Source organism: Lycium barbarum, chromosome 2 (assembly GCF_019175385.1).
Source record: "Lycium barbarum isolate Lr01 chromosome 2, ASM1917538v2, whole genome shotgun sequence".
NCBI classification, from domain to species: domain Eukaryota; kingdom Viridiplantae; phylum Streptophyta; class Magnoliopsida; order Solanales; family Solanaceae; genus Lycium; species Lycium barbarum.
In genome coordinates, this window is record NC_083338.1 from 144,297,698 (window position 1) to 144,369,786 (window position 72,089).

At 35.8% G+C, this 72,089-nt stretch overlaps 4 protein-coding genes and 1 pseudogene across 5 annotated transcripts; 2 read left to right on the forward strand and 3 right to left on the reverse strand.

Annotated features, from left to right (window-relative positions):
• The first annotated feature begins 18,764 nt into the window (after positions 1–18,764).
• On the forward strand, positions 18,765–25,080 carry LOC132627791 (acyl-CoA-binding domain-containing protein 5-like). Of its 2 annotated transcripts, XM_060343367.1 has the most exons (5): positions 18,769–20,356; positions 21,308–21,410; positions 21,497–21,588; positions 21,702–21,756; positions 24,834–25,080. In XM_060343367.1, the coding sequence occupies exons 1-5, from the start codon at positions 19,011–19,013 to the stop codon at positions 24,843–24,845; spliced, it is 1,608 nt and encodes a 535-aa protein (XP_060199350.1). In that variant the 5' UTR covers positions 18,769–19,010; the 3' UTR covers positions 24,846–25,080. The 2 variants fall into 2 exon arrangements, with proteins under 2 accessions (XP_060199351.1, XP_060199350.1); XM_060343368.1 differs by lacking the exons at positions 21,497–21,588; positions 21,702–21,756; positions 24,834–25,080 and having other exon boundaries at positions 18,765–20,356; positions 21,255–21,394.
• A 138-nt stretch (positions 25,081–25,218) lies between these two features.
• Positions 25,219–26,645, reverse strand: LOC132629086 (glycine-rich protein 5-like). The gene is made up of 2 exons (XM_060344823.1): positions 26,615–26,645; positions 25,219–26,123 (listed from the first exon to the last, which is right to left on the reverse strand). The coding sequence occupies exons 1-2, from the start codon at positions 26,643–26,645 to the stop codon at positions 25,219–25,221; spliced, it is 936 nt and encodes a 311-aa protein (XP_060200806.1).
• Positions 26,646–34,731: 8,086 nt separating this feature from the next.
• On the reverse strand, positions 34,732–35,594 carry LOC132629087 (uncharacterized). Its single transcript, XM_060344824.1, has 2 exons — positions 35,231–35,594; positions 34,732–34,811 (listed from the first exon to the last, which is right to left on the reverse strand). The coding sequence occupies exons 1-2, from the start codon at positions 35,592–35,594 to the stop codon at positions 34,732–34,734; spliced, it is 444 nt and encodes a 147-aa protein (XP_060200807.1).
• A 9,788-nt stretch (positions 35,595–45,382) lies between these two features.
• Positions 45,383–47,891, forward strand: LOC132627792 (subtilisin-like protease SBT1.7). Its single transcript, XM_060343369.1, has one exon. It carries the CDS (start codon positions 45,513–45,515, stop codon positions 47,808–47,810), a length of 2,298 nt encoding a protein of 765 aa, XP_060199352.1. The 5' UTR covers positions 45,383–45,512; the 3' UTR covers positions 47,811–47,891.
• Positions 47,892–50,706: 2,815 nt separating this feature from the next.
• LOC132623287 (protein arginine N-methyltransferase 2-like) lies at positions 50,707–54,134 on the reverse strand (annotated as a pseudogene).
• Between the last annotated feature and the right edge of the window lie 17,955 nt (positions 54,135–72,089).

Sequence of the window (72,089 nt, forward strand, 5' to 3'; positions counted from 1 at the left end):
CCGAATTATATTATATGGTATTTTTAGCTTGAGCATATCTTTTAACAAATCACTCCTCCCTTAAATGTAAGAAGCCTTCTCACTAAATTATTCTTAATTAAATATGATTTCTTGGTTATGTAAAAATTTATCATAAATTTAAACAAAAAAAATACATGCTTGATTATATAATTTTTTATTTTTATTTTAAACTAAATGTAAAAATTAAAACCATATAATGCATTGTGTGGGTTACAGTTACACAACACACGGGCCAACTTATAAGAGCCCATGTGAAAGTGAATGAGGGCGGATAAAGACCATAGGGTAATTATGTGAGGACTACAAAATCCTAAAGATTATCCCTTATATTAAGTAGTAAAATTCATAATTAAGTAATTTAATAAGATAATAATTTGTATTATTTAATTATAGCTAAGTGAAAAAGTGTATATGCAAACACATTTCATGCATTTATTAGTTTGGTATAAACACCCGTTACAAGTACTCTCTCTGTCTCAATTTAAGTAGTTTTAGTTTGACTAGACACGGAATTTAAGAAATAAAGAGAGATTTTTGAATCATGTGATTTTAAATTAAAAATGTGTATAATGTACTAAAAATTCCTTTGAATCTTGTGATTATAAACTTACCATGTAGGATATTTGAATCAGTATTTTATAAGGCCGTACATTTTACTTAGCACGGGACTAGACGGAAGCCCCGAGGCATGGGGCTTATGAATCTTTAATTTTTTTAATTTATAATGTAATAAAATAGTATAATAACACAAAAAAAATTTTAAAAATACATTAATGATTTTAAAAAATTAAAAATGTGATTAAAGAAACTTCTATCATGATTTTACAAGTATAAATAATATAATGATGTAAAAGCTATTATGAGAAGCAAATTAACTCTAACGTTTTAACTTTCAAACAATAAAAGAATCACAATTTCTTAAACAACATTACTATCATACTATGCAATTTACCTCCACAAAAAAAAATTATCAATAAACATGTATTATAATTAAAATAATATTTTTCTTCTTCATAAATAAAAATAAAATTACTTTCATATTGAGACATAAACATGAAGATCAATGACAAGTGAAGATGTAAAACTCGGCTATCTAATTTTAAAAGAAATTGTTAATTGATATTCACCCTCACACTGTTTTCAAATAGTAAATATGCAATACTAAGGCTTGTAATTTGTGTTACTCTCAATCTTCATATTTTGTGTAAGAACTATAAGGCAAGCTCCGAGCGCTGGACGTTAGGTGTATTTAGAGTGTAAGCCTCGCAGAACTAATAAACCCCACACGTGAACCCCGGGGCGTTTTGCTAGTGCTCCGCCCATAATGAGCCCCGAGGTGAGTCATAAAATTGCTTTTGAAACACTTATTTGAATTGTCAACTTACTATATATACAAAAAGATACTCTTTGTGGGACAGATCAAAAAGAGAAATAAGACTCTTAAATTGGAAAGAATAGATTAATATTTACTAAAGCATTTGATTCCCCATGCAAATGTTACTAGTCTAATAGCTAGTATTTGATAGTTCTCAAAATTTGAGTCAGCGAATGATGAAAATCTGAATAAGAAGAGTTCTTTTTATGATTTTGTATGACACGAATCTAAATTAAATATGTCAAGATATCAAAAAGAGTTTTCTTTTTAAACTTTATATCATTTATTATTTTTACCAGTAAGTTCCATTTATCTTTCTTGCAAGAAGAATTTACTCCTCCAGTCAAACTGCGCGCCTCTGATATTAAATACTATGAATTTATTTGATAAATCGAACTTGGTAAATGTTTGACGTTTTAAAAAGATAAGTTATTTACTATTGAGAATTATTATTACTACTGTAATGAAGGAAGTACGATTAATTTGTGTGAGACGCTTAGATAGAGATAAAGGGGAATTGTAGATACATTTTTGATTATGCGCATATAATTTGATGTTGATTAGACATGATATTTTCTTCATTAATAGTACTTTGTTTAATACATTAGGGAAACAACTTCAATTAGTATAGTGGTATATCTTAAGACTGCAATATTCTCAAGAGACATATTCTACCATTCACTTTGAAATAATTTTATGTAAAATATGGCCGTACCATTTCTTTCGATGGGTAACAAGATAGCGGTGAATGTTCAGCTGAATAATAGTGGTGCGAAAGTAGTTAATTAACTGAGTAATATAGAACCTCGTCGTGAAAATATATAATATTGCATTGTATGATGCATCTAAAAAACATCCAAAATTGACAATGATGTGCAATCGTATCTGCTAGCTTAGGTCCGACAGTTCATTAATTTATCACAAAATTTGCATGCCTTTCGATAATGATTTAATTGTCATCAAGCATTGACGCCAGTGTCATGAATCATGCTACATTTTTGTTATTTTTATTTTGAAAATATTTTTTTTAAAATTATTTAGTTTGTCTTCAATAATATGATACTGTTATAGCCACAGAAGTGTCTACGACTTATTTTAGACCACAATATTTGAAGGTCCTATTTTAGGGGGGAAAATATGTATTTAATCAAGCACCTTCACATAAGAAGGGAGGAAAATAGTAATATTTATGCATTTTAAATAAAGACTTCATTTAATGCAATTTAGTTTGTTAAAAGATATACGAGGATTATAACATGGGGTTTATAATACGAGATTATTAATGGATATACATCTACCGGTAGCTGTTTGGTTTATTAGACAAAAAAACGAGATATGCAAAATATAAAATAAAACTTTGCGTTTGATTTTACAATAGGTATACTTACATACATTACTATTTCGAATTTTAATCTTAGTTTTTTTAAAAGGCTTTGGAAGAAGAGTTTTGGAGAATAAGAAAAAGGTGTTATTTTAGGTTTTTTTTCCCGAAATCATTAATCCTGCAATATAGAAGTAATATTAAAATTATGATATAACTAGTAATTATATCAAAATAAAAAAATAATTAAATATGGAATAAAATAATTCCAGGCCTTGGTAATGGGGTTACCAAAAAGTGGCAAAAGGAACTGGAGGATCAAGTCTATACAGCTGGGTGTCACTAGTAGTAGTGCAAATATGGGAGAAATAGGTGTGCATGCGTTGAAGATTTTGGCCAACATTAAAAGAGAGAGTAGGTAGATGGCAGGGGAGGAACCAAGTAGGTGAAAGAGGTACATCCGAAGAGTCCGGAACCAAGATGCCCCAAAAAAAATTATGTGAAACTAAAATACCTCAATAAAAAAAAAGTGATAAAAGTATCTTTATTACTGCGCTAAAGCAGTTCACGGAGACGGAACCGTTAACTGCTTTAATGCAATATTTTACTGCTTTATAGAAGCAATTAAAAAAAAAAATCATAACGCAGTGAAACAGTACCAAAAAAAAAAAATTGGCCAACTTTATTTTTTGCAACACTTAGTGTTTTTTTCCATACTTTGACCAATGATTAGTCGTGTGTCAAGACTTCGGAACGTCAATATTTTATATATAACCTGATTTTTTTCTGCGTACAATAATGTAGGCTCAATACATCAAGGATACGTATACGTTCGGATCGTTATTTTAGGGGTTGAAAAGGTGTCCGAAGTAAGTTTTGTTTGAAAAAACTTAGTGTTTGACTGTAAGGTTATTTTAGTCAACTTTATATGTCGAGAAAATTAGTCAGCTTTATTTTCAAAAATTAAAACCGCAGAAGTGAAATTGACAATCACAGCTACATTACCCTGAGATTTTTACGTTGAAATCTATTGCGTATCATCATCTTATAAGTAAATAAAACTAAAAATTTCAGGCCAATTTGGGGGAAAATTGAAATTGAATGGGATAAAAGGTATTTTTTTTAAAATCGGCTCGGCGGCGGTTTGTCCGCATAGATCTCGAAAAATACGCAAGTTCAAAAAAAAAACGCATAAAACGGACGTCCGAGCACAAAGTTATGACCATCTAAAGTTTGATCACTTTACAACTAGTTTTTCTCCCTATATTTTTTAGAATTATATTTATATTCAAAATAAAGTTATGTCGTGATTAAAAAATAGCACGCTTAAATCAAAACCTTAAAAAATAAATCATTTAAACCTTAAACAAAACTTACTTCGGGTACCTTTTCAACCCCTAAAACGACGATCCGAACGTTTTTCGTATCCTTGATGTATTGAGCCTACATTATAGTACGCAGAAAAAAAATATCAGGTTCTATATAAAATATTGACGTTTCGGAGTCTTGACACATGACTAATCGTTGGTCAAAGTATGCAAAAACACACTAAGTGCTGCAAAGAAAAGATTTATTAAAATAAGATGTTGCGATCTTTTTATGGAAAAAAACACTAAGTGTTCCTTAAGTGTGTTATTTTTTAATGCGTAACTTTATTTCGAATATGCTGCAAAAAAAAAAAAAATCGCGCAAATCAGAAGTCCGAGCGCAAAAAATTGCGTATATTCGAAATAAAGTTACGCTTTAAAAAATAACACACTTAAATCTAAACTCTAAAAATAAAAAACTTTAAGCTAATGACAACAAGTCTTTAAACAAAAATAGACGTCTATGTATATAGAACACTTAAACCTAAAGTTTACAAACAAAACTTACTTCGGGGCACCTTTTCAACCCCTAAAATGACGATCCGAACGTTTACGTATCCTTGATGTATTGAGCCTACATTATTGTACGCACAAAAAAATATCAAGTTCTATATAAAATATTGACGTTTCTGAGCCTTGGCACACGACTAATCATTGGTCAATGTATGAAAAGAAACACTAAGTGTTGCAAAAAATAAAGTTGGCCAATTTTTATTTTTTTTGGAACTGTTAGTTTTTTTTTTTTAACTGCTTCTATAACGCAGTAAAATACTGCTCTAAAGCAGTTAACGGCTCCGTCTCCGTGAACTGCTTTAGCGCAGTAAATTACTGCGCTAAAGGTACTTTTGTCACTTTTTTTTGTTGGGGTATTTTGGTTCCACATGATTTTTTTTGGGTATTTTGGTTCCGGACTCTACATCCGAACCTCCTTCAGCAAAAAATTACACCTATATATAAAGTTAAAATTATTTTTTATTTGCATATGGTACATATTGAACCCCTTGGCTTTCGTGTGTTTACCTTTTCATAGTTTAAACCTCCTTAATGAAAATTCTTATTCTGTCACTGATAGATGATATTAGTGGACGCTCACAGCCATTAATGTGTAGTGGAAGAAAACGGGGCACCAACCAGCCACGACCCCATCCATTATTAGTGGCTTTGCTTAGTAGCACTAGCAGTCTAGCACCATTCAAAAATTTCAGACCCTCTCGTTCGGAATCATGATTTTTTTATTAAATAAATTTAAAATATAAAGACGTAAAAAGATGAAAAAGTTAAAGAAATCTAACATATAATATATAATCATTAAAAAACTTATACATAGTGTTATTTTCTTATGAAAGAGTGTCAATTAACTTCCCTTTCAACAAGAATAATTTGGTTGCTGCCTTCCATGTGAACAAGTTGCATGTTTAGAAGCTCAAAGGCAATAAGAAAATGGCCACCTTTTGTTTTTTGATTTAGCCATTTGGCGGTGGCGGAACTAAGTAGAGAGAATTCGTTATAAGATAATCGTGTATATGTATGGTATAAACAAAATTTTTGGTCATATAAACTATTGAAATTCCTTAAAATTAGAGGGACTTATCCGTCGGTTCGGTCCGATTTGAATATTATCGATTTGGTTTATCTTCTATCTATTTGTAAATATGCTAGACTAATAACTGAATTAATAAAATATTCGTTATCAATTTTCAGCTAATCGGTTAGCAGTCCTTAACGATTTGGTTTTCGGTTTAACCAATAAGAGAATGCTCATCTAATTTCTTTTTCCTTCCTCGTATTTTCATTTGTTTATTTATACACTGTCTTGTTTAAACACTGTCTTCACTCTTGTTTAATTGAAACAAGATTCGATGAAAAACTATACAAGAATAGAGCTAAGACAAACTCAATCCAGTGACAAAGAAGCAAAGCAACTTGCGATCTCTGATCAGTGATCATTGTGTCAGATGGACCTTTCAAAACACTGCCAACCAGCATTTTTATTCCTATTTAACAGGACAAAGTTACCATCATCAAGTGAAACAGCTGATTCAACAGATGCAATAACATTTTTGCTTTGCCAAACAATTTTTCCCTTTGCTAGATCAAACAATATCATTTCCCTTGGAAAAGCTCAAATCTTTGCTAAAACTTTGACATTCCACCCTGTAGTTAAAATGGTTGTTTGCTCAATGCTAGGTATATAATTAAAGATAACAAGGTAATTTTAATAGTATGACGCTATTGGGTAATCGGTTTAATCATTAATTAAAATTGAAAAGCGAACCAATAGTCTAATAAAAAAATTATAAAACCTTTTAAAAATCGTTCACAACAGTATTATTTTATGTTCGGTTTATCGATTAAATCGGTATTTGCAAACCCCTACTTAAAAAAAAAAAAAAAAAGTCTTAGTAAAGTGACAAAGGAAGTTCAAATATTATTGTTGATCACATGTTCACATCCCATACATCATACTATACGATTTTTTTTTAACCACCTGTATAAATTCTAGTTTCGCTACTAAGTAGGCGTTTGGCCATAGAAACAAAAAAAAAAATCACTTTTTTTTGGAATTTTGGAGTTAGAATTGTGTTTGACCATAGTTTTTGTAAATAGTACTTTTTCGTTGAAATATACATTTTCAATAAGATTTTGGTTGTGAAAAACAAGTTTTTCTTGTTTTCAAATTTCAAATACAATTTTGAAGTTTTGAAAAAAGTGAAAAAAAAATCGGAAAAAAGTGAATAATTCTTATGGCCAAACGGGTCCTAACATTCGGCCACTAGTAATGCATTTTGGTGGAAGGTCAATTTCAAGGCAATAAATGACACTTGATTTTTCTCAACGTTTGCTTGGGCTCTTATCAAGCCAGCCCAGCTTTTGGTCCTGGATCAGTTCCTTTTATAAAGCCCATCTTCACAGACATCGCAAAAATCAGTTGCTTTCATGATGTATAAAAAGGAAAGCTTTATGTTCACTGTCTCACTGATAAAATTTTACTGAGCCCACCAAGATATTCCCTTTTTCGTGTTATGAGAACATTCATAGCTGTGACGAATTATTCGAGCCTGGATAAAAGATACTTCATCCGGATAAAAAAAAATGTTCACTTAGCCTTTTTTTTTGGTAAAAAAAATATTCACTTATCGAATCAAGAAAGAAATAACCTAGTTTTTTCAGATTTGTCCTTATTAAGTATTATATGATCAAATCTCAATGCCTATCTAATTAGGGGTAGTTTAGTTAAATTATCTATTTTTGTCTAGGAGTTAGTATTTTCTTAAGGGGTGTGCAAATGGCTAATTGGACTTTTTTTTGATCCGGAGGGAATAGATAATAAGAATTTAGTGGATATAGAGTGCCACATTTTTCTGATAATTGGTATAAATCTAATATAAACATGATTTTCTAAAAGTCTTTAATAATGTATATAGTCCAAGTCGAAAGAATAAATGTATCTACAATCCCAATCGACAAGGCGAATCATCTCTTGTCTTGGACTTAACTGAACCTCAAGAGTCAAGACACTTGCACAATTGACCATTATTTAGGCTACTATTTAGATTATGTTGACCCACCGTTTTGAATGCAAAAATTAATCTACAAAGTAAACAGGAATTGAATTCAAAGACTGGCCTCAAGAAGATCATACGGGGCAAATAATCCTATTTAGTGCCCTTTCTGACAATTTGTACCTTGCATATTTCCTTTTTCTTAACAGGCTGGATTATAAATATAACAGGAAAGGGAAATAGAAGTGCATAAGGCCTAAGGCCTGAGGAAAATTTCTATCCTAATTTTAATTCCGTAACAAAATTTCTATAACATTCCAACAATGCAATTTTGTGTCATACTGTCATTAATTATCGAATACTTGTAGAAACTATACAATCTTGACTTGTTCCATTCATTCACCAAGAGAGAATATATATAGGATACAATCTTGAACCCTAGTGAAACAAGGAAACTAAGATCGTAGTGAAACAAGAAAACTAACTAATATATGGTAATTAGTGAAACAAGGAAACTAACTAATATATGATAATTATCTCCCTACAAATATGCTACCAAATAATATCAAATAATATAAAGATATTATACCGCAATACCCCCCCCCCCCCCCTCAAGTTGGAGCATGGGAATAAAAAATGCCCAACTTGGAAAGCAAGAAGTCAAATTGAGTTTTGCCGAGAGCTTTGGTAAAAATGTCTGCCAATTGTGAAGATGTTGAAACGTGTGACGGAGAAATCAAACCTTCATTAATTGCATCACGAACAAAGTGACAATCTACCTCAATGTGCTTTGTTCGTTCATGGAAAACCGGATTTTTTGCAATGTGCAAAGCGGACTGACTATCACAAAACAATTTGATCGCCTTGGGATGTTGTATACCTAAACTCAACAACAGACCTCTCAGCCACTTCAACTCACAAGTGACCGCAGCCATGGACCTATATTCAGCCTCTGCAGAAGATCTAGAAACTGTGTGTTGCTTCTTTGTCTTCCAAGAGATGGGAGATTGACCTAGAAATACTAGCCAACCTGTCAACGAACGACGAGTAAGCGGACAAGCCGCCCAATCAGAATCACACCATCCCTGCAAAGTCAACTCACTATCGGCACGTAACAAAATACCCTGTCCTGGTGTGCCTTTCAAATAACGGACCACTCGTAAGGCCGCTTCCCAATGTTCAATCCGGGTTCTTGCATGAATTGAGACAAAATATGAACAGAATATGCCAAGTTCGGTCGAGTGACCCCCAAATAAATAGACGCCCGACTAATCTACGGTAGATCTCCGGATCCGACAACAAATCTCCATTTGCAAGGCCAAGTTTATGATTTTGCTCAATAGGGAACCCACTTGGCTTTGCACCTAACAATCCTGCTTCAGAGATAATATCAAGAGTATACTTGCGTTGACACAAAAACAACCCTGATGAACTACGAGCTACTTCAATACCCAAAAAATATTTCAGAGACCCAAGGTCTTTCATTTTGAAACAATCACTCAAATAGGCTTTGAAAGTTGCAAGTGCAGCGGAATCATTCCCAAAAATAATAAGATCATCAACATAAACCAAGATATTAATGTGAATATTCCCTCTAGTAAATGTAAAAAGAGAATAATTAGAATAAGATTGAAGGAAACCGTACCCTTTCAAAGCAATTACCAATTTTGCAAACCAACATCTAGGGGCCTGTTTCAACCCATACAGTGATTGGCGCAAACGACACACTAACGTAGGATCTGGACTTTCAAACCCGGGAGGGAGCTTCATATACACCTCCTCATCAAGGTCACCATGTAAAAAGGCATTATGACCATCCATTTGGTGAAGTTCCCAATTTTTGGATGCTGCAATGGCTAGGAAGGCTCGAACAATAGTCATCTTGGCGACCAGAGCAAAAGTTTCATTGTAGTCAATCCCCGCTTGTTGATGATTTCCCAACACAACCAAGCGCGATTTGAGCCATTCCACATCTCCATTTGACAAAAACTTGGTCTTGTACACCCACTGATTACCAAGTGCTTTCTTACCCGGAGGAAGATGTTCCAAAGTCCATGTACCATTGTCTTCCAATGCACGTATCTCTTCTCTCATTGAATGTCTCCAACCTTCGTGTTTCATGGCTTCTTTGAAGGTCTTAGGATCCTTACCCGAAATAATAGCTACAAGAAACTTACGATAATTTACAGAAAAATTGTCACAATTAATATAGTGTGCCAAAGGATAGGGAGTACCTGAGGATTGATTGTTAACAGGAGTTGTAGGGGACGGACTATTAGCAAAAACTGAGTGTGTCACATAATCACGAAGCACAACATATGAAAATTTCTCCCGAAAACCACGCCCCAAGCCACCTTCCACATTCGTGACTGGGGTATGGTGTTGCTGCCCTCCCCCCTCGCTGCCAGCGGGCGCTGGGTTCCCAGCGGGCTGTGCAGTGGCTGTTGGCAGCCCTTCAGCCTCGCTGCCAGCTGGCGCTGGGTTCCCAGCGGGCTGGACAGTGGCCGCTGGCTGCAGCTCGGCCTGGCTGCCAGCAGGCGCTGGTTGGGCAGTGGTTTGCGGCTGCTGCTCGGCAGCCTCCGAACTATCAACTTCGCCCCCTAATTCATCCCCGTACACCATAAAATCACGATCAATTTCAGCACCCTCATAAAAAAAACTAGACGAAATATTAACATCTTCCGGACAAGCAAAAGGAAACACATCCTCCACAAACTTTACATCACGAGAGATAAAAAATTCCTTCGTATCAAGATCAAACAACGGCCACCCCTTCTTACCAAATGGATATCCCACAAACAAACACTTTCTGCTCCGACTAGCAAATTTGTCACCCTGAGTTTTTTTATTATGAGCAAAGCACAAACACCCAAAAGTACGAATAGCATCAAAAGAAGGAGGTTTATTGAATAAAATTTTAAAAGGTGTTTTATTTTCCAATTTGGGTGTGGGGGTATGATTTATGAGATAAGATGCAGCAAGAACACATTCACCCCAGAAAAAAATAGGCAAATTGGCCTGAAATCTGAGAGCCCTCGCAACATTCAACACATGTTTATGCTTCTTCTCTACCCTCACATTCTGTTGCGGAGTACCCACACAAGAGGCTTGAAACAAAATACCAATGGCGGAAAAATAATCGATCAAACAATTAAATTCTGTACCATTATCACTTTGTACAACTTTAATTGTTTGATTAAATTGTCGATCAACCATAGCAACAAAAGCCATAAACATCGGAAACACTTCTGTTTTATCAACCAACGATTAAATCCAAACAGCTCGGGAAAAATCATCAACAATTGTTAAAAAATAACGAGCTCCACACGACGAAACATGGCGATATGGGCCCCACAAATCACAATGTATTTTCTCAAATATTCTAGATGCATTATTATTACTTAAAGGAAATTTGTCTCTAGGATGCTTAGCACGTAAACACACTTCACAATCCTTTGCTAAACTACTCTTATCACTACTGACATGAGGAAGCAACTGAACTACTCTCTCGGAAGGATGCCCCAATCGTCGATGCCACAATTCTAATGCGGACGTTGCCACGACAGTAGACACATGTTACACCACGTCCGGTTTGCTAAAATAGTATAGTCCGTCCCTCCTAACTCCCGTTCCAATCAGCTCCTTCAGTGGGTCATGAATAACACACATATAAGAATTAAAAGAGACAATAGTATGTAAATTATCAGTAAGTTGGGGGACGGAGAGTAAGTTGCAACGTAAATAAGGCACATAAAGGACATGATGTAAGGTGATTTTATCTGACAGTCGAACAGAACCTTCCAAAGAAGCAAGCACCTTTTCACCATTAGGCAAACCAATAGGACAATCAACAGTATGGACATCAAACAACCAAGATTTCTCACCGGTAACATGATGAGTAGCACCAGTGTCAATAATCCAAGAAAAAACATCAAACTTACCATTCAAGCGATTTTCGGGAATTATAGCATTACCAAAAAATCCCGTAATAGCCTTCCATTGTTCGGAAGTAAAGTGTTGACCGACGGCAGCGTTATTTGATGCGCCCTTGAAACGAGTAGGCGTGATATAGTCCCCAGGTCGGTCTTGAGGACAGAGAAAATAGGGAGAATTAGACTCAATTTTGGGTGGTGGTGGAGGAGGTACGGCGTCACCGGCCATGGAAATTTACGATGAAGAGAAAAAAAACGTGTGGCTCTGATACCATGTAGAAACTATACAATCTTGACTTGTTCCATTCATTCACCAAGAGAGAATATATATATATATATATATAGGATACAATCTTGAACCCTAGTGAAACAAGGAAACTAAGATCCTAGTGAAACAAGGAAACTAACTAATATATGGTAATTAGTGAAACAAGGAAACTAACTAATATATGGTAATTATCTCCCTACAAATATGCTACCAAAAAATATCAAATAATATAAAGATATTATACCGCAATAATACTAAACTTTGTGACATACACCTCAAATTCATTTTGTACTACAAAGCTGATTATTTGCATCAAATCTCCCAGACAAAAATTACAATAAAAGTATTTTTCTCTACTAAAACAATGTCAGTTGTTTCCTTTAGTTGTTTTAATTCTTTTTTTTTTCAACTGCGTTTCTGTTCTATTTATTCAGAAGAAATTTAATCACATAACTTGCATTGCATATAAAAGGAAGAAATCACATGCTTGAGTACTATTGTCATAATGTCATTTATGAAAAACACACGAGGATTCAATAGGATAAGCTCGTTGACTACAGATTGAGTGTTAGACTAGTGGATTATTTGCTTAAAAGTGTAATGCTCTTATTTTGTGTCTCCCCATCAGCAGTTTACGTCTTGTGACTGTGTACATCATGAGTTCTAGACTTCTTGTAGTAATATAATTTCATCGCTAACAATTTTACACATTAATATTTAAATGTATATAGATGAAATTTTGACTTAAATGAACATTTTCCCACTGTCCCTTGACCAATTAAAAGGGCTTATCATGTAACATAACTCATTGCTTTGACGATTTTACGGGGCGGCTCAACCATATCCGTGGCCTAAAGCTAAATCTTTATAAGAGGCCTTAAATTTATTTAATAAAATTTTATATAGTTTTATGGATCATCTTGTAACTATCTAGATTAATATTCACTCCGTTACATGCTACCTTCCACCATTAGAGATATTTAGTAACTCTATCCATTCAAATTTAAATAAATATTTGTATGAGAAACATTTATTGGCGGTTACCATAATATATTTATAAATTTTCATAATCTAATAATCTCAATTTTGTACCACTAAGTAGATGTCAAAACAATTTCATACATTTAGAATAATTCAATCTATTTTGAAGTAAAAAAAAAAAAGGTTTAATCCACTATTTATAAGAAATACTCAACTCTACAAGAGATTTTATTTTTTTTAAATTATCAAAGTCGTCATCAAATTGTTCATTTTTATATATTGCATAACATTTATTACTCTCTAATGCATGTGAAGATGTTTGACTGGGCGCGGAATTAAGAGAAAAGAAAAATTCTTAAAAATTGTAGTCTGAAACAAGTTACTAGATATTTTGTGACTATAAATTATCTCATTAAGGTTAAAACAAAAAGTTTAAAATTGAATTCTTATTAAATATGAAAAATGTCATTCTTTTTTAAACTGACTAATAAGAAAAGAATGTTACCTAAATGGGACCAAAAAAGTATAAAATTTGAACTATTTATTTCAATATCCTATCACATTTCAAGAAAAAAAAAATATAAAATCTAGTGTCTTTTATTCGTAGTTTTATAATATACTCCTATAAAATAAAATTTTGGGGCCTTCAATTTGGGGGGACCTAAAGCAATTGCTTTAATGGCTTCCCCCTAAAGTCGGCCTTGTGTCTCCAGAGGAGGACGTATAGGGTATAGCTGATCTATAATTTATTATCTTGTGAATATAATTTGATTCTGCAGATTCAGCAAAAATAAAAAGGTGTGACATGTTAACTCCTTGAAGCTGGCTTTGGTTGGTTCAGAAGCAATATGCTAGGTATTAGGCGACATGAGTGTTGAAGTGTGCGACCAGCTCAACTAAAAGCTTAAACTGTTAGACAGAGCACATACACTTTTATTTTCTTAATTATATTCTAAACAACCTAAGTATCTCACACTTAGGCGTGGTCGATATCATGATTGACATTTTTTTCTTTTCTTAGATTTTTGCTCACTAATAATTGGGTATACCGTCCTCGAGATAATCGATTTACATATGCTGGGGGATATATTTGGACTTGCAAGTAAAAAAAAGTATGTTAATATCAATGTAATGACTTAGTGAATTGTGAGAAAGTAATTGTCATTTTAAAATAAAATATGCAAAATCTTTGGAGTGAGAAGTTGTAAGTTACTTAGGCATAATTGTTTTTGCTATTATGTTAAAGGGAACATCATAATGTTTGCTTTTTTGATTTGACAATAACTAGGAATAAAGAAAAAGGGAAAGGAAAAAGAAAAGAAAATAGAAAAGAATTAAGGTCCTACTCCTAATTAACCTAAAAGGTTTATGCAGTTGCTTTGGAAGACCTCCTTTGCCAAATGGGCTAATGTGAGATTGTGAGGTGGATGAGCAAATCCAAATGAAATGATTGGAAGCTCCAGTTACTAAGCTAGGCCATCTTTTTATTTCTAAAGAAAAAGACACGTTAAAGTTAAATTAGTCATCAGTACATATCGGCATTAGAATGTGCTTTTCTTTTTCCTTTTAATTTTTAGACATATCAAATTATTTAGGAACTCTGAAGCATTAACTTTTGTTTTGGCATATATTTTTTCCATTGATCTAATTAAACTACTGGATGAATATAAACTTGCCCAAGATGCAATTAGATGAAGAGACCCATGATCTATTTCTTTCTTTGAAGTGGAGACAGATTCTGGCTTTGCTCGTTTAGGAGGAATAGAAAATTAAAGCTATTATAAATAGTGTAAGTGAGATCAATTGTTGGTTGCTTCAACAGGAATCACACCAGGGTAGATTAGAAATCTCTGATAAAATGTCCGCCCGTAACTCAGCAGATAAAGTACATTACATAGTCCAATCCTCGGATCATCACTTATTCCCTGATTAAATAATGTACTTCGTTCAAGATCTAAGAAAACAATACTTAGGAGAAAAAACAAGATCAAAGAAGACCGTACTTAGGAAGGGTTTAAGTTTTGCGCATTGACGATATGCACAATAAATTTTATTCAATAGCTTGAATGATACTCCGTTCAAAATAAATTCTAGGTAACACGCTATAATAGGTCAAACGTACTAATGGTATAAAACAACATTACAGTATATATAACTTAAATACTTTTAGTAATTGGACCCCATGTCCGGGTAAAGTTCCAGAATAAGGCGAATGAACATCTGGATTTTTGACCAAGTAACATATGCGGCCTTGATTAACTTATGTTGCTTGTTGTACAAAGTTGGTAGTGCTAGCAAAAGTCAATATGCCAAAGCAAAAAATTAAGGAAGCTATTATAATTTAATTGTGTCATTTTGCTTTGTGTTAAAGGTTTTAAACCCTGTTCAAACTCTTCATTAAGGAATATATTGTGCTCTTTGTCGAGGGCTATTAATAAAATTGAGATATCTAAACCGGTTGTTTTAAAACTCGAATAAGATATGGACTAAGTTAAAGTTACTGAGTTAAAAGAATCTATAATTAGGTGAAAACTAGAAAATATAAAGTATGAATGAGCAAATAGTGAGTGTTTGGCGAGTTGAGTAAACTCAGTTACATATCACGATCAACTTGAGCCCTTGCTTACTTATTCATATCATTTAAGAAATCAAGAACAGTAATTGTCTTACTATCGAAGATATTACCACAAATATTCCCCTTCAAAAAATTAACTATGAGTCTTCAAACTAATACTGTAACGACTCGTCAAATTTCTAATGGGATAATAGTATTTGGACCCTTTAGTTATGAGTAAATTTTGATTTTGATCCTCGTGATATATGACCCATCATATTTAACATTCAATTAATTAAAATGTACTCCCTTAATATAAGTGTGATACTGTTTTTAGGAGGAGTGTTGAAAATTGTTTCCAAATACTGCAGTAATTTTATTTTTAGAATAATAAGTTGGTTAGGATTAGGATGAATCTACTTTTAAATTTTAAATTTTTATTAGATAGATTAGTCTAGTTGAAATATTTTAGGATTTGAAATTATCCTGCAAATTTTATGTTATCAAAGTTTTTTGCTGCGCCATCTTTTAAAAAAACAAACATATAGTGCCTTCAAGTATGGAGTAATAAAACTTAATATAATAAATGGACAATTAATTAGTGAAACAAGTAATACTTCATAAAGTTTGTGATTATTTACAAGAAAATGGATAAAATAGTGATTGAACTTGTCATATACTTCAGTTTACTTCTTCTTGTAGTTTATAGATATCTTATCTAATCATTATTCATAACTTGAGATGTTAAAAGTGTACATACAATGTCTATTTTAGTGTCTTATTATAGTTGTGTCTAGGGTGTACAAAGGAAACCGACAAATCGCATCAAATCGATAATTCGAACCAAATCGAGAAAAAAACCTGACTGGTGGTTGGGTTTAACTTGGTTTGGTTTTAAAAAGAAAAACCCAAACACTATTGGTTTGGTTTGGTTTTAACTAAAAAAAGTCAAACCGAATCAAACTAACCCGATATTACATTTATAAAATTTCAAACATATTTTATACATAAAAATATTTATTTATAATGTAATTTATAAATTTTTCTTTAACTTTTTCATAGACTTTTGTCTTTTAACATATTATTTCAAGCTTGGAATTAGAATTTTGAATGGTCCAATAAATTTTATAGCCCAATGATATTAGTAACTCAAATAAAACTCAACAAAAATCAAATCAATACTAATGCTAACAAAAGTAATTCATATCTAACACTGGGAATGATAATAATCTTAATATCTAGTCTTTAGTTTTATATTAGTTTAGAAAGTGTAAATAAATAACTTTTTTTTTTTCTTTAATATCTAGCCATGTAATTAATACTTATTAGCCGTACTTATTTTAGCATGATTTACTACTTTTAGATTATGATCATTTTCTACATGTCTTATAATTAGCCGTATTTATTGTAGCATGACTTAATACTTTTAGATTATGATCATTTTATTTTATGCAATTTTATTAATTTTTTTCATTGAATATTTTAGTACAATGTCATCTCTCATCTCACGTTTTGTGTTATTTTCTTAATAAATATCTTAATTAGATAGTCGTATCTTAATAGGACTAAAGAAATATTTGAAGTACAAGTTATACGTTTTGTATGAAGACTTTACCGGAAAAAACTCAAAAAACCCGAGCACCCCGAAAAAAAGGATAAAATCCCAGGTTGAAAAACCCGATTTTTGTTGGTTTGGTTTAGTTTATAGATTCAAAAACCCGATGCAATTGATTTGGTTTAGTCTTTAAAAAATCCGAACCAACCCGATCACCCCTACTTGTTTCCAATTCTACAAGGCAACAAAAGCAAGAAAAGAATAAAATCAAGACATGACAAATTAGGTCAATGAAGTATAGTAACATTATGTATGAAACAATTGTTTGGCAGGAACATTGTACTTTGCTTTTCTTGTTAAAATTAACTTTATTAACAATACTTAGAATAAGATATGATGGAATAACTTGTTCGAGGACCTCTTTTATCCTCTTAATTCATTACTTGTTCTAATACCCAAAACTAATCGTACTTCAAGCATATATCCCCCTTAGCCCCTATTTGGCAGCAAGCATGGTTAAAAGGAAAGAAACACTTAAAAAAATATGTCAGAAAAAGGAAAGAAAAGTTAAATTGTCAAATATGATGTATTTAATTAGCAAATAATATCTCCTCTGGCGGAGACTGAATTTTAATTAAATGATTTCAAAATATTTAAAAGTAAATATATTAAAAGTACTGTAAATATATATCCTCTTGCGCGCCTGGCTGCGCCCCAATATTAAGTTCAATTATTAAAAGGAAAAACTAGTTGATAGAAACCAGAAAATTTAAACAAGCGTTTAAGTTATATAAACTGTCAGTGTAAATTCTAAATTTTTGCTCCGTATCACTTATTTCAGCTCACATACAAACATTATTGTTAACATATGCCTTTCTTCAACGTTCTCCTATTATTATAAGTTGCCATAACATTTAACAAAATAATTAAAATTGATTTTTTATAAAAAATCTCAGAGTAAATTATTTATCAGAAAGCATTTCTGATGAGCAACATTTTTTACCACAGCCCACACATAGAGCAGCTTAAACCCTTTTTCAAAAAAAGAAAAAAAAAAAGAAAAATGAACTTGGCCTTGACAAGCAAAACTGTCACGAAACAGAAAATTCGAACTTTGGTAAAGTATTATCCCATCGCGAAGAAAAATTTGTTTGACTTATAAAGGTAAAGTTAACAAATAATATATATATTTTTTTCATAATCGTAGTGTCCAATCCGGCTTAAGCACATTTCGATTAATTTCACGAGGTATCGGCTATCTTCCAACAACATAGGTGCTTGATAACTCTATCCACCAAGACTTGTAGAGATAAAAAAATCATTTAAAAGTAGTATTCTGCCTCTATTGAAAATTGAACCTGACATATAGAAAGATTTTCGAGAAAAGTCCAAAAATCATACATTATCTTTGTCTTAAGACTCAAAATAGTAAATATTCTTTCACACGGAATACTAATAGTTCTACTTCTTTGATGAAGTGACACTTTTAGTCATAACCCTAAACACCATTAGTTTTTTAACAGACCTCTTCCTCCATCCCCGACATAAAAAAAGTTGATTTTTTTTTTTTGTAATAAATATTTCTCAAAATATATTTTCCATTACCAACAAAATATGAGAAATACTTTCTTTAGCAAACTCACATAAATCTAAAATTTGGATTTGAATAGGACACGTCATAAATAGGAGAAGACGATAAGATAGACGAAAACACATGAAAAAACGTGTTATGATGGGCCATATTTACACTTTTTCCGTCTCAACATATCAATCACCCAAATAAAGATGCTCATGTTTTGGGACCCACTAAAAAACTATAGAGGAACAATTGATAAGAAACAAAAAAGTAATACTCCTAATGTAATTAATTTCAACTATAGGAACAAAAAAATAAAAAAATCCGAATATACTTTACTCTAAGGAACACATATCCCTTTCTGATTGTTAAACGTGCCCCATATTATAGCATGGAAATTGCTTAAAAATTCCACAACATTAATGCTTTCCCACATTTTTCTAACATTCTTATCCTTTGCAAATTCATTTGAAAGTTGAACTCTTCTTCATCTTATTATTATTATTATTAGTATTATCTCAGCAATCTTTGATCATTTGGGAAAGTTAAAGAAAAAAATGAATCTTTTTCAAGAATTCTTTGTTACTGCTATGGTAGCTCTTATATTTTCTTGCATAATTGTGAAATTTGTTTCTGCTGCAGTGTTAAAGGATGGAAAGATTGATCATAAAGAGAAATATGTTGTGGAGGAAACCAAGATTACAAAAGGGTTGGTTGTTAAGAGTAGAAAAAGTAAGAAGAGAGTCAAATTTGTTGAACAAGAAGTTGTTGGAAATGTTGATTGTATTGAAACACAGCAACCAAATAAAGTTGGAGGAGTAGTTGATCAGTCTAAAAATGCTTCAGGGGAAGAGGTGTTTGTTGAGAAGAAAATTGAGGGTATTTTACGGAAAGATGATGACTTTAAGGGAGAAAAGATTCTTGAAAATCTTGATTTGATTGAGCATTGTGGTGGTGAAAGGGAGGTGAGTGATGGTCATGATGATGGCGACATGTCTAGCAAAATTGGGTTGCTGGAGGAAAATGATGAAGTTAAGAAGATTGAGAAAAAAATTGAGGATATTTTAGAGATGGGTGATGACTTTAAGGGAGAAAAGATTCCTAAGAATCTTGGATTGATTGAGCATTGTGGTGGTGAAAGGGAGGTGAGTGATGGTCATGGTGATGCTTTTTTGTGTGGAAAGATTGGGTTGCTGGAGGAAAAGGATGAAGTTAAAAATGAGAAAAATATTGAGGGTATTTTAAAGAAAGGTGATGACTTTAAGGGGGAAAAGGTTCCTGAAAACCTTGGAGTCATTGAGCATTGTGGTGGTGAAAGGGAGGTGAGTGATGGTCACGATGATGCCTCTTTGTGTGGAAAAATTGGGTTGCTGGAGGAAAAGGATATTGAAGTTAAGATTGAGAAAAAAATTGAGGGTATTTTAGAGAAAGGTGATGACTTTAAGGGAGTAAAGACTCCTGAAAACATCAAAGAGATCGAGCAATGTGATGGTCATGAGGATACAGATATGTCTTGCAAAATTGGGTTGTTGGAGGAAATGGATGAAGTTAAGAAGATTGATGAGTTGCTTTTTGTTAAGGAGGAAGATATCACGAATGATTTGGTTGTTGATGAAGTTGAGTTAGGTGAAAATAAGGTGGTAGAGATAGGAGAAGGGTTGAGTAAAGAGACAGATACAAAGGTGATGTATGAAGATAGTGATGATGATTGGGAAGGAATTGAGAGAAGTGAATTGGAGGAGGAATTTGTTAAAGCTGTAAACTTTGTGGATGAGGGAAATGGGAAGGAGAATTTGGGGAGTGAATCGATGATGCAGTTGTATGGACTCCAGAAAATTGCTATGGAAGGGCCTTGTCATGAACCTCAACCAATGGCATTGAAAGTCTATGCTCGCGCCAAATGGTATTGATCTTTTGCTCCGAAAAATATGAGCTTTAGCAAATTGTTGGAACTCTAATTCAATTGCATAATTTTATCAAATGTGTGTTGATTTGCTTGAAATCAAAGATTAATAATTGTATAGAGAATGCTTGCATTGATCAAGTGAACTTGACTTTGATGATTATTGAATGAGCAGAACCTTTTGTAGGAGAAGAAAAGATCAATATGTTATCGGGTAGTTCACTCACTCCCATTGCCTACCATTTCTATATACTTTTGAAAACATAAGGAATGCTGCTGAAAATGGGGAAGATAAATCACCATCTCACTTATAGTTTTATTGACTTCGAGTCCAATCATTCACAATTGGATTCCTTGAAATCGTTGGATGCTCTGGCCTATAGTAGTTTTCCCCTTCAATTTGTTTGTCTTAGTTTGACTTGGCATGGAGTTTAAGAAAATAAAGAAGATTTTTGAATCTTGTGTATTTAAACTAAAGATAAATATAACGTACCAAAATGTCCTTTAATTTTGTGGTCTTAAACATGCCATGCGGATGTTGAAATTAAAGACTTGCCAAATTAGGAAAGAGGCATTCTTTTTGAAATAAACTAAAAAGGAAAGTAAGACAAACAAATTGAAACAACAGGAGTAGCATTTATTCTTTACTTTTTTTTTTCATTGAATCTCCTGTGTCCTGGTTACCAGAGGATAGTTTGACCAGAAACTAGAACAGATTTCTGTAGCCATAGTGAAATTCAGAGGACGGAGGCAGGAAACCTGAGCATGATAATAAGTACCTCTATGTCATAAGAAATTGTGTTAGAATAAGATACCTAGAGTAACAAATACAATAAGCAGTAAAGGAGAGACCTTCAAACTACTTTCGGGTGTAGTTTGATTGCTAGTTATACAACAGGAATGAAAGCTGCTATCTGTAAGTGATGGAGGACAATAATTCCATTGTGCAAGGAATGCGTGGCAAAAAATGGGAAGCATGAATCCGGAGGTGGCTATGGAGCAGTATATTAAGCTTCTTTCAGACAATGTTCCCCGATGGACGCATCATAGTGAGGTTGTAAATATTTCCCTAAACTTTTTTTTTGGATATATTACTCGTTGATTTTCTTGAAACGTCACTTCTAATGGTTTACCTTGCAGGATGATTGTGAAGTAGGGTCTTCAAAAACTAAAATGCCTGGAGATTCAGATTCCATCCCAGATTCTTTTAATGATATAAGCAAAGATGAAAGGTACTTCTATTTCACTTTACTCATTATGTCCTCCAAAAGTTCTGTTCATCGTTTGACTTTTGATTATATTTGCTCATCTTGCCTTTCTCACTAGCTTTTGCATGTATCTACAGGACACAGGAAGTGAACCGTGCTGCAGAGGGAGATGATTTTCCTGGAGGTGAAAAGGTGATTCAGAATCTTTTCTAACTCATTTCAATAGTGCTGCAGAATTTGTTAAAGTGATGAACTACTGAAGCTATTTAGTTGTGTTGTTACTTGTTTGGGAATCCAAAGGATCTTTGTTTCATGCTGTTGAAAATTGGCCCTCAAACGTTCTCTAGATTGAATATTTAAACTTCAAAACTAGTGAAATTATTAAATGTCATATGGGATCTTTTATTGTTATTTTCTCGTTGCCAAAAAATAAAAAAGAAAAAGAAAAAATCACTCTACATACCGAACTTTTCTTGGATAATTGCAAGTTCAATTATGCAATTGTTCACTTCTAGGATGACAACAAACTAATCTGGGTACTATAAATATTTTCTGCTAAGTGCCAGATTCTGTGAGTTATCTTCTTGTCCTTGCTACAATATTCTTTCAGTTCTTAAAAGTTGAATTGCCTTGTTAGGTTTTGTTTTTTTATTGCAAGACATCAACATTCAGTCTTCACTCGGACATCCTTTTAGGAGAATCCTAGTCCAATATTTTGAGATTTGTCCTTTTGTTTATGAGGAACTTTTAGGCTATGTTGCTCGGACCCTTCACTTTTGCTGCCACACCTGTGTCCGACACGATACGACACCGACACCGACACCGGATTCGTGTCGGATCTGGTCAAACGACATTGGATACTTTGACCAAATCCATGGACCAATCTGAGAAAAAATTTGAGGCCAAATTGAAAGAAACAGAGAGCTCTTGAAGAGTGGACACTTATTGTATCTAGAAGAGTTTCAAGTTAATTAAAAATTAATATTTAATTATAAATGAAACATAACTATAAAAAAATATTTTTGTTTTTTATTTCTAGGCATAGATTTAGTTATTTTTCTTATAATTTTGAATTATTTTAGCTGAATCCCCGCACCCGTATCTGCACCTGGATCCGTACCCCCGAATCTTAAAATTTTGATTATGCCGAATCCGACCTCTAGATCCGTACCCGTATCCGACACTCGACACCGAGTCCGAGCAACATAGCTTTTAGGCATAGTTTATTTAATGTCTGGGGCTTTAATTGCTATATCATTTCTTAACAATTCTATGTTGCTCGGACTCTCCAAAAATGATGCCGCACCCGTGTCGGATCCTTCAAAAATGCACTACTTTTGGAGGATCCAACACGCACCCGTGTCCATTTTTGAAGAGTCCGAGTAACATAGCTTAACATTCTCGCTACTTGAGGGCTGAGGCTTTCGTGTCTTAAACTCATCGCTATAAATCACATCAGTGTGGTTGGCTTTCGGAACACAACACTATGCCTGATCTCACAATTCATATCACTTCGTCCATTTATATCCAGTACTTAAGCCAATATACAGTAGACTGGCGCTACGCCTTATAGTAAATTGGGTCCTTTTAATCTATAATGGCTTCATCTGTTAAATTCTCGGTAAATGTAGGAACCAACAACATACCCAGTGAAATCCCACAAGTGGGGTCTGGGGAGGATAAAGTGTACGCAGACCTTACCCTTACCTCGCAGAGATAGAGAGGTTGTTTCCGAAAGATCCTCGCCTCGAGTAAAGCAGTCCAAAGCAGTTAGAAAAAAAGGGGATGCGGAAATGATAGCGGTAACCACAACCAATAAATGCGAAATGGAAAGCAGTACATAGCATTCAAAGAAGGGAAATATTGTAGGAACCAATAATGTTATAATTATTCTTGTTTGCTGTCACATCACAAATCCATCCATTTATATCTGTTGAATTGCTGATAATTGATAACCTAATCATACAAGTTCCTCAGAGTAAACATGAGATCCTGTTTTTGCTTTTGTATCTTGGTTTAGGAAGTAGGATATGCTTGAGTATCTGATCTCAAAATCTCTTTGGTTTCCTCTGGAAGAAAACTTTTGTTATATTCATTTTTTATACCACTTTTCAATTTTGTGCAGATTATTGACAATGATATTAGTTGTGTTAGTCATTCCAAATGTCAAACCTAACTTTAGGGCTAGTAAAGGTGCTGGGCCCTTAATATTTTTGGTGTTTCATGATTAAGTCTCCATCGAAATCAGAGTAAAGGAGGACTGGTTCTTGATTTGGAGAAGAAAAAAGAGAGACCAGGTTCTAGAAAACCAATTTACTATCCACCATGATCCTAAAGACAAGTTTATTGCAAAAACTATGTAGGTCTAAAGGATGATAACTTTGATCCAGCAAAAATTCAGTTTCCATCTGAAACGGATGTATATGCTTTGCAAGATAATGGCCATACAAGGGGTAGGGATAGAACTTGAGCCAAAAGTGGTGGGGATATAGGGCTTTCCCTGATTGGTCGAGTTATATATGAAGGTGATGAACCGGAGGATGTGGTTAATAGAAGTGATAACCGCCATGGCTAATGATTGGACATGGGTTAAGATGCTAACATTCTGAAAAATTTAAGGGTGGCTAAAAAATATGGCCGAGAAAAAGTTAGGAGTAAATGCCCTGGAGCCTCTGATGCACTTTTAACTTCTGATCTGTGACTAGAGAGTAGACTGAACTTTGTTGTTTGCATACTTTATCAAAAGAAAAAGAATTTTTTAAAAAGAATTTTTTTTCTTCTGCAGTATGTTATCTATCAATTTGCCTCCTTCTCTAGATTTGCAACAGTTCTTTTTACAACTTTAAATTAAATATACTTATAAGTGAGCGAATTCCTTTTTTGCTTTTATGGTTGTTTATTAGTGGTAGATATCCAATCATTTCAAATTTTCTTTTTAGAGGTCGGATATGGAATAGGTTTAGAGTTCTTTAGTACCTCATATATTGCCTCTCAATATAATTAGTTGCATTTTGCTTTTTCATTTTTGGTGTAAACAAGAGTACATAGAAGACACAGAGTCTCTATTATAAGTTTTAGAGTCTCTATAGACTAGTAGACAGTTTTTTCTAGCTTATTAGTTTCTATGCTTCATCCCAACTGTAATTATACTTAACAGCCCTTTTGTGAATCAGTACAAGCTTGTTACCATTTCAAAAAAAAAAATGTTCTGTTTGATGAAATTGGTAGCTGCAGCAGATAAAACTTGTATTTTCATGTGTTCCTTTCAGGATAAAGAATGAGACAAACTCACCAGCAGGTGTGCTGCAATTTCTGCTTCAAGAATTTGAGGTCTTTGCGGTTCATAACACTACTTGGTTCTCCCTAATGTTTCCTTATCAGATTATGCATCTACCTTGCACATGTAAATAGTTATTTCCACTGAATAAAAACGACAATATATATTTAGATAAACAATGATCTCTTTATTTCAGTGGCTATCCATTATATGAAGTCAATAATAATCTCTTTGGTTCTTACTTATTGTAATACCCTTTTGGGTTCTGGACCTACTTTGCTGCTTACAATAGTTTAAAAGGTAAACTAACTTTAGTAGTAAACATTGTCCTTATTTTACATGAGATATCTCTAAATAGAACACTAGTATATTCCTTATTAGTTCTTCCTCCCTTCAGCCACTTGTGGAAACTTTGACTGCCCACCACCACCTCCATAACCTGGATATCCGCCACCATTTCCTCCACCAAACCCACCGCCATTACCAAATCCTCCACCAAAGCCACCGCCATTACCATTTCCTCCACCAAAACCACCGCCATTACCACTTCCTCCACCATATGGACCACCCTGGCCACTGCCAGATCCCCCAACCATCCCACCACAGTTACCATTTCCACCACCAAAACCGCCACCACCACCACCACCACCACCGCCACCACCAGAGCCATAGCCTAAACCGCCGCCACCTCCTATCCCGCCACCTACACCACCACATCCTCCCCCGTTACTGCCACCATATCCTATACCTCCCCCACCACCTCCACCGCCTTTACCATAACCACCTGTTGTTAGTACTACATTGGCAGCGTTAGCCTGAGAAGTAAAAAACTTAGTTTCCCCGATTGCTTCAACTGTTACACATCCGTAAAGCCCAAAACACAGCAAAACCAAGAAACTGAGACTCAATACAAACACTTTGTGCTCTCCCATATTGCTTCCCTTACGTTGCTCAACAGTTTTGATTATGAATAAGATCTCCTGAGAAGAATTATCTGAAAGCAATATCAAAATAGCCTTTTGGAGAACTAGCAAAACATAGGGAAAAATGTGCAATAGGTGTTGGGGTAGAAAAGAAAGTAGCTGCTGTTGGCTTTTCTTGGTGGCTGTTCTCTTCACTAAGATATAAATATGCAGAGAATATGAGAAATCTGTGCCTGTTGAGTATGATGGAGGGTGTAGGTAGTCAGGCCAATTTGCATGATTTATGATAATTGATAATTGCATGATGCAGTTCAATACTGCAAATTTTGTGTGGAAGAAAGTTGGGGAATCATGAATCACTGTCAGTGGCAAATAGTTATAGTTCAAGCTTTTACATATAAGTTAAAAAAAGAGTTTCAAAAAGTAGATATTCATTGAAACAAAAAGTAGATATTCATTGAACATTATATCAAATATTACAAAGGAGTGGTGGGTAGTGGGCAGAGCTAGAGGGGCCGAAGGGGGTTCATTCGAATTTCCTTCGCAGAAAATTACATTGTATATACAAGATCAATTTACATACACATAGTAGATGTACTTAACTGAATACAGTAGTACGTCAGACTCGTCGAACCTGCCAGGCTAGCCCATAAGTCAACGTTTTCATATGTACTTGCAATTGGACAAACACATCACTTTTTTTTTTGGGGTGTCCCCACTCGTTATCAGTAACACCAGCTTAGTAGACATCAAAGTGTTACATTTAGAAGTCAAAAGCATTAAGTTCTTTTGAAACAAACTGGTGACTTTGGCTCGTCAACTGCTACTTTGCTACTAGTTCTTTTCAAACCTCTGTCGAGGTTTTGTTTGGCAGCTGTCATTGTTAAGGTTGAAATAGAGAGTGTTTACAACATGAAAATGATATGTGTAGGTAAACCCGTCAACCGGTTCGGGTTAACCGGTTCAAACCGGTAACCGGACCGGTAAAACCGGAACCGGAACCAGTTGAGGTTCCGGTTAACTGTTTATTATATACCGGTCCGGTTTCAATTTTTTTGGAACCGAAACCGGTTAAACCGGTGGAATTTTTTTATTTTTTTTTAAATAGAGCCGTTGGCCTGCTCTGTTGGACCGTTGGCCAACGGTCCATTTGCAAAAATGGTCGTTGCCAAACGGTCCCAAACCCATATTTTGGCCCCCCCAACCCCCCAAACTTTTTTTTAACACTTTAACCCATCCCCCACTCCTATATAAACCCCTCTCCATTTCCATTTTAATCCACACCAATTCACTCTTCTCTTTCTCTCAATCTCTCAATTATAGTTACTTTGCAACAATTAGCCACTTTAAATTTCTCTCAATTAAATATTATAAAGTCTTATTATAGTTTCAATTATTAATTTTGCAATTATAATATTGTTGGTGATTTTGCAACAATCCGAAGTAGCTTTGGTGGATTTGCAATTCTAGCCGCCTTCACTTTGTTGGAAATTAGTCCGGCAATTTGGTACCTTCGTTCCAACTCCATCTTTATTTTTCGCAATTTAATTCACGCAATTTAATTTGTTGCAATTTATTTTCTTGTGATTTATTTGAGTGTGATTTAAATTAATTCTATTTAATAATGGCGAAGAGATTTAGACGTGGTGCCGGTAGTAGTGGTATTGTTAGGGGTGGCTTAATGAGGAAACATTTGTGGAAGAAACACCTAATTTAGGTATTGATGTTGGTGGACATAATCCACTTTTAGGTCATGAGGCAATGCAACAACATTATACCGACACTTTTAATGAAATTGATGATGATGATGATGGAACACAAGCCCCCGAAAATTCCATAGGAGATGCATGTCCTGCACAATCACATAAACAAGACAAACAACTTAGAACTCGTTAGCCAACGGCTAAAATTTAAAAATTTATGACTAAGGATAGGGAAAGTCAAACAGGTAAATGTACCCTATGTGGACAAGTATTTGCTTTTAGGCAAGAAACTAGTAAGAATGGTGGAACGGGTACACTAAATGGTCATATGAGAAAGAAACATATGGATGTTTGGGGAGAGCAAACAGGTTCAAATGTGGGTGGTATTCAAATGACGATAGACCCACGAACCGGTAAAATTTTTAAGTATGACAAGAAAAAAGAGCGTGTAGAAATAGCTAAAATGGTAGCTTATGATTGTTTACCATTTTCCTTTCCTTCGGGTTTGGAGTTTGTTACCTACATTCAACGTTGTTATAATCCGTTATTTGAGGGTATTTCTAGAAGTACTTGTAGAGTGGATGTTATAGATTTGTATAAAAAATATAGATTTTATTTGCGCTATGTATTTAATTCTTTAAATTGTAATGTTTCTCTTATCGCTGATTTGGGTCTTAGTCTTAACAAGTTAGATTTTTTTGCTATTACATGTCATTGGGTTGATGACAATTGGGTTATGCAAAAAAGAATTATATCTTTTTTATATGATGAAGGAAAAGGTCGCCATGATGAAAAATTTTTAGCGGATTCAATGTCTACTATTATTAGATTTTTTAACATTTATAGAAAAACACTTTGTATTGCTTTAGATAATGCTTCTAATAATACAAAGGCGATTGGTCTTTTAAAAAGAGAATTAAACTCTCCGCTAAAAAATATTTTTCATGTGAGATGTAGTTGTCACATTTTAAACTTAATTGTTAAAGATGATCTTGTGTGTTTTGACGATTCTATTAAAAAGTTAGAGATGCGGTTGCGTTTCTTTTTTGTAATGCTAATAGGGGAAGACTTAGAGATTTTAAGAATTGTTGTGTGGAAAATAACCTTAGACCTAGAAAAATTCAAGTAGAAATTGAGATTAGGTGGAACTACACTTATATTATTATGCTACAACAAGCATATGGGTATAGGATTCTCATACAAGTTCACAACAAATATAATATTAATAATGATGATTGGTTAAATTTTACGCATTGGGAAGATGTTAAGGAATGTGTTAAACTCTTAGAAATTTTTTATAATGCAACTCTTGCTTTTTCTAAATAATTCTATCCCACGGTAACCGAAATTTTAGCCTACTTAGCGGAAATAGCTAGAGTTTTACAAGAGTATAAATATAAACCCGGTTATCAAGCGGCTATTTTTTATATGACAACAAAATTTAAGAAGTATTTTTTTCCCATCCCAACTTTATTTATATTGGGTTCTCTTTTAAATCCTTGTTTAAAAGTGTCTTATACTAGAGCATTGGTTGGTCAAATTTATACATTTTTAGAAATTGAAGAGGGAGTTCAACCATCTTTAGCTGAAGCCGAAACCGCTATTGATGACGAGTTTAGAAAAGTTGTTTCTCATTATTCTAATTTGGAAGAACATGCTACACCCGTTGCTCCACGCCCTACTACTTCTCAAAGTAGCAAAAAGGACTTGTCGGGTTTATCGCATTTAAAAGTTTTACATTCACAGCCAACTTCTTTTTGTAGTGCAAACTTTGATGAATATAACTTTTATTTGATGCAGTCAACTGTGGATATCAAGGAACTAGATGAGTTGGACGTCTGAGCATGGTGGAAGAAATACAAGGCAAGTCATCCGATACTCTCAAGAATGGCTCGAGATATCCTTACGGTTCAAGTATCAACCGTGACTTCGGAGAGTGCATTTAGCCAAAGAAGACAACAAATTGGAGATCATAGACACTCATTATTCGGCTTTAGCTTGCAAGTACTAGTGTGCATTCGCGATTGGATTAGATCGGAGCGACGCAACCAAAACTTAGAAGCGGAGGAAGCGAAGAGCAAAAGATTGAAGATTTGATAGCAAGTGGACCGGACCAAATGAAAGACTTTGAACACATCTCCATGGCCGAATATGATATGGGGGAAATTAACCAAATGATTGAGAATTGGTGATTTTATTATTCTACTATTTCTTTGCCACTCATGTATTATTTGCAAGTTAAAAAAAACTACAACTTGCAAATAAATGTTATCCAAGAATGAATAAAATATATGGCTCATTGAGCTTTCTTCTATTTACTTGTGTTCATATTTTTACTTATATTAAGTTAGGAATATACCTAAAATATACTAAGAATATACTTATAATATACATCTACTTAAATTAAAAACTAAAAAGTTATATACTTGAAAAATAACTAAAATATACTAAGAATATACTTATAATATATAGTATACATATAACTTAAACATATATATATATATATATATATATATATGTAAGTTATATAACCTAAGTATATTGATATATATAAGTATATTCTTACTATATTTTAGGTATATGTAGTATAACTTAAGTATATAACTTAATATATATATATACACGAATTTATAAATTTAGAAAAAAATTAAGCTATAAATAACTTAAGTTATAAGTATATATAGTATATTTAAACACACACACACACACATATATATATATATATATATATATATACGAATTTATAAATTTAGAAAAAAAATTAAGCTATAAATAATTTAAGTTATAATATATAAGTTACAAGTATATATAGTATACTTAAGTATATATCCTTTGTACTATAGTAAAGTAAAGATAATGTCCGCATTCTTCATTAAAGCGGCAACACTAATGACCAAGTTGATACAATTATTATAAGACGAACCTACAAGATGATGATTTTCACTCGAAACCACATGAAGAAATTGCCAAAAACTGAATCTACAATAATTATTTGACATTAGTTTTCTAATAAAAATTAGACAAAATGCCCGTTGGTTGTTTTGTCAATCACCATTCAATCATTTTAGTTAATTAATGGTCCATTAGTCATCTTGAAATCACTATAATAAAAAGAGGGGTGAAGTACGTATATATACATATTAAGGAGAAATATTTACGAAACGTGACGATAGTTTTCTATTTACAAAACATAACATTATAAGTCCTATAAAAATCATGCTTTTTTTATCAAAAATGTTTTTAAAAAAATAATTTTTCGCTCAAAAATTTATGTATGAAATGTATATATCTCGCTCAAAGCTTAAAAAGTTCACTCAAAATTTGGTGTATAAAAATTGTATGAAAAATGTATAAAATGTGTATATCTTGTTCAAGGCTTAAAAAATCCGCTCAAAATTGTGAGTGCGAAAATGGTATGAAATTTGTATCTCGATCAAGGCTTAAAATTCCGCTCACATTTTCGTGTATAAAGTTCATGTTAGATTTCTGTAAAATTAATACAACTACAACAACATTGTATACAACTTTGATACAACATTCAAGACTTAAAATAATCGCTCAAATTTTTGTGTATGAAATGTGTATATCTTGCTCAAGGCTTAAAAAGTTCGCTCAAATTTTATGTATGAAAAACGTATGAAATGTGTACATCTCGATCAAGGCTTAAACATTACGCTAAAAAATTTATGTATGAGAATGGTATGAAATGTGTATATCTCGTTCAAGACTTAGAATTTCATTCACATTGTTCTTATATAAAGTTCATATTAGGTTTCTGGAAAATTAATACAACTATAACAACATTGTAACAATTTTCATACAATATTCAAGGCTTAAAGTTTTCGTCATAATTTTGTGTATGAAAATTATATTAAAATTTTCGCTCACACATGCGCATTTCATACATCTTTCATTTGAGGTAACTTTTTAAGCCTTTGAGCAATTTTTTTTTAAAATAATTTTAAAAAAAAATATAAAAAAAATTCAAAGTTTAAAATATTTTTTTAAAAAAATTATTTTTTTTTAAAAAAATTATTTTCTAGAAAATAAATAAAAAACGAAAAATATAAGAAAATGCGTCATGTTTTGTAAATAAAAAAATTATCTATATATTTTATAATAAAGAATCTTAAATAGATACTCTATTTTATTTTATTTAAAAAGAAATATATCTCTTTTTTCGGTAACGCTACAATTATTAGTGGTAGACTTGTAGGCCCAAGTCCAGTCAATTTCCACAAGATACAGACTATAATAGTAAGTGGTTTTCTTGTCAAATCACTTTCAATAATATCACTATCACTAAGAATAGCATGGAATTTAGAGCCAATTTGCGCCGAATTAATACTAAGGTGATCGAGACATTCCATGAACCAATAATTGCAGAAATTAGCTAGAAAATCATGCTGCTTTACGGCACCTAAATTATTTCGATTATTAGTGGCCTTTCCATTATAGGCCAAGTAGGTTATTAGTAAATATACCCACTAATCAAGTAGACATAGGTCAAAGTAAGTATTTTGTTGTGTAATCAAGACTCTCTTGCCACACAAGAGGTGTAATCTGATACAGTGATACTGCTTCGACAGAAAAATTTACCAGTTAACAAGTATATGTGTAAACAATACAAATAATTGTTTTATCATGTGAAAAAAAAGGGGTATATATACAATAAGCAAATACTACTTGAAAATAATGGGTTTGGGGGGTAGGGGAAGAGGATATTCAATTTAATTAGAACAAGAAGTAATGCCTTAAAAACTCCCTAGAATTTCCGACCAAATTCATATGCTAGTGAGATTGTAATAATAAGATGTATTGCTTGTGTAAAGTACAATGTGCGTAATTGGAGTAACTTAGATCGTATGATGCGCTAGAGTTTAATACGTATTTGATCCCCATGCGATCGAGTCCTTACATAGTACATTAGTACTCTCATGATAAATTAAGTATTGAAAAGAAGTTTAAATCAGAGTGAAAGGGACTAAGTGCACAAATAGTTGTTTATAGGACCTTTATGTAAAGAATAGCTGAAATTTATTATGAAGTTTTAAAGTTTAGTCACTAACATATCTGAAGTTAACATCGCGTCTTAAGTTCTTAGATTCAGACCTACGGGTCTAATGTTGGGGTTCTGACAAAATTAATGAAGTTCAACTTCAGAGCTGAAGTCTGAATTTAGGCTTTGACAGAGGCCAACTTCACACGCATAGGTCTGACTTTTCAAGCTTTTGCCTTTCGAGTGTGAAGTAAGACTTTCGCAAAATCCAACTTTATAAACGACGACTTGAAGTAGAAGAAGCAAGGTTCAGTTTGAAGTTTGCCAAAACTAACTAAACTTTAAATACTTTTTAAAAATTAAATATGTTTTAAATGAGGATGCTACAAGCTAAAGATAAGATATGGTGTATGGAATGATACGAGTGAAAGGTAAAAAAATTTAAAGGTGTATGAAATGATATTGATTTGAGGGGGAAAAAGAAAAGATATCTTTGGGCATCAATCCTGCTAGATACTGATAATTATAATATGAAGGTAATTCATTAGTGGAATATGGGTAATTATGTTGTTCAGCATTAGAAGTCTAAAAGGCAATTGGTCATGGCCTTACACAGACGATTTAAGTTGTTTGTATATCCACTGTCCACTAGACAAAAAACTCAACTTGGACCATCCAATCTTCTTATCCAAGCTGATATTTTAATGTGAAAACAGAAACAAAAAAGGCCAATATTTGCCTCTATTTCCTTAATTAATTGGGGATTTGTTAATAAGCATCATCACATATCTTATCTATCTTCTCGTTCCTCTTTGAAGTGATATATGATCTTCTTGTAGAGAAATATAGCAGAAGAAAAAGTAAATCGAGGAGACCTTCTGTTAGCCCAAAATCGTTAACTGAGATTGGAAGATTCAACTAAAGAAGAGGAAGCTTTGGAAAGGAGAATTTTGTAATGGAAGAAGACTCTCTTGAATTGGCTTGAATTGAGTTACAATTGAGTTTTGTATGGGTTGATAAAAAATGCCTAATGTCACCCGTATTTATACTTGTCTAGGGATGCTTCTAGATATTATTCTAGATACATCCAAAAGAAAAATCCAGTTACTCTTATCTCCTATCACTATTCTAGACTATCGTGATATTATTCTAGATACAAAAAGATCTACATAATTCTATCCTCAACTATAAATATCTAAGTGTCTAGAATTTCTAGACATTTCCTAAGTATATATATCAAAGATATTACAATATAACTTTCTAGAAACTCTTCTAAATATCTATGATATTTTTCCTTCCAAAAAATTAACTTTAATTTTTCACACTCCCCCTTAAGTAATTTTTTGGAAGCTATCCTGATCTTGTCGTGGAAGAACTCAGACGAAGCTTTTGAGCGTACCATGGTGAAGATCTCAACAATATTTTCTCAACACTTCTTCCTTCTTCAAATGATGATGATTTACTGCTAATAATTGGGCCTCCAAAGAAACATGAATACGTCTTGATAAAATTTTCATCTCTGTTACGGCCAGACTTGACAATATTTCTTTTTGGCCTTTGCGAACCACGTGAATCATCTTCATGCTGAGTTTCACATTCTTGAGTTTCCAGACTCCCCCTTTCTCTTAGCTCTTTAAAAATTGTGTTATCTGGAGAAGCACCTGAGTCGGTGACGATCTGACCATTAATTTCCTGCGAAGACTCAACACTACTGTAGGATCCACCACCAGATTCCCTTTTCAGCTCCTCAATGAACTGTTTGTCAGCTTCAGAGAATTCGAGAACCATATTATCTGTCTCTCCATATGAAATTGAGCCTTCAAGGTCAACCTCTTCATTTATTTGACCGTCAGCTTCTCTATCTGCTTCCAGTATTTGATTTGAGCTAGTGATTGACTCTGATATGGCAGATGATTGGCCAGATACTTCAACTTCCACTACAACTCCCTCAATGCTTTCTCCGGAATGGTCACCATTGTCATATATAGTTTTAGAAACTTCATGCTCAGGATCTACTTCAACATCCTCCACGTCCAGACTTTTATTACCAATTTCAGGATCTGCTTTGTTGATTTTCTCGATAGCAGCTACCACGTCACTAGTCTGAACGTCTTTGGAATCTTCTTGCTTTTTGTTGATGACACTAATGCCTTCCTTTTCCACGTGATGGACCGTATTATCTCTTGAATCCATGACCCAGTCTCTTTCAAAAATGAAGGAAGCCAGGGCATCTACTACTCGAGCCTCAGCTACGAAGCACCTTCTCTAGTCCTCTTCTTCTTCAGCAGCTTTCTCAACTTGAGCCATGTTGCTCTCTTTTGTTCGGCAATATCTTATTATGTGTCCTATTTTACCACACCTGTAACACTTTAGAGTCTTTTTATAGTTATTAGTAGACTCTCCCTCATTTTTGGCGAGCTGGAAACACTTTGAAATCGGGAATGTGGCGTATCTGTGAATGTTTTTCCTTTGAAGTTCCTCTTGTCGGCTACAAAAGCATTTCCTTCCCATTCTTTAAAACATACACTAGCCATCTGTTTGGCTAGTAGCTTCTGTGATGACAATAAATTCTCAAACTCCTCCAAGGATGGTAGTTGAGCCCATCCTTGAATTGATGTAACAAAAGGAATATATTCTGGCTTCAAATCACGAATGATAATTCTTCTCATTCGTGCTTCAGAGATAGCCTCGTCGGGGTTTAATAAAGAGATCTCTGAACATAAATTCTTAATCTTCAAAAAGTACTCAGCAATAGATAGATTACCTTGAGTGGTGTTCGTCAATTCATTCTCCAATATCTGTAGTCGGGCTTCATCCTTCTTGTTGAACAGTCGATCAAGGGTCCTCCATATCTGATGAGCTGATTTGCACCTAATAATATGATCAAATAAGTTGTGAGAAATGGACCTTTTTAGGATGAACTCCGCTTTCGCATTAATCTGTTTCCACTTCTTGTATGCGCTGCTATTTTCCGGTCCGTCAATAGGAGGACTTGTGTAACTACCATTTACAACATCCCACAAATCCTCTCTCACAAGGTATGACTGCATACATGTCTTCCATACCTTGTAATTGGACTGATTCAACAACTCCATCCGCTGTCCATTAATACGACCGCTCAAATCCATTTAAAGAAACCAGTTGAATCTACCACAAACTCGATCTTGAAATAAAATCCAGAAGCCAACTTGTGGCTATGACTCTGATACCATGTAGAGAAATATAGCAGAAGAAAAAGTAAATCGGGGAGACCTTTTGCTAGCCCAAGATTGTTAACTAAGATCGGAAGATTCAACTAAAGAAGAGGAAACTTTAGAAAGGAGAACTTTGTAATGGAAGAAGACTCTCTTGAATTGATTTGAATTGAATTTTGTATGGGTTGATAACAAATGCCTAATGTCACTCGTATTTATACTTGTCTAGGATGCTTCTAGATATTATTCTAGATACATTCAAAAGAAAAATCCAGTTACTCTTATCTCCTATCACTATTCTAGACTACCATGATATTATTCTAGATACAAAAAGATCTAGATAATTCTATCCTCAACTATAAATATCTAAGTGTCTAGAATTTCTAGACATTTCCTAAGTATATATATTAAAGATATTACAATATAACTTTCTAGAAACTCTTCTAAATATCTATGATATTTTTCCTTCCAAAAAATTAACTTTAATTTTTCACATTCTACTTTGTGGGCTCCAACACCAAAATTTCTTCTCTTCTTTCTTTGACAATCACAATTGAAATGAGAATGAAAAAGGCAATTGGCTTGGCACCATAAATTTTGCCTCAAAATTTTGAAATAATGCTAGGATATATTTCAACTTCAAACTTAGAAACAAGTAACATTTAAAGTTTGAAAAACACGTTTTAGAAAATTTCAATTTTAAAAAAAAAAATCACTTATAAATCTTCAACTATTTTTTCATGTTCAGAAACAACTTCAACTTCCAAATATCATTTCCCAACTTCAAAGTACTTTTTACAAATCTCAACCATCTCATGTCCAAACGCTATATTTTTGTTTCTTCTTTTTCATTCTTCTTCAATCAGAAAAAGATTTTTTTCAAAGCTCTTTTACTAGTTTTTCAGTGGGACATAAAAGTTTTTGTTTCATCCACTCAGAGATTTAAATAATGCAAGTTTGGACCCAAAATAATACTAATAATAATACAAAGCTTCCATCGAAATCAACTCGAGTAAGAATTTCATACTTTCCGAATAAATTAATTTCTATCTCCTTCAAATTCCCACTCGCAAAGTAATTATATTCCGAGAACTAACAAAAACTACTTTCATCCATAGGCTCATATGCAAAGAACACCAACTTGAGCATTTACCAATAAAAGTATTAAGAGTTGAATTGGTTGTTCTCACCGGTGGGTGGGAGGGATATGATACTCTATCTTTAATTGGAGGTCTCGGGTTCGAGTTTTGAAAATAAAAAACAATTCTAGTGAAAAGCAGTTCTCCTTAACAGTGTGAAATCAAATTAATCAGAACTCCGATGTGGTAACGAGCATTGAATGAAAACAAAAAAAGATAATTGGTTGCCCAGTACTCCTTGTGTTCACTTAGTTAGTTGCTCATTCCTTAAGAAAACACTAATTCCTAGAAAAAAATCTGACTAAACTACTCTTGATTAAATACTATCTACTAATTAATATAGTTTCTTGATTACATAAAAACCAATTTATCTAAATAGAAATAAATTTGGAAGAAATAATTAATTCCTTCTTGATTATGTAAATGAACACTCATTTTGAATCAAAATAAAAAAGGCTAAACGAACACTTATTATCAACAGGAGGGAGTAGCAATGGAAGGCCGCAACTATTTTTCTTCTTTCTTTTTCAATTGGACCATTAATCATTTTATGCGCATTATCCTTTTATGTCTAATGTTTCTCTTCATCAAATTCTCGCTCAAGTGTTCTAAATTGTTACACTTTCATCAAATGTTCCTGAAAGCGCCATTCTTCTCTTAAATTTTGAGGAAAATATTTAAACAATAGTACGCACGACACGAATTTACCATAAATTACTATTATATATAAGGGACTACATGAGGGCTTTTATAGTCCTCATAAAACTTTCCCAAAAAATGTTAAAATTTTCAATTAATTACTTCTAAGTCCTGATCTTATTTTTTAAAGTCATTTTTTTTTTATTCTTACGGTTTACTTTTTAAAAGCTATCAATTCTGTCTTATTTACATGTTTTCTATTCGGTATCAGGTACCCGCATTGGAGCTCACCTAATCCAGATTCGTGTCGCATAGGGCCCAATCGGGGAAAGCGCTCCCTACCAAGGATTTTTTCATACTCAAGCTCGAACTCGAAACCTCTAATTAAGCGAGAAACAGCCCCATCCGCTGCACTTTATTTTCCATGTTGCTTTCTTCTATTGATCTTATCTATTAACCTAAAAATAGTCATTTATTCGCTAGATATTCTTGCTTCTTGTTGCTGTTTGTTTTCTTCGTTTTCATTTGTTGCTTATTATAGATTTTTACATGTAAGCATTTCTTTTACTTTATATTTGTATTATGAAATTTGAGAATTTCTGAAAAATCTTTTACTCATATGTAGGCATTTCTTTTACTTTATATTTATACTTTAACGAGCTCATATGTGTTTACCAAGATTAGTACAAAAATGATTTTCAGATAGTTTTAAAAATTATTTAATGATGTCGTATAATGTTGAAAATGAAGACAATATTATCAGTCAAGATCGGGTTATCTTTAAAACCTCTTGTTTGGTTAACTAAAATTAATCTTTTAAAAACAAAATGAGTTTGAAGTAGGGCGGAATTAGAGTGTCAGCTACCGATTTGATCGAATTCGGTAGCACTTTGATTCAAATTTTGTATTTGTCCTAAAAGTTCATAAAATATGTATAAATTATTAATTTAGAACTAAATAACTTAAAAGATTAGGATTCGAAAATTATGGCTCTGCATTTAATTTGAAGTAAATAATTTCATCAAAATAAAAGTTAAGATATAAATGGAATGAAATGAAAGTTTTGCTTTTAAATATTGAAAATATAGTTTAATTATTACCAACATAAATTATATTTATTTAATTAAAATATTATTTTTTATATTTGGAGTTGGACCCGGGCTTAGCACGGCCTCGTGAGATTAGTATTTCAAATAAACTGTTAAAATAAAAAAGACAGCCCTTAATTTCTGCATTGCTTAACCCCCCCCCCCCCCCCCAAAATAGTGGTACACAGGATTCTTATCCTAATCTTCCCAAGTGCACATCACTTCCCAGCATATAAGGAACAGTTGGTCTTCCTCATACTGCATTCCCATTGAATAGAGATTGCAATATCTTTGTACAAAGTACTGCTTTGAAACTGCACCTTTCAAATTCCGAGACCACCGAAAATTCTGTGTTACTTTCAGGCATTTGGTCTTCCTATGTTCTAGTTGGGTTGGCAAAATGGTTAAATATAAGTAACCATCCAATCCAACTCATTAGATATGAGTTGGATAACTGACTTTTTAAAAAGGCAAATGACAACATAGATTGACCCCTAAATTATACCCGAAATCTCAATATCACACTTAAACTATTAAGACGATCTATTACACATCTAAACATTTAAAAAGTGAATTTTTTTACCTCCTGATACACATATAACCAATTGCACAAGGGAAAGTGTTACACACTCACCCGCCACGTCAGCGCCAAGTTAGAAATCTTTTAAATTTTAATTTTTATATTATTTTTCTTATTATTCATTTGATTTTTCTTTTATTAATTATATTTACACTAATTAATTCTTAATTAACCATTAAAATCCTCCAATATTTATATGTTCATCAATAAACCATCTCACTGGAAACACCATATCCGCTACCACCACAACCGTCAATTTCACCACCACCATCTCACCATTTCATCTTTTTAGTCTTACTTTTTCCCTATGAACAACCAAACAAGTTTACTTTTTCTTTCCTTTTGGGATCCAAAATGAAGGAAATGGGGTTTTTCTTGCTCTGGGGTTTGAATGTGTTGTTGGGGTAGGGGGTGCGGGACAAAACGAAGAGAAATGGGGTGTTCACTTTTTTTTTTTTTTTGAATTTCAAATTTTTAGAATTTGAAATGAAGAAGAAGTAAGGTGTGGGGCGTCGGGCCGGGGGTGGCGTGAAGGTGGAGGAGAAGAGGGAGTGGGGTGACATGGAGGTGGAGGAGGGGGGGGGGGGGGGCGAATCAGTTTTTAAATTTTTACTTTACTTTTGACCTCACTCTCCTATTATTTAATCAAAATTCTTTTTTATGCCACATCAGTTCTCAAAGGGTAAAGAAATTCACTTTTTGAATGTTTAGGTGTGTAATATCGAGATTTCGGATATAGTTTAGAGTCAATCTATGTCTTTTGCCATTTAAAAATGAATCAACTAGGAATAGAAATAAATATCAAAATGGATAATGTGGATATCCATATTATTAATACTGTTATAAATATCCCAAATTAGTGGATATCCATTAAGTTAGAAATATCTCAAAATATCCCAAAATATCTCAAAATATCCCATGTCCTGTTGCTTCTATAAATAGGATGCACAGATGCAATGTTGAAAGAGCAGAAGTAATATAATTTGATATCTCTCTACATATTCTCTCTACATATTTCTTCTGTGTATTTACTTCATAGTTTTTATTTTATAACACGTTATCAGCACGAGTCTCAACCATCTTGAGCAAATACTTTGAAAGCCTCGAAGTTGCTGAAGGCCTTATGCCAATATTCTACTGGAAGGTTAGTTCGCAAATATGAATTGATTAAATGAGTTTATATCCGTGAACACCAGAAGTGATAATATTTTACGGGCTTATTGTGTTTATGGTTGAAGATGTGTTAGAGAAAAATTCTCCACATTATATGTATGCCTCGATTTGCTCCTGAAGTAGCAATATCTTAAAAGAGGCTGTAAGCTATCACGATTTGATATGCTTAAGGCACGTTCAGATAATTATGTTTTATTCCTGAAGAATTAAAACTTTTGATAAATGTTGCAAGTACAAATTCATTCTCTGAAATGAATGTGATAGTATGTCGTAACACCTATAAATATAAACGTGCATTTGATTGTGAAAATATCATGATTCATCTCCAGAAGAGCTAGAATAATTGAGAAGAAATATTCTGAATATTATATGTTTTTCTCTCGAAGTACTAAACTCATAATTTTGCTCCACGAGTAGCAAACTTTGAATTCTACTCCAGAAGTAGTAAGCCTATGTATTTTACTCCTGAAGTAGTAAGGCTTTTAATTCTACTCCTGAAATAGTAGAACTTTGAAAGCTACTCCCGAAGTAGTAGAATTCAGAAATTTACTCCTGAATTAGTCAACCTTTAAACTTTACTCCCGAAGTGGTAAAACTTGAAACTTTACTCCCGAAGCAGTAAAACTCTGAAACTTTACTCCTGAAGCAGAAATAATTACCAAAATATCTGAGAAATATTCTGAAGCAATGTCTTCTTGTGTTTGAGCAAAATAACGAGCTATTGATGAGCGTCGTATTTCAAGCACATTTAAATAATCAGGTTTCATTCCCCGAAGTGAATGAACAAATACCACAACTTATCTCCTGGAGGGATAAAATACAAGGAATGTAGATGTTATATTTTTGTGGTATGAAATTCAGACATTGCTATACGTACCTGTCGTACGTCGAAACATATTAAAGTATCATTCTAAAGAAAAGGGAGCAGAGTAGAATGGTTCTGCTATAACCACATTAATACACTATGGTTAGTTGTTATTGATTTCCTCGAAGGAAATAACAATTAATGTATTTTCCCCTGAAGGAATTAATAACTATGTGGTTGCCTCTTTGATACAAAATGCTCAGATGTTAATGATGAATCTCCCTGAAGGAGATGTTTGAAATATTGAAGTTTAGAATTCAATGTTTATTTCGTGACACCAGTAGTGTCGAAATTTGCTTTCATGGTACCAAAAGTATTTAAGAAATATTTGGTAATAGAAATTAATGATCAAAGGCTCCAGAAGAGCTAATTATTTATTTACAAGTATCATGACACTAGCAGTGTCCAAATAATATCTGATTATGATAGATAAATTGAAGTCTCTCGAAGAGGCTATATGTGATAGCACCATTTATCAGAGATCATAATTATTTCGATCGGAAAATAAATTATAGTAAACCTGAAGTTTACTAACGAGAAAAATGGTCATCATATTGAGACTACAGATGATTGGAAGATTGAATATCTCCAACTTATTACGGGTAGGGTCACGTGTGTAAAGCGTTACCCGAGCATGATGAGATCGCATGTCACAATAAACCAGAAGTTTTGACATAAAATTTCATGCAATAGTAAACCAGAAGTTTATTAAAAGAAATAGCACTCGTCATAGTAAACTTGAAGTTTACAGGTACAGATAATTTTATCAGTTGACAAGACCATTTTGATCGTCCTGATTTAAATCTGATGTGCTAATTGAGTATTAAAAACATATTGAAGAACTAGAAGATTCTTCAAGAATTTGTTTGTGTTGCTTGTTCTCATGATAAGTTGATTACACCAGCTAATGTTGGGACTGAATCCCCAAAATTCTGAAAAATATAAAAGGTGAATGTGGGCCCCTTCACCTGCAATGTGATGTCTTAAATAGATGCATCTATTTAAGACATTCACATGTATGTTTATTGTCAACTGCCAGTTTGACATTTACAAAGTTGCTTGCTCAAAATAATTGAGTTGGAAGCACAATTTTCAGAATATGTAATCAAGACAATCATCTTGATAATGCTGGTTTATATCTAAGTTGGTTTGGCATTGGATGCCTCCATAATACAGCTAAACAATTGCTTATGAGAACAGAGTTTCAGATGTTGGTCTGAGATATGATATATTGCATACAACAGCACTTGTATGCTTCAGATCATTAAATTTTGATAAATTCTCCCCTCATATTTGGTTCAGGGTCAGGAACTAGATATTTCCATCTTTTAGCATTTGATGTGCGGTACATGATTAATGGATATATCATGATGCACACAGATGGATTTTCCCAAAGAAAATGGGGACATATGTCACTAAAATTAGGGGGAGATAATAAGCAGCTAAGAAATATGTTGTGAATTATCATCAGTATGATCCTCAGATAATTCAAATCAAATGCTGGAAGCATTTGCTGACCCAACTATTTCATATTTCATCTGCAAAATGCTCTTAATGTCCCTGAAGGACAAAGTCTATAGCGTGCATGGAGCATGGTAGACCAATCGGTTCCAAATATAATAATCCTTGAAAAAGGGAGGAGCGAATGATCATAATAAGGAGGCAATGTGCTCTTGAAGAGCTACGACATAACACTTCATAAACCTTATGGGAGGTTCAGGTACCTGAAAATAATGAAGTGATGAGATCTCAGTAAGTTATGTCGAATTGCGAACCGATACAACATGATATCTTGTCGACAATATACAATATAGCGCGTAATATTGTATAAGGTCGTGAGGATTTGATTTCTACGTCTCTTAAAGCATGTTGACGTAGAATAATTACCAAGTAAAATGATGCATCTTGGTAAACGTAATGTTTATTGGGCCAGCAGTCCAAACAACAGAAGATGTCACATTATTTATACTGATGGATGCTGTCACGGCCTATGTGGCTTACTTGATGAAATTTATATGAAAATTCCTGAAGGATATAAAATGCCTGAAGCATTTGGTTTAAAGTCTCGGGAAATGTATTCAATCAGATTACACAGATCATTATATGGTTTAAAACAATCAGGGCGTATGTGGTATAATCGCCTAAGTGAGTACTTGATAAATGAAGGATATATAAATGATGCCATTTGTCCATGTGTTTTTATTAAGAAAACAAAATCAAGGTTCATTATACTTGTTGTTTATGTTGATGACATAAACCTCGTTGGAACTCCAGAAGAGCTCCAAAAGGCGATTGAATATTTGAAGAAAGAATTTGAGATGAAAGATCTCGGAAAGACAAAACTCTGTCTTGGTCTGCAAATTGAACATTTCGAAAAAGGGATCTTTATACATCAATCTGCCTATACTGAGAAAGTTTTAAATCGGTTTTACATGGACAATGCGCATCCTTTAAGTACTCCTATGGTTGTTCGCTCACTTGAAGTGAGCAAAGATCCGTTCCGACCTCAGGAAGAAAACGAAGAGCTACTTGGTCCTGAAGTACCATATCTTAGTGCAATAGGTGCACTTATGTATCTTGCTAATGCTACAAGACCTGACATAGTATTTTCTGTTAATTTGCTAGCAAGATATAACTCTTCTCCTACACGGAGGCATTGGAACGGGATTAAGCATATATTGCGATATCTGAAGGGAACTAGCGATATGGGTCTGTTTTATTCTAACAAAGGTAGTACAGATCTTGTTGGTTATGCAGATGTAGGTTATTTATCTGATCCACATAAAGCTCGATCTCAAACGGGCTATCTGTTTACATGCGGAGGTACTGCTATATCATGGCGATCGACCAAGCAGTACATTGTTGCTACTTCTTCAAATCATGCTGAGATAATCGCTATTCATGAAGCAAGTAGAGAATGTGTGTGGTTGAGATCAGTGATACATTTCATTAGAGAAAGATGTGGCTTGAAGTGTGATACAAAAATACCCACAATATTATATGAAGATAATGCTGCATGCATAGCTCAATTAAAAGGAGGTTTCATAAAAGGAGATAGAACAAAACACATTTCACCAAAGTTATTTTTCACACATGATCTCCAGAAGAATGGTGATATTGATGTGCAACAAATCCGTTCAAGTGACAATCCTGCAGATTTGTTCACTAAATCTTTGCCAACTTCAACTCTTGAGAAGATGATATTCAAGATTGGAATGCGAAGACTCCGACATTCGAATCTTAGTTTTCGTCAGGGGGAGTGAAATACGCGTTGTACTCTTTTTTCCTTAACCAAGTTTTGTCCCATTGGGTTTTCTTGGTAAGGTTTTTAATGAGGCAGCTCTCAAAGCGTATTTCTAGATATGTGCACTCTTTTTCCTTCATTAGGACTTTTTCCCACAGGGTTTTTTTTTAATAAGGTTTTAACGAGGTACATCATCTATTAATGGACATCCAAGGGGGAGTGTTATAAATATCCCAAATTAGTGGATATCCATTAAGTTAGAAATATCTCAAAATATCCCAAAATATCTCAAAATATCCCATGTCCTGTTGCTTCTATAAATAGGATGCACAGATGCAATGTTGAAAGAGCAGAAGTAATATAATCTGATATCTCTCTACATATTCTCTCTACATATTTCTTCTGTGTATTTACTTCATAGTTTTTATTTTATAACAAATACCAATTTGTTTGCTTATTATTTTCACAAGTAAGCTTCTCAAGAGTCTAAACTTATTTTAGCTTTTAATTTGTGTTCTCACCTAAGCACATATTATCCGCTGGTTAACCTATTTTTTATTAGTGTTAAATATGGAGCGGGTCAGATATTTTATCCTGATTTCGACCCACCCGTTCTCCGTTCCTAGTTCTGGATAACCTTTCAATAATAATTTTAATACGCTATTGACGAAAGGCCAATGTTCTCTATTATATAGTATACAAGGTAAAAAGCCACATACACGAGTGGATAGACAGCGTACAATGTTACCTTCTACTTGATGACTCTGCATCAGACATATAGTAAAACGATATTGTCACCCCAAATTCATAGAAAAAGAGATTCTCCTAGGCATCATTTTATTGGGAGATTAAAATTGTTGAATCTCTTGACAAGATTCAATTATGTCAACTAAGTGGGTCCTGATAAACATAGAAATTTTGACGCCAAGGAATTATATACGAACACTCCTTGGCCACTCTATAAATAAGCCCCCAGAGGCTCCCCTCAATTAACCATTATCAGCATTCAATATTACATATGATAGCCATTTAGCGCCAATCACCCAACACCCCACCCCCTCTCCTCCAAAGGAAAAAAAAAACTCTTCCTTTTCAGTTGAGAACTAAATTTCACCTTCAGAAAGATGGGAAGACTCAGGGTCATGGTTCTTTCAACACTAGTCCTAGTGTTGTTTCATGTGTTTGTTGATGCAGGCCAGAACCTGAAGAAGACTTACATAATTCACATGGACAAGTCCAACATGCCTGCTGATTTCGATGATCATACTCAGTGGTATGACTCATCTTTGAAGTCGGTATCCAAGAGCGCCAACATATTTTACACCTACAACAGTGTGATCCATGGCTACTCAACACAGCTAACAGCTGATGAAGCCAAATCACTTGAACAGCAACCAGGAATTCTCTCGGTCCATGAGGAAGTGACATATGAGCTTCACACCACTCGATCCCCTTCATTTATGGGACTTGAAGGACGCGAAAGTATATCATTCTTTCCTCAGTCTGAGGCAAGGAGTGAGGTCATTATTGGGGTGCTGGACACAGGTGTTTATCCTGAATCAAAAAGTTTTGATGACACTGGACTAGGTCCAGTCCCTACGAGCTGGAAGGGCACGTGTCAAATTAGCGAATACTTCGCTGCATCAAGCTGTAACCGGAAACTCATTGGTGCGAGGTTTTTCTCACAAGGTTATGAAGCAGCTCACGGGGCAATTGATGAGACCACGGAATCCAAGTCACCAAGGGACCATGGGGGCCATGGTACACACACTGCAACTACAGCAGCTGGCTCGGTTGTAAACGGAGCTAACCTCTTTGGTTATGCTGCCGGTACAGCACGGGGAATGGCTTCACACGCAAGAGTGGCTGCATACAAGGTATGCTGGGCCAAAGGATGTTTTAGCAGCGACATACTAGCAGGGATGGACCAGGCCGTCATAGATGGTGTAAATGTGCTCTCACTGTCCCTTGGTGGCACAATTTCTGATTATTACAAGGACGTAGTTGCAATTGGAGCATTTACTGCAGCTTCTAAAGGAATATTTGTCTCGTGCTCAGCGGGGAATGGCGGTCCAAGCTCTGGGACCCTATCTAATGTTGCACCATGGATAACTACTGTAGGTGCAGGAACCATGGACCGTGAATTTCCAGCATATATTAGCATTGGAAATGGAAAAAAACTCAATGGAGTATCACTTTACCATGGTAAGGTATTGAGTCCTCTGATGCCACTGGTGTATGCTGGAAATGCCAGCCAAGCATCAAATGGAAATTTATGCACAAGTGGTAGTCTAATTCCAGAAAAAGTTGCTGGGAAAATTGTGGTATGTGACCGGGGGATGAATGCAAGGGCACAAAAGGGTTTGGTTGTGAAGGATGCTGGTGGAATAGGGATGATTCTGGCAAACACAGACACTTATGGAGAAGAGTTGGTTGCTGATGCACATTTCATACCTACAGCTGCAGTTGGTCAAACTGCTGGCAACTTGATCAAACAGTACATAGCTTCTAACAGTAATCCAACTGCCACATTTGCATTTGGAGGTACCAAGTTGGATGTTCAACCATCGCCAGTTGTTGCAGCTTTTAGTTCCAGAGGGCCAAACCCAATCACACCTGATATACTTAAACCTGATTTGATAGCACCAGGTGTCAATATTCTTGCTGCTTGGACAGATAAAGTTGGACCAACTGGTTTGCTAAAAGACACCAGGTTTGTCGGTTACAACATCATCTCTGGAACTTCCATGTCATGTCCCCATGTGAGTGGGCTAGCAGCACTACTCAAAGCTGCCCATCCAGAATGGAGTCCAGCAGCTATAAGGTCAGCACTGATGACTACAAGTTACAGCACATACAAGAACGGGAAAACAATTGACGATGTTGCAACAGGAATGTCATCTACAGCATTTGATTATGGTGCTGGACATGTGAATCCAACGGCAGCTGTCAATCCTGGTTTAGTGTATGATCTCACAGTCGATGACTATATAAACTTCCTTTGTGCCTTGGACTACAGCACGAGTATGATCAAGGTCATTGCGAAGAGAGACATCTCCTGTGACGAAAATAAGGAGTATAGAGTTGCTGATCTTAATTACCCATCTTTTGCCATTCCTTTGGAAACGGCCTGGGGTGAATATGCAAATAGTAGTGCACCCACAGTGAGCAGATACTCAAGGACTCTAACAAACGTGGGAAATCCAGCTACATACAAGGCCTCGGTCTCTTCTAAAACACACGAAGTGAAGATTCTGGTTGAGCCACAAACACTTACTTTCAGTCGGAAGAACGAAAAGAAAACCTACACTGTGACATTCACTGCTAGTTCCAAGCCATCAGGCACAACTATCTTCGCTCAACTGGAGTGGTCAGATGGACAACATGTTGTTGCCAGCCCAATTGCTTTCAGCTGGACTTGATTCTGCTAGCTATTCACCTTAAATGTACAAGTGCTAATATTCCTTAAAATAATTACTAGTGCGAATCAGTTACTCCTCTAATATTGCACCAACGTAACAAGCAGCCTGACCTATAATTAAGAGGCCTAGGCAATTCTAGACAAAGAAAATGTTGTTGATTTGTCCAGCAAAAGGCTGCTCTTGTATTTGCCAATTGCCATATATAATTATGTATTGAACCACACAACACGGGTGGATATAATTTGGCTTTCTGGCTTATCTCAGTCATTGACCATATCTTTTTTTTATGACGGCAATGTCGGGGTCAACTTGCACTATGTCTTAACTTGCATATGTCTTAACTTGCAATTAGGTATCCCTTGGAGTAATGACACATTCGTGGCCTAAAATAATTTAGGAAAAATGTTGTGCGGCAAACATGATCAAGAGAGTAAAATAAGTTTCTTTTAATCAGTAAGAGGTAAACTAAGTTTTATCTTCCAATGGCTATCAAAGGCGCATAAATTTTCTTGTATGAAGTGAAATTGAGAGAAGGATAACATCAATCCAGAATTAATCGCAAACGAGAGTTAATATCATTCTACTTTATAGCTAACTCGAACGGAGGTTTAAGCTTGTGTGTAATGATGGAAGTTGAATGATTCAACATGGCTTGAGAGGAGATATAAACCTCATTGCAGTTACTATTGGGTGTGCGAACGAAGTACAAGAGCTATTTATAAGGTGTTGATACTCTTAATGATGTGAGGTCTTTTGGAGAAAACCGTGTGGACTTGATCCAAAGCGGACAATATCACATTATGTTAAGAGTATCTTTGGACCGTTTAGCCCAACAGGTAGTCCAGGTTCCCAGTGAATGAACTTTCACAATATTCATGCTTAGTGTTCCTATTCTTCCTAATATTCTCAAATCAGCTTTCGAGTTGTTGGTGCTATTAGGCATTCAGGGATTCAACTGGATGCTTTTTCCAGTCGTTTTGCGACCCGTTATTTCGAGCAATTTACTTTGAAGCATGAAATATTCTAGCTCCATGCTCGTATATGTAATTTGGACTTTTCAAGTTCTTATAGTTTAATATAGAATTATTTTCTTGGAAATATAGGTTCAGAACCCAATCCATAGTGCAAAGTTGCTGATCTAACTATCTCACTTACAAGTTGGGACCATTTCTTTTCATTCAAAATCCAGAAACCAACAGCCTTTAAAGTTTGACAAATGATTTCACTAGGAGAAAAGAGGGTAATCTATTATGAACAGTATCCTAGGAAACTAACATTACCAAGTTTCTTAGTTCCGCCTATAAAACCAGCAGCACCGTTCAACTTTTTCTCCAGCATAAACAAAATAAAAAGGAGAAGGTTTCTTAACCCATTATTTTTGTTACTCTCTCTCTCTCAATTTATGTGATACATATTTCTTTTTAGTCTGTTCTAAAAAAGAATGATACATTTTCTTATATGTACAGTCACACAAATATTTTTGATTTATTTTAAATCACAAAATTTAATTTTTTTTATTTCTTAAATTTTATGTCTAGTCAAATTATATCACATAAATTGAGACGGAGAGAGTATAACTTAAGAGGGTTCAAACATTCACTAAATATGTTGGGTTTCGCAGAGCTAGTAGTAAACAGAGCTCAAATTAGTTCAACGAGCGTGATGCAACCTCTTCTCCTCTCAAAGGAACAAGGTTGAGAGCAGAGAAAGGATTCAAAGGAAGTTAGATTCTTGAGGTCATAAAATAAGTCCAAAATTTACCTTTGAAATAAGTCAGAGTTCACTGATACACCAACCAGTTCTCTAATTCAAATCTTTTCTCGACGCCCCCTCCCCCCTCTCTCTCTCACCGTCGTCCTCGTGTGTGTTGCGGCGGGGGGGGGGGGGGGGGGAAGCAGTTTGGTCCTGGGAAGGAAGAAGAGCTTTCTATTGGATTTGTAAAGCATTCTCCTGTTAATTTTTAATTGTCCATTATTAATGCATACTTTTAATGAATTTGAAGGATATTTGAAATGAATTATTAATATTATGAGTAAAATAGATAGAAAGAAATTTTTTTGATATGTTAAAAGTGATAAGTAAAAGTGAATATATTTTTAGAATACTAAAAATAATCTGAGAAAAAAATATGTAATAATTGTAGAGGATAGTTAGCTTTTGAAAAGCATCAAACTTTTCCAACGTGTGGGGGCTTGGGCGGGGGAGCAATTTGGGTTCTAGGAAGGAAGAGATTTTTTATGGATTTGTAAAAAGCTCATGTATTTAATAATTGTAGAGAATGGTTAGCTACGGAAATGGTAAATAAAGTGTCAAATGTCAAACACCTAGAGCCCGTTTGGATGGGCTTATGCCTATAAGTTGTTTGCAGCTTATAAATTAAAAAAATAAGTTGGGGTAATCTAATTTTTTTTTTTAGCTTGTAAGCTGTTTTCAGCTTATAAGCTGCTTTAGATAAGCTAAGTCAAATTGACCCAATTATTTTTTGAGCTTATTTTAAGCACAAAATGACTTTAAGTTGGCTAGCCAAACACTCAAAAAAGCCAATCCAAACGGGCTCCTATACTCCCTCTTTTTTTTTTTTTTTTTTTTTTTTTGTTGGTTTGGTACACGCTGTTAGCTAGATATCCCAACACTAATTGTGAAATTAATTTTATATCATATTTGATAAAAAGTATAAATTTATCTTATACTAAATAAAATATAAAGTGCATCCCAAACTTAAAGATCGAATATCCCATTAATCCTGGGATTATTAGTCTCAAGAGATGAAATAAATTAGTCACAGAATTATAATTTTGAAATAATTTTGTCTACCTACCAAACAACCACTTAATGCATTGATCCACACAGACAATCCCAATTGCTAAGAAAACATAAGCAGCATAACAATATCTCAAAATCAAAGATAGGGAAAATACTACCAAAATTTGTTACAAAATGAATATACAACAAGAAAAGAAGAGGATTGCAGGAGGCATTCATCTGATGCCACACAATCGGTGCTTCGTAAACATCACTCTGATTCGCTCATAGACTGACAAACAGGAAAGTAATACGTATCTAACTGCCAGTACTTCTATTTAACACCCTCCCACACTGATTCACTTAAACAATCCGTCACTGGTAATGGTATCAGCAGCGTAGAATATCCCGAACTCTCAAGTTCTAGAGAGACTAACTGACAGTAAACGATATGAAAGAAATGGTTACCTCCACATAGACCATTCAAAAAGAATATATACCACCAGGCTTCAATAATCTTGGAAGATATTGATGAAGTTCCCGCATATCTTCGTAATGTTCCCCATAAGTATCAAAAAATATGCCTGCATAACAGATTAGATACACAATAAGAGAAAATCACAAAACTGAGGAAAAAGAAGGCGGCAGATAGATGCTAAACTTCAACCTAGCAAAAGAGACCTGAGGTTAAATAATTAACTGACATGTAAGAATAAGTAAGATTATTACAACATTGGAAATATAGCTTTTTGCTTCATCAAATTAAAGAAGTAAACCAAATTGGCACTCTTTGATCATTTTGGCAGGTATGCCTCTTATTATTTGAGTTATTGTTTTTGCTAGCAAGCAAAGTTATAAAGCATTGTATGTTGTTGTTTGTGAGGCATTAGGGTCATTGGAACAGCAAGAATCAGCAGATGAAATCAATAGCAAGTATCTCCAAATAAAATTATTCCCTCGTGAAGATAAACATTTAGGAGAAAGGATTCCCTACCTCCTACACAGTTTTTTTTAAGAGAGGAAATGAATTTTATGTACAACTGTGCCTTTTAGGAATGAGAAGGGTAGAAGTGCACGTTTACCATCATAGGATTCATGTTCAGAAATGACATCTTGCCATTGACCAAATATGATTTTCACATTCTCCTGGGCACCCCAACGAGCTGTGGGGTCCAGTCCTCTATCCCATATTTTAAGAAAGGAAGATTTTTCTTCCTTTGACAAAATCACATTGGTAGCAATTGTGGGATTGGCCAACAAGTCAATTCTTTTGTTCACATAGCCGTGATGTAAGCGCTTACCTCATCTTAGTCGTGATGTAAGCGCTTAGCTCATCATAGTTGTGATGTAAGCGCTTACCTCATCATAGGAAATTCATTCCTATAAATAGGCGGCTTATGGTTCATTTGTATCAACACCAAGATCATTTGCTATACACACCAAAATCTCAGACAATACATCTGAGTGAGAGCAAAGTGAGGTGTTCCATAGACTGTGAGAAAATAGTCTGTGAAGAAAAATAGAGTGTGAGTGATATTGTAGTAAGGTGGGAAATCAAAAGAGTGTTATTTCTTTTGTGGGTGTAGTGGTCTTAGGAGTATTTGTACTCGTTACTACACAGTGTAAAATTCCTCTATAGTGATATCAGCTGCTCCTCTTGGCCGTGGTTTTTCCCTTATTCAGAAGGGTTTCCACATAAAATCTTGGTGTCATTATTGCTGCATTTTATTCTTGCTGATTTAACCATAAGTTAGTGTTCCGCGTTTATCACTAATACCGTGAATATTATTTTTGCGGGTCTATTTTATTCCCATCAAGTGGTATCAGAGCCAAGGTTCTGTCTGAGTATGCTCTGTGGTTGCAGCACAGTCTGAACTTCCACATCAGAAAAGAATTACTTTGGTCTTCGAATAAAATAGTATTTGTATTTGTGATAAACGATGGAAGCCAACACTAGTAGAATGGTTACATTGAGTGGCGTAAATTATGCCATTTGGAAGGGCAAAATGGAAGATTTACTCTATGTCAAGAATTTTCATCAACCTGTCTTTGCCAATAAAAAGCCTGATAATAAATCAGATGAAGAGTGGAATTTGTTGCATCGGCAGGTTTGCGGCTTTATTAGACAGTGGGTTGACGATAATGTGTTGAACCATATTTCTGGAGAGACACATGCTCGGACCCTATGGGAGCATCTTGAAAGTTTGTATGCTCGAAAAACTCGTACCAACAAGATGTATGCAATGGTATGCACTCGACCAGATATTGCTCATGCAGTCGGTGTTGTTAGCAGATTTCTCGAAAATCCAGGGAAAGAGCATTGGGAAGCTATGAAGTGGATACTCAGGTATCTAAGAGGAAGCTCAGGGGGAGCTATACCATGGCAGTCGAAGTTGCAGAAGTGTGTCGCACTATCAGATATGCTGACCAAGGTGGTACCGAGAGACAAGTTCGAATCGTGCAAAGAATTTGTCGGCATGCACTCAAATTAGAAGCCAGTGTACCCTCCTTCAGGTGAATGGGACTGGAGGGGGAGATTTGTGGGGTCCAGTCCTCTATCCCATATTTTAAGAAAGGAAGATTTTTCTTCCTTTGACAAAATCACATTGGTAGCAATTGTGGGATTGGCCAACAAGTCAATTCTTTTGTTCACATAGCCGTGATGTAAGCGCTTACCTCATCTTAGTCGTGATGTAAGCGCTTAGCTCATCATAGTTGTGATGTAAGCGCTTACCTCATCATAGGAAATTCATTCCTATAAATAGGCGGCTTATGGTTCATTTGTATCAACACCAAGATCATTTGCTATACACACCAAAATCTCAGACAATACATCTGAGTGAGAGCAAAGTGAGGTGTTCCATAGACTGTGAGAAAATAGTCTGTGAAGAAAAATAGAGTGTGAGTGATATTGTAGTAAGGTGGGAAATCAAAAGAGTGTTATTTCTTTTGTGGGTGTAGTGGTCTTAGGAGTATTTGTACTCGTTACTACACAGTGTAAAATTCCTCTATAGTGATATCAGCTGCTCCTCTTGGCCGTGGTTTTTCCCTTATTCAGAAGGGTTTCCACATAAAATCTTGGTGTCATTATTGCTGCATTTTATTCTTGCTGATTTAACCATAAGTTAGTGTTCCGCGTTTATCACTAATACCGTGAATATTATTTTTGCGGGTCTATTTTATTCCCATCACGAGCACGTATCATACGATCATAGACCTCTCGATGAGTTTCAACAATAGTGTGATAAAGGTGCATACTGCTGTATGGCGGTATCAACGAGGCCCATGCCAAATCCAGTATTCAGTATGTGGCCACCATTTGAGCAGACAGCCTTCGCGTGGGCTTCCATCAATGGCTTCTCCCAAGCCATCATAATAGCCTTACCATCAGAGTCCATAATCTTATCTTGACTGAAAGTAACTCTATTGTCTAAATAGTCCCCGTCTGAGTTCCCCGTAGCATTTTCCTTCCTTGCAATTGTTCCAAGAATTAATTCTGCCTGTATTGCTATATATTGAACAATGAACATGCTTAATCAGTAATATTAAACTAAACAACCTCGGATTTTTGTTGAAAGACTAATTGCTTCAGTCGCCCTTTTTAGTACTAGCTTTTTCACTGCAAATTTCAAATTTTAATATAACGTTGCCTCCTAGGCGTGTTGGGGAACAAGACAAACAATAATTGCAATAATATAATTAAAAATTAGTGATAAATTATTTACTTTTGAATGTTGTTTTATTTTTTTTAAGCTGAACTTTTGAATGTTATTTTCTGCATGATATATGAACCAGTCCTTCTGTCCCCAGTTATATGACACTTTTTCCATTTGTGATGTTCCAGTATACGCCATCCCACTGATAACATTCTTCATCACTAATTTTTCGACCAATACTTAACTATATTCTTCCGCTAGCAGTAATAAAATATAAACGTCAACTAATGTCTTAAACGATGTGATTAGTAAAACATCATCATATAAAATTCTGACGTTCTTGAATGAAGTCTATCCGAACCGAATTAGCCCTCCTTTTTTTCCCCAAGCTAGGCCTCTGGAATGAAGAGAGTACATATATCCCTATGCTTAAAACGAGAGGAATTATACAGCTAAAAATAAGATAGAATAACAGGCTGTTTCCTTCCGAATTAGTACATGAATTATCATGCATTAGATAACAACACAGAGATCGTTATGCAGGAAATGTGATACCAAAACAAATCCCCTCACATTAAGAATATTTTTGCGATGTAAGTCATCTTATCCAGGTATTTCTAATGGACATACTATAATTCCACATTCTACTTCGCATAGAGAATAATACATAAATTTTCTAAAAAATGATGCTGTTATTACTTATGTGGAGTTTCATATAGGAAGTCATACATTGTATTAACAACACAGAGTTATATTATTGATGCACAGTAGTAACCCGACTTTGCATTAGTAATACAACATTTTCGCTGGGAATATATTTTTTTATACCTCATTATAGCTTGTTTGGATGGTTGTTACCTATTGTATTGCGTTGTTAGTTTAATTTAAATACAATGTTTGTTTTGATTGTTATTTAAATTTTATTGTAAGGTATAGTTAAATCCATGGTTATGTAACGAAAAGTCTCATTTTGTGTAACAACTGATTTGGTATGATCGTGTCGTTACCTTTTTTAATTCTTTCTCATTTTTTCTTTATTTATTATCTAATAATCTTATTTTATCATTTACTCTACTTTTTTTATAGTAGCTCTATTTCGTAACCTACTTTTCTTGTAGTTCTATCCTTCAAATTTCTGAAATGTGACATTATATAGTGACAGAAAATGATACAATCTATCCAAACGTGTTGTATTCATCAAACAATACAGTACCATACAACACAAATAACACAATACAATATAATATAATACGATACATTATAAAATAATATGTAACAACCATCCAAACAGAGTGTTAGAGAATTAGAGAAAGACATACTTTTACAGCAGAAAACAACAATGATGCGTGTAATGTATAGCCAATAGCCAAATATAAAACATAAGAAAGAGAATACGACGTTTAAAAGTAAGCATTACCGGAATTGAGAAGGAACGTCAAAGGCTTCCTAATGACCAGCATCCATAGCGAAGTCACCAGCAGATACATTTGAAGGAGTAAGGGCATTCCCCGCTGCAACTGCAGCGATAAGAGCTTTTACCACGTCAGCATAGCCGCGTTTGGCCAATTTGCATGATTTGTGATAATTGATAATTGCATGATGAATTTCAATACTGCAAATTTTGTGTGGAAGAAAGTGGGGGAAACATGAATATCTGTCAATGGCAAATGTAGCCTTCAACAGTGGGTGTGAGTTCTAGTTCAAGCTTTTACATGTAAGTTAAAAAAAAAAATTCAAAAAGTAGATATTCATTGAACATCATATCAAATATCACAGAGGAGTGGTGGGTAGTGGGCACAACTAGAGGGGCGGAAGGGGATTCATTTGAATTCCCTTTGCAGAAAATTATATTGTATATACAACGATAATTTTTTTCTTTTACATGCATATAGTAGATGTACTTCATCGAATACAGTAGTACGTAAGACTCGCCGACTTAAAATCATGAACCCGCCTTTGATGGTCACTCTAGGTTTCAAACAAGTTGGTTCAATAGGCTAGCCCATAAGTCAACATTTTCATATGTACTTGCAATTGAACAAACACATCACTGTTTTTGGGATGTCCCCACTCTTTATCAGTAGCATAAGCCTGTCAAGTGGGTCGGGCCGGACCCGGCCCAACATCGACCCGGCACGGACTCGGCTAAGAGGGGTAAGAGGCTGGGCTAGGTTGAATTTATTAGGGGGTTGGGCCAGAGAAGGTGGACAGCCCGTTAGCCCAGCCCACCAGTGAGCCTGGGTAATGGCCCACCGGGGCACCGACCCACTTCAATTTTAAAAAAAAAAGAAGCTAAAATTATCAACTAATAGCCAAATAAATCATACGTCATATAACAATTATCAACTATTATACAGAGCATATAGATTTGTAATACTACAGTTTGAAGTTTGATCTGTTGGAAGCTGGACTGCATTTACAACAACTAGCTTCTTTAATTGAACAACAATTTTTTTTTTTTTTCAATTTAGCAAATTTATCATTAGATGTAAATGTTAATTTTATTATTATTAGTAAATGTAAATGTCTATTTTAGTATTAGAATTTTTTTTTAAAAATAAAACTAAAACTTGGCCCGGGCCGGTTAGCCCGCGGGGTACCCCTATCCGGGTAGGAGCTGGGCCGGACACCCCTTTCCCTCCCCAACCCTACCCGACCCAGCCCCGTGGGCCCACTTTTAAACGGCCCTGCCCGGCCCACTTGACAGGTTTAGCATCAGCTTAGTAGACATCAAAGTTTACATTTAATAGTCAAAAATATGAAGTTCTTTTGAAACAAACTGGTGACTTTGGCTTGCCAACCCCTACAATGCTACTAGTTCTGTCAAGGTTTTGTTTGGCAGCTGTCACTGTTAAGGTTGAAATTAAGAGTGTTTACAACATGAAAATGAAATGTGTAGGGAACATAACATAGGGCTAATAGTAATCCAAAGAAAGTAGGCTGGGCTCAGCAGTTCACCAATCGTTATCAATCTCATTAATGCTGGCGTATAGTATGACTATTTTTTCAAAAAGCAAGCCTATTATAAAAGAGTCGGCCATACTGTATAAGTCTGAAAGCTTTACCTTGAAGCTTTTATAAATCAATAAGATGTTTGTTGAGAATTGAGAACTACTAAAAAGTAGTAATTTTTTTAATATAAAGGGATAATTGAAAATAATTACTAATTATTTCTATTATCTTGAATTCCTAAAGAGATAACTATTTTGTTATAATCTTTTTCTGCTGAAATAACACTTAGGGGAATCGAATAACTTAATTTACTTTTCTAAGAACAAATAGTAATAAGTAACTTGTTGCGTCTCATCTTTTTGATCTCCTTTCATTTCAAGTTAATGATTTTTCTTTTCAGTTAGGGTCAAAATTGTGTTTATTTGCCTGAGGAATCACATTTCCAAATATAAAATATTCCATGTAAAAGAATACGAACTCACTTCCACTCTTTTGCATAAAAATAGTCTTTACTGCGTTTAACAAAAGTTAAAAGATCAACATGTTGCCCTGATGCTCCTTTCTTGACGAATACCAAAAAAGTTGCACATTAAATATTTAATTTGGAAATAAGGGAGTAAAGGAATTTAGGTCTTGTGCACTAACATTTTATACCATCAGGTTAAGTTATTAATAACAACATACAATTGTTTATAACAAACACGATTTGCTAATCCGAAAATAAAACAGATAACCTGCTACTTATAGGTATATAATTTGAAGGAGGAGTCTTGGCATAACTGGTAAAGTTGTTGCATGTGTGATGTGACCAGGAAGTCACAAGTTCAAGCCGTGGAAACAGTCTCTTTCAGAAATGCAAGGTAAGACTGCGTATAATAGACCCTTTGCTGTCCAGCCCTTCCCCAACTCCGTACATAGCGGGAGTCCGCACATAGTGGGAGCCTAGTTAAATCGAATACAAATAAAGAGTCCACATTCTTCATTATAGCCACAACCAGAGGCGGATCCAGGATTTTAACGTTGTGCGTTTCAAAAAAATAAATTACAACAATAACAATATATCCAGTGTAATGTCAAAAAATCAAAAGCAGATTAACAAAGGAAATGATGGGCAAACCAAAAGATAAGAGAGAAAAACGTGGGTTTGAGTTAGTGGTGTGCTTGCGTTTTGCTGGGAAAAAAAGAAGAGCAAAATTGAACTTAAAAAGAGAGTCCAGTGGGAATAGATTCCGTGCACTGTTGGACGATTAGAGTCCCAGGTTTTCCCTCTTTGCCATTAAACCACACAATCATTTACTTATGGGTTTCAAACTTAAAATACTTATATTTTACTATATTTTTCAGTATAATAATAGGACCTACGTTAGCGGATGTGGGTTCTTCAGAACCCACACCCACTACTGTAGATCCGCCCCTGACCGCAACACTAATGACCAAGTTGATAGCATTGCCATAAAACGAGCATACAAGATAATTCTATAAAACGAGCATACAAGATGATTATTTTCACTCGAAACCACGTGAAGAAACTGCATAAAACTAAATCTACAATTATTTGACATGATTGTACTTTTTCTTCTACTATATTAGTCATCTTGAAATCACTGAAATAAAAAGAAATGTTTCTTTTTTTCCGTAAAACAACAATTATTAGTGGCAGACTTGTAGGCCCAAGTCCAGCTAATTTCCGCAAGATATTGTCAAATCACACTCAAAAATATCACTGTCACTGAGAATCTCATGGAATTTAGAGTCGATTTGTGCGCCGAATTAATACTAAGGTGATCGAAGCATATTCCACAAACCAATAGTTGCAAAAATTAGCTAGAAAATCTTACTGCTTTTCGGCACCTAAATTATTCGATCATTAATGGCCTTTCCATTATAGGCCAAGTAGATTATTACTCCAGTAAATCATCCAGAAACCAAGTAGTCATAGAATTTAGCTTAGAATACAAACAGATCCTTTTATACAGTAAGCAGATACTGTTTACCCCGAAATCGGATAATCAATTGAATTTGTAAGCGGGTATAGGATATGTGCTTGGGTCTTAATATATATATGAGATAGAGAAAATATATATGCAAGAGTTCTTTAATGAAATGGCTAATGATGGCGGTTTGTTTACGAACACAAATACTTATGAACAGCGTAGAAGGCTTGATGGATTAAATATGCTAAAAACATGAACAAAACGGTCGTGGACGGATCAGAAATTGAAGGAAAGATTGTATATATGGGCTATTCTATTACAAGTGTTCTTGGAAAAATGTAGGAACCAACCCCCCTAAGGAAGGAGGACATGCCCTATTTATAGTGCCACCTTCTGGATCTCATACAAATGAAGACTAATAAAATAATCATGACAATGACAGCCTTGCACGGATTTGGTGGGATTAGACTGGCGGCGCCGTCTGACACACGCATGGTAGGTAGTTGACTATGACAGCACGCCACTGGTGCGGGGCCCGCAGGCGACGGTTACGCGGACCAACGGCCACCCGGTCCAACGGCCATTTGGTCAAACGGATATTCGGTCAAACGGCTATTCGGGGCAACGGCCACAGACGCTCGGATCAGCAGACTTGGCCGTTTCGATGACGGAGAAGACAAACTCGTTTGGCTCCGGTACAGATGCCTTCTCCGGGTAGGACTGAACAGCATCCGGTATGTTCTCGCTCTTTTTCCATCACCAATTTACCTTATCACCGTTCTGGTTCATATCCGATTTTCACCGTATACAGATAGCCCCTCCACTCCCCGGATCCCCGATCTATCGGAGTAACGGGGAGTGGATAAGTTCCTAAATCGGTGGCTCTCTCATCCCGACCTCACCTTCGTATTTTGGCGGGAACGAGCGCGTAACGCATGCCCCTTACCTGCCACGTGTCTCAACACTGGTGGTCCGCTTCTGTCAACCGCCTTTTTCACGTCGTTTCGAGTCGTTTCAAATTAATGATGGGGCACGTGGCGCCATCTGATTGGCCGTCCTCGGGAGCCGTTCCTCCCCTAGCATGCCTATATAAGGCCTTCTACCCCTTTATTTTGCCATTTTCACGTTTTTGCCTCCTCTTTAACCCTACTCCAATTCTGTGTTCTTCTTTCTTCTTGCTCAACACACAACCTAACTTGAAATCTGGTCTCCCTATTGATCTGTTGCTTCATATCGTGTGCACGGGAGTCAACCTCATCACTGCTGCTGTCGAGTATCCTTTGTTCGAGCGTTGCTGTTTCAATTTTGCCTTCTATTTGAACCACCAGTTCCTTCGTTCTTCTTAAATCCCTCTCTTCGGCCTTCTTTCTTTCATATTTTCAGGATGTCCGAATCGACTTCCCATGATGCCCCATTGATATCGTCCTCGGGAGCCGAGCCTGCGTCCCCGGTTAAATTCGAGCCCACTGCATCGGATATCATACCGGCCAAGTTTAATTTCAACAAAGACCTTGAGGTCGAAAAGCCTTCCTCCGTTTTAGACAGGGGATACGACGTGAGGCGGTATCCCTCATCCGTCATCGAAGAGAAGCTTGACACAGTCCGGGCCGATTGCGGGTGGGACACCCGTCCTGTTCGGGTCTTCGCTCCCGGACTTGATGAATCTGTTACCGACCACCGTGAAGGGTTTTTGTACGTTTACACATACCCCTTCACTCTTAGACTAAACCCTCCGGTGGATCCGGTCATTCTCGACATGTGTCGCACCTACGGCGTTACACTGGCCCAGATTGGCCCAAATGTTTGGAGGGTCGTAGCGTGTCTCCGGTCATTGGCCAACAATGCCGAGAAGGAGTTCACACTAGCCCACCTCATACGCCTATACTCCCCGAGGATGTTCCGGGGTGGCGTAATGAAACTGGCCAAGCGCAGCCGGAATCCTTTTTTTGCGAAAATGGACGAAGACAAAGACCGGGGATGGTTGGAGCGATTTGTCCGGGTGAAGACCGAGGACATAATTCCGGCCGAGCATATGCCTTTCCCGGAGAAATGGAATAACAAGCGTAAGTTCCAAGCCCCGAATAATTGCTTTGGCATTGCTTTGTCAAATTTTGATTATTCCTTGAAATTCTTTACTTTTGCTAGCCAATGGGTACGTTCCTCCGGTCATCCGGGATTTGAACGACTGGGTCACAGTGCTTCTCGCCCAGCATCCCTATGAAGACCGGACATGGGCCCACTTGTCCCATGGCCGATGGATTGCCCAAAATCACGGTAACCCTCTATTCTTATCCTACCGTATTCTTCTTTTACTCGTTTCGCCCTCTGGTTTCTGCTAACCTCTCATGTTTTCAGGTTTGCCTAAGGGCTCGGTAGCCCCCAGGTCGGAATCGGGGACCGCTGTTATACCCCATTTTAACCGGGTTAAAGTAGAAGTACAACATATTGGAGATTCTTATTTTGCTTTGTTTTAAGGAGTCGCCACCTAATTGATTTTAAGGTGAATTAGGGCACCTAATTATTAACTAAGGTAAAGCTAACTAAACCTCCGTTAATAGTCTGCTTAACCAGTGTGATTCTAGGTAAGGGTTCTATATTATCCTAAAGGGAAGGGGTTAGGCATCCTTTGGAATCCGTTAACTTACGGTTATCCGTCCAAACTTAGGTTAGTTAATTAAAGCTAAACAAGATGCTTCAGATTTTAAGAAAAGGGCCAAGTGTTACTAAGGTTTTAAGAAAATATAAGAATGTTACTTAAAATAAAATTTAGAAGAGTATGATAATTTGCATAAAAGAAGATTTTAAATGCTATTTAAAATAAGACTTATAAATATTGTTAGGATTTTACACGAAAAAATAAAATAAGGCTTGTAGAAAATATAATAACTTGCATAAAGGAGATTTAAAAATGCTATTAAAATAAAAGCTTGTAAATGTTGCCAATGTTTCAAATAGAAGTATAGTAATGCTATTTAAAAATAAGATTTGCAAATATGATAATTTGCATATAAATAGAAGAAAATGCGAGTTTATGCAATATTTTGACAAATATTTAAAACAACTCAAATGATGAGATATTAATTGATTTTGCCGTTTGGGAGTATATCAAAATAGCTAAGGTGAGTTTTCTTTATCCCTTTTATTATTATACTTTAAAATATGTGTGAGAATTATTTATAAAATGTATTTGAGCTTATGTTTGCGTGTTAGTGGTGTTATGAAATGTATATCATAGTAAGGATAAAATATGATTTCCTTTACTTGGAAATATAAAGCCATGCCACTTTGTAAATCAATTATTCTGAAATGAATATTTAGATAATTTAACATGAAAAGAAGATAGCAAAAATTTATGGCATTAATGTTAGTCTTCCTTAAGCTAACTACCCATTACTAAAGCTAACTCACTAAATTTTGCTAGAATTCATCTAAGCCAAGAAAATGAAACAAAGTAAAATGTTAGTCATACAAGGCAAATTAAATGCACAAGAGGAAAATAGAATAGAGGGATGAATATTGGAATGGGTCGGCCCATTTTCTAGGCCCAACTGCTGCGAACTATTCATGCTGTTGGGCTTTGGCCCAATAGATTTCCTTTATATATTGCTACAGATTAGACTGCTGTATGGGCTTCGGCCCAGAATCATTTTTATGTAGTTGATGGGGCTGACTCGAGAAGATTGCGTTGGGCTTAGCCCAATAGCGAATGCAGGAGAAAAACGAGTCCCTCGGACTCGTATGCGGTGATCATGCATAAGACGAAAGGAAAAGGATTAGTAACTGATCAACGAATGAGGTTAAACATGTAAAAATTAAACTCAAAACAGATCAATAGACGGTATATATACTGTATATATTTTGGTATATCTTATGTATATACATTCATAAGGATGCGTAGAAGGTCAATATTGAAATCCCAAGCATGACTAACAATTAGGCCTGCTGCCACAAAAGCAGTAAGAACATACTTTCCACTGACATAGGACAAAACAATCAAGCAAAGGAACATAAAATCCAATATCAAAATTATAGGACAAACTAAATTAATAACAGGAGAATAAGCACGACATGATATGACTAAACTAGACAAGGGTAGGAGCATTATGATATAATCGAAAGATATACCATATATACGCTGGATATATAATTCATATATACCACGGGTATACAGAGCTCTGTACGCACCTGGTATATTTGATATACCTTTAATATACGCAGTTTGCATCTCAGCAAAATAGGCATGTAAACTTACGAAGCATCTAGTTCTATCATTTAACACGTCATATATCATTATTAATTACCCTATTCATCATTGTACAAACTTACGTGAAACACATAAATACTAATAAAGACTGAAAATAACTGAACGGAATCTGGACATAAACAGACAGATTCTGTTAGCTGGAAACTAGAACATCAACATCTAGACATCTTGACCAATAAAATGAGACAAATCAGAAAGCAATATGTAGGCAGAAAGCAGTACATGACCACTAAAATATTAAAAAGCAGTATATAGGCAGAATACAAATGAGCAGATTAGTAGACCTTGAGATCCCCTTTTGAACAAATGATACAGACATGCATTGCACACAATTGATTTAAGGTCCTTTCCAATAAAAGAACAGACAGATTTACATAAGTGTTGCATGGTATATTTTGATCATACTTCAACCAAAATAAGACCCCCAACATGTGCAAGTTCCTCAGATTATCCAATGAAGTTCATGGATACCATGTTTCGCAATCGGAAGAAAACAAACTCTAAAAAAAAAAAAAAACTCCATTTGCATTCTAAGACCCAGAATTCTGGACCAATTAGCAAGATTTATAGCACATACTGCACAGCCCAAAACAGAGTCACACAGAGGTCTTGGTAAAGTATTGTGTAATGACTGAATGCATGTGAAGAATTATTTCAGATGAAGTATTGTATAAATACGCAAATAAGCATGAGCAGGCAAGCTAAGATGCAAGGAGGCAGGATCATACATGGAAGGACACAACTATATGCATATTCAGGATCAGACCATTGTCAACAAGGAGTAGAAATCAAGCAAGATTCAGAAAGCATTTAGAGATGTTTCCAGCCCCATTCTAACATAAAGAAAACAAGTCATGTAATTGAAATTACAGAACTTAGCAAAGGACTGTCATGATTCAAGGACATACATTTTGGACACATCCAACAGCATTTGGAACTTTCAACAACTGCAAGCTCACACTTATAGACTTACTCTACACTCTATTCATGGCATAACATAAAGGACCAACAATTATAGACACATGGTATAATCAACATGCTCAGTCTTCTCAGGTCTTACACATAAGCATAGTCAAGTTCAAAAGAAAATAAAAGGAAATATCTCCAGATCCCTTTCTCTCTCTTTTTTTTTTTTTTTTTTGCACAGAGAGAATGTACTAAAATCTAAACTCCTTCCAACATGCAGACAACATAGAGATAATTATAGGCTAACCTAAAATGATTCAAGCATGGTTTTAGAACCCTTCCTATACATAACCAATAGAAGATTTTGAATCAGGGTCAAAAGACTATTATAAGATCATTTTCCTTATATCACAAATGAGGTAAAACAAAGAACAAACATTACATTTCACAGCTGCTGCAAGACAGTAGACTCTTAATGCTAACACAGGATTCGAGTGAGACCTGCTTAGAGGTTTCTTAAAGAGGTGATGCTACATTAACAACCCTAAGTCAAGGTAAATATACATGGATGGCAGAGAGGCAGGCCAGCAGTTTAAGAAATTTAAGCAAGATGGGGTGTGATAGAACTAAATTATCCACTACTCATTCCATATGAGTGCAAGCAAAATTAAATCAATCATTTCAGTATTTTAACCATGAGATGCCCAACCAGGTAGTTTACAAGCAACATAACAACAAAACTGCCTCGAAGGACCACATTAAGGCTAACTATCCAACTAATTCATATGCTGGACATAGATGAAACTTCATAAGCCTAAACCAAGCAGAAACTATCATAATATCTATTAACAATAATAGCTGCTAGACTAATCTAGCAGTTAACTAACAAGCATATAAAGCACATAGAACACATTTTGACACTGATGAGACAATAACACAGCACATTTTATTTAGCTAGCAAATCCCTTTGCCAAAAAAAAAAAACAGATCTTAGACTAGTCACATGATGGCTCAGTAGGCTAATGAAGTCAAGGCATTGCATGGAGGGTACAAAACAGATGGGAAAGGTATCTAATACATATATGCAGTGAAGCAAAAGAAAGACATATATGTTAACCAATTGCACCCAGATCATGATGCAAGTGAGGTCATGCCATATGCAGATGAGTAGATGCTCATTGAGAGTAAGTTCTGATGAAGCAAGGTGCAGACAAAGGTACAAACAGGAAACATTTAAAGCTCAGATCCTTTAAACCAGAGACCCTATATATTTATACACTAATTGAAGTTGAGTTCATATCCTTATTGATCCTATTTAGACTTGTTGATATCATTTTAATCCTATTTTTTTTTTTTTTTTGCTGAAGAATATATGAACTAAAATAAGCTCAGGCCAACACTAAACCTTATCAAAATCAGCTTATAGCCTAGCATAGAGACATTAATGATATCCTATTAGTATAGTTCATACTGACCCATAACCAAACTACTAAACTAAAAAATGGTAAAATAAAATAAGATTAAGCAAAAAACCTAATTAAACCAAAGATTTAGTCCACTCATATTCCGAAACTGGCATAAACTCATAATAGACAGCAATAAGATTAGGAGGAGTTAAATGCTGAAATAACGAGAGAAACAGGCAACATATGGAGCATGAGCTAAAACAGGCATAACGCTGATTTAAACTAATCATTTAACATGCTTAAATCAAGGACCTAAACTGATATTTAAATTTTCTCTTTAACCATGACTAAAATTAACAATTAGGACGACACAACCAAACAAGGCGAGCACTTAACAATATCTGCCTAATTTATGCTAACGATTGTCATAGCTAATCAACTTAACACATATAAACAAAATACAAATAAAAGGCCAAAATATGCTAAAGAGGGAAGCTGACTAACCTTCTTCGGGTGCAGCGAAGTGGGTACGGATCTTCGATCTACACTCGAACACTTCAAAACTCAATTCCTAGAAATAAAAAAGACTGATAAAAATCAAAATTTTTGCTTAGGGGATTTTTTGTGACAAAACAAAAAGCTTTCAATTTCTATGGAATTTTTTCAGGCAAAAGGACTCAAAAAATTTTAAGGGGATTTGGCGCGGCTCAGAACTTAGTTCTTGGGGAATTTCATGACTCAAAAAAACAGACCTCTTCTAATGGATTCCGAAACTCCTATTTATAGGGGAATTTCTAGGGTTTGTTTGGGTTTCAAAATCTGAAAATTGGGTGGGATTTTGAATTATCTAAGTTTTCAAAAATGAATAATAAAAAAAATGGATCCGTTGGAATCTCAACAGATCTTCAACGTGAAGGTGGCAGAGGCGTGGGGGACAGGAAGGAATGAAGTGACAGAGGTATGGGCGTGAGGAGGGAGAAGAGAAGTGGGGGTAACGTGGGGGACCAGAGGGAGGCGATGGGGAGAGAGAAGGAGAGAGCGTGAGGGATGTGTGCGGCGGAGGAGGAAAAGGAAATGAAGGGAAACCCCTAGGGGTTTCCCTTATCTCGAACAGGGATGGGTCGGACCCGGTCCATTTGTGGACTGAGTCAATTTCTTTTGGGTTGGGTATTACATGAATGGGCTAGTGAATTAAAACATGGACCGGTCTAAAATTGGGGTCGAAATATGGGATGGTCCAAAATATTTATGAGTTGATTGGACTTTGATTTGGGGTCCGATAAATCAAAAAATACGGACTGAGTGCAAAGAATAGTTTGACTTCTAATTTTAAATAAAAGGCCTATTTTAACTAAACATATACTGAGTGTGACAAAATATTACCTAATACAAAATATGTAATTATTAGGACTCGGGTAATAAAATTATATGATGTTGTAATAGCCGTGAAATAATATTTTAACAATAAGTAAACGCTATCATTTGATTGTGCGGAATAAAAAACGCGATGCGTATGCAGAAGGTGGTAAATGCTGAAACGCAGTAACGAATAACGGTAATAAATGCTAATGATAATGATAATAATAATAATAATAATAATAATAATAATAATAATAATAATAATAATAATAATAATAATGACAATACTAATAGTGACGATGATAATGGTAATAATAAGAATAATAATAATTAATAACAGTTAGTAGTAATAATAGTAATAATTTGATAATAATAATAATAATAATTAATAATGATAATAATAATAATAATTAATAATAATAATAATGATAATAATAATAATAATAATAATAATAATAATGATTAATAATAATAATGATAACGGTAGTAAGAGTAATGAAATGCTGGTATTAATAAAGATGATAATTATAGTAAAAGTACAATATATATTTCTTAATTTTTTCCAAAAATGTTAGAAGCGTAAATAGGTATTTCGGAGGAGAGGTGGGACAAAATTGGGTGTCAACAACCGCCCCATCAGCATCGGCGCCCGAATTTGACACAGCAGGCTCCTCCCGCGTCCTCTCCGAGGCAGCAAAAAGGAAGCGGCCTTCCGATAAGGGGCAGACACCGAAAGGAAAGAAAGCAAGGAGCGTTGCCCGCCCCTCGAGGGAAGAGGCAGAGCTCGACATCATTGTTCGAAAGGTCGGCTCCGTCCCCACCGTGGCTTCAATACCGGAAGAGGCGATCTCCGTTCCGCCCCTTCCTTCCATTGGCGAAGGCCTCTTGGTTCCTGCTCCCCATCCAGGTGCGGAAGAAATACTTTCACCAGCTCCTCTTCGGTCGATTGACTTTGTCGACATTTCAGGTGAAACTTCTTCGGAAGATGCTCCCCTTCAAGAAAGAGGTCCGGGGAAGCGGTTGCTGTTGAAACGGAAAAAAGGACCGAACCAGTACTGGAGATCGAAACCCCCCATAGGCGCGCGTCCGTCTCCCGAGCACGAGCCCGCTACAACTGTGGAGCCCTCGGCCTTTGCCGAATTTGTCGAGGATGCTCCAAGTTCATCTGCCCCGGCTACGCGGGTGGATGAGTTTGACGATATATTCTCGAGAACTCCCCCCGCGTCCTGTGAAGCAGCGGGATTCGGTTACCTTCCTATCCCTCGAGCCACGAGGCCGGCTTATCGGGCCTCCGATTCCGGTGCCAGGGATAGCTTGGTGAACATTTTCCCAGCCCCGAGCGTGGAGTCAAGGAGAACCCGATCAGCAATGGTCACCGTCCCCGAGGACTGCAGCTTCCTATCACGTCCGGTGGGCATAGCGAGCTATTTGCGTCCCCTTGTATCAGATTCGGACAGACGCAAAATGACCGGGGTTACTTGGGAATGCCTTATTAACGAGGGCATGCACGCGGGCAACCGGGTAAGATTCTTAGCCCCTCTTATACATTTCATTTCGAGAATGTCATCCTTTCCTTGCCTAAGTCTTTTGGTTTGTTTCATCTGCAGAGTGTGGTGCTGGTCAATGAGGCTTTCATCCGTGCCCGACATGAGATAGACGATCTTCGGGGCCAACTCGATGCTCAGGGCCGAGAGACAGAAAAATACCAACACCTTCTTCGGGAGAAGGAAGAAGAATTAAACCGGGCGGTCATGCTGGCCAACCTCCGCCCCGAGCTTGATGCGGGTAAGGACGAAAACCGTCGATTGAAGAGTGATCTGGCCGTTGTGACTGATTACAATCGGAGCCTCGAGGCCGAGAAGATCGGCCTTTGCCGGGATAAAACCCAATTTTCTTTGTGGTTAGATGAACTCGAGACCACGGTTTTCCAACTTCGGGGAGAACTTGACTCGGTGAAGGCTGATGCTACGGGCTTGACTGAGAGGAACCGGCAGCTTGAGTCTGAGGCTGCTTTGTTCAACGAGCGTAGCAGGGTACTCGAAGAGAAAGTCGAGGAGCGGGCTCGGATATGCGAGGGCCTTAGAACTAAACTTGAGGAGGCGATTAACGCTAATGATACCCTTAAGGTCGAGCTGGATGCGGCCAATCTTACGAGGGATGATCTTGAGAGGAACCGAGCTCATTTGGAAACCAAACTGGCCAAGGCTGAGGCCGATTTGGAGGAAGCTTGGAAAAGTGTGGAGGCGGCCGAGGCTCATACCGCTATTGTCGCTGAATATTAGAAATGGAAGTCTCGGCGTCTTACTCTCGAGCAAGCTGAGCTCGGTCTGGAGGATCTTCCGGCCCTGATACTTGAAGCTAAAGGAATGGAGAAGGAGGCTAACCTTGCCCTCGGGTCCGCGTCAGACGACTCCGAGCAGACCGAGTCCGAGCATTCATCCTCTTCTAGTCGTGCCGGGTAGCATAGGGCCAGTACTTTGGTATTTTTGTTTTCATAGTGCTTTGTTCTTCTTTTGATGTAAAGAATCTTTCGTTGTATAAATGAAAAGTGCATCTTTCTGCTTCCTCGTTTTGACTGTTTGTCCTTATTTTTGCTGTTTATTGCTGGTCCGTTTTGGGACGAGGTGACTCGTAGTCGTTGATTCATCCATCAGTTCCGTCATCTCCGAATGTTCGAGGAGCGTCTTATTAGAGCCGATATTTTTCTTCGGCTGTATTTTAGAACCGGTGTCTTTTCAGCCTTGGCTAGCAAAGTTTTTGATGTGGCAGCCCCCCTTTGGGGAGTTTGTCAAATTTTGGCCAGTTGCCTTTGCCGAGTTTCGGCCTTAGTAAAAGCTGCTAACTTTAGTAAATTTTGACAATTTTGATTTTGCAAAACGTTTGTTCATATGAGAGTTTTGACTCTTTCTTCTTTTGTCGTAGCAAGTGTAAAAATGGGACACGATTCACTATGATCGTTTGGTCCTTACATCGAAAGTTGTGGCCGGTGACCGGTCCTTTGTTTCGCCGTAGCAAATATCGGGTAGGACACGATTCGTTATGATCGTTTGGTCCTTACATTGAAGGCTATGGCCGGTGGCCGGGTCTTTGTTTTTCCGTAGCAAATATCGGATGGGACACGATTCATTATGATCGTTTGGTCCTTACATTGAAGGCTATGGCCGGTGGCCGGGCCTTTGTTTTGCCGTAGCAAATGTTGAGTCTCCCCGTCTACTTTGATCGGTGTCTTGTTCGGTATGGGCATAGTATTCCCCCAGCACTGATCCGAGCTTTTTAGGTCGCGTGAGTGTTGTTATGTTCTTCTTGTTTGTTCAGTAACACGTTGTACTTGTTGCCTCATTAAAAACCTTGTCGGAAAACCCTTTTTGGGACAAAACCGCACCAAGGAAAAGAGTGCAACACGTGTTTTCAGACCTAAATTCTATTTTTCTCCCGTTCTCGACCCCCTGCAAAAGAGAAAAGTCAATGAGAGAGTACGGGCCATACCTTAGCAGTAGTATCTCTTTAGATGGGCCACGTTCCAGTTGTTGCGCAGACGCTGCCCGTCCATTGATTCCAATTGGTACGATCCTTTGCCCGTTATACCGGTTACCTTGTACGGGCCCTCCCAGTTCGGACCTAGCTTTCCTTCGTTGGGGTTCTTGGTGTGCAAGGTAACCTTTCGAAGCACCAAGTCCCAGACTTGGAAATGTCGAAAGTTCGCTCTTCGGTTGTAGTACCTTTCCATTCTCTGTTTTTGGGCCGCTATGCGGACAGACGCGCTTTCGCGTAATTCATCTGTGAGATCGAGTTTCACGGCCATGGCTTCCTTGTTTGACTCCCTGGTGGTATACCTGAAACGGAGGGTCGGTTCACCGACTTCTACGGGGATAAGGGCTTCGGTCCCGTAAACCAACGAGAATGGAGTTTCCCCGGTGCTCGATTTGGATGTGGTTCTGTAGGCCCACAGCACTTCCGGCAACACGTCCCTCCAATGGTGCTTTGATGTTTCAAGTCTCTTCCTCAGATTTTGGATTATTGTTTTATTCGTGGACTGTGCCTGCCCGTTCGCACATGTGTGATACGGGTTTGATACGATTTTCTTGATCTTCAAGCCTTCGAGAAAACCGTTGACCTTGCTGCTTACGAACTGAGGGCCATTATCACAAGTTATCTCACAAGGGATGCCGAATCGGCAGATGATGTGGTCCCATATGAAGTTGATGACTTCCTTTTCCCTGATTTTTTCAAAGGCCTGCGCTTTAACCCACTTAGAAAAATAGTCAGTCATAAACAAAATAAAACGGACCTTACCCGGTGCCCGTGGTAACGGGCCCACAATGTCCATTCCCCACTTCATGAAAGGCCAGGGTGAGACCACCGAGTGCAGTAGCTCCCCGGGCTGGTGAATCATCAGGGCGTGTTTCTGGCATCCGTCACACTTTCGGACGAAATTCTTAGAGTCCTCGTCCATCCGGTTCCAATAATAACCGGCCCGGATGATTTTTCGGACCAGAGCCTCGGCACCGGAGTGGTTGCCACAGGTTCCTTCGTGCACCTCTCTCATAACATATTCCGTTTTGCCGGGGCCCAAACATTTAGCCAGGGGACCGAGAAAATATCGTCGATACAATTGACCGTCTACTAAGCAAAATCGGGCTGCCTTTGTCGTTAACGACCGTGATTCCTTTGGGTCGTTTGGGAGCTTACCATCACACAAGTAGTCAATGTACTTGTTGCGCCAATCCCAAGTTAGGCCCATTGCGTTTATCTCGGCTTGCCCGTTTTCTATGGCCGTGTTTGACAGGTGCACCGTTGTCCCGGGGTTGATTTCCTCCCCGTAGACCGAGCATCCTAAATTTGCCAAGGCATCGGCCTCGCTGTTTTGTTCCCTCGGTATGTGCTGCACGGTCCATTCTCTGAATCGGTGAAGTACCACTTGGGTCTTCTCGAGGTACCTCTGCATCCGCTCATCCTTGACCTCGAAAGCGTCGTTCACTTGGTTTGCGACCAGGAGCGAGTCGCATTGAGCTTCGATGACTTCGGCTCCCATACTTCGAGCCAACTCCAAACCTGCAATC

Bases quoted from the DNA above. Each gene is read 5' to 3' on its own strand.
- LOC132627792 (XM_060343369.1), top strand. From the start codon at position 45,513: ATGGGAAGACTCAGGGTCATGGTTCTTTCAACACTAGTCCTAGTGTTG.
- LOC132629086 (XM_060344823.1), bottom strand. From the start codon at position 26,645: ATGACAGCTGCCAAACAAAACCTCGACAGAG. The intron at 26,124-26,614 runs GTTTGAAAAGAA...TGCCACTGACAG, and splicing joins CAAACAAAACCTCGACAGAG to TGATTCATGATTCCCCAACT.
- LOC132627791 (XM_060343367.1), top strand. From the start codon at position 19,011: ATGAATCTTTTTCAAGAATTCTTTGTTACTGCTATGGTAGCTCTTATA. The intron at 20,357-21,307 runs GTATTGATCTTT...CCATTGTGCAAG, and splicing joins GTCTATGCTCGCGCCAAATG to GAATGCGTGGCAAAAAATGG. The intron at 21,411-21,496 runs GTTGTAAATATT...TTTACCTTGCAG, and splicing joins GATGGACGCATCATAGTGAG to GATGATTGTGAAGTAGGGTC.
- LOC132629087 (XM_060344824.1), bottom strand. From the start codon at position 35,594: ATGGATTTGAGCGGTCGTATTAATGGACAGCGGATGGAGTTGTTGAAT. The intron at 34,812-35,230 runs GTAATCTATCTA...GTGGTAAAATAG, and splicing joins ATTGACGAACACCACTCAAG to GACACATAATAAGATATTGC.